The following is a 71291-nucleotide window of genomic DNA, read 5'->3' as shown; positions in this document are numbered from 1 at the left end:
AGTGACAGGATCCCCGCTGACTAATCATTTTATCATTTTAACGTCTAAAAAAGCCAAACAGCTGTTTGTATGAGCACCTCTCTCCATGTCCCACATCTGTACAAGTCCACTGCAGATGTTGTGCAAACTACTCCTCCTCTACAGCGCATGTTAAAAAAATGGTTTGATATCAATAAATTATCATTAAAGGAAAATAAAACAAAATGTATGGTGTTCGTGGTGTTAGACCTAATTGTGAAATAAAATTGAGACTAAATGGAGTCAGAATTGAAAGAGTATATGAAACAAAATTTCTGGGAGTAATTATAGATCATAAACCATGTTGGAAGCCACATATTAATTACATTAGACAGAAATTGTCAAGATCTATTGGTATTAATTACCAAACAAGGGATCTGTTGGACAAAAAATGTTTTAACATAGTGTATTTCTCTCTTATAATACCATACTGTACATGTAATATAGTGTGGAGATTTGGGGAAACACATACAGAACTTATATAAACCCTATAGTTAAACTCCAGAAAAGAGTTATAAGAATAATAAATAAAGTTTCTTATCCCAATGCTACTAATACATTATTTATAGAGTCAGGCACATTAAAATTAGATATTGTTTATTTAAAAACATTAGAAATATTATTTTGAGTTAAGAATAAAAGCCTTCCTACTTGTATTCAACATTTCTTCAGATTAAAAGAAACAAATTATAATTTAAGAAGGCTATGGGTCTTTGAAACATGTTATGTATGAAACACTTTGCTTGTTATACTGTTCCCTGGTTTTGCCATACCTAAATTATTGTTCAGAGGTGTGGGGGAATACATATAAATCTACAATTCATGCAATAACTATACTTCAAAAAAGAGCTATAAGAATTATTCATAAGGCTGGATATCGAGATCATACTAATATACTTTTTTTGAATTCAAATCTTTTAAAATGTATTGATATTATTGCTTTAAAAACTGCCCTTATAATGTATAAAGCATGGAATAATCAACTCCCTGGAAATATCCAAGTGATGTTCTCAGAGAGGAAGGGGGTTTATAACTTAAGGAGGGAATTCAATTTCAAAACTCCGGGGCCCGATTTACTAAGATCCTAAATAAAGAGTACTAAATTGCGTGTGCACTGAAAAAGTTTGCACGTGCTGTTGTTGTGTGTTTTGCGGGTGATCAACTAAGGTTGCGTGCGCAATTGATAACAGGTGCAAACCTCAGTATTTAAATGAGGTGTTACGGTTTGCGGCGCAAACTTTGCACCATGGAGATGGAAAGCAGGAAAGCAGGATAAAGTCGCAAGCGCAAAATAAAATTTGACGAGTTGGAGTTAGAGATATTAGTGGAAGAGGTAAATTGTTGTGCCGTATTCAGCACCCCTACCGTGAAAAGCACCCCCTCGTATATTCGCATAAGTAGACCAAGAAAAAAAACAACACACTGACACTTCAATATATTTATATATACACACACTCACACAAACACATACTTAGGAGTTTATATTATATATATTGACAAATATTATGGAAGACAACACAGTAAGCAGGCTATTAATTAATGACATCAATAACCATTTACCCGATTTTTGTTATCTGTGACTGTAATTGTGGGAAAGTATGACTATTGTGGAATCCATGAGCGCATTTAAACATGAATCATTAACACAAAACTGGACGCTAAACAGAACGTGACACAGAATGAGAATATCATTTTTGTCAGACGAGGGGGTTCTTTTCACGGCAGGGGTGCTGAATACGGCACAACACCGGGGTATGACAACTGCAGAACAAGTATAGGCGCACAATGAGAAACACTTTTTTCTCCATGAAAACACGTGATTTATTTATTATCACAAATAAAAAATGAATGTGCCTCCTGTGGCAACCTTTTGCTGAATAATACTCGATTTAACATTCAAATAAAATATTTCTCCTTTTGCATGTGGAGAATCCTCGCCATCCCCACCCCAGTCCTCAAATCAGGCACCAACAAGCATCCCTGCGTAATGCTGGGCAGATTAGCACCTTCCTTTCGAACGTATTAAATACAGACGCAATCACAATCCCCGCAAAAACTTTCAGGCTTGGTAAATCTCATTGCGCGTGGTAAATGGACATATTTGCATTTTCCCCTCCCAGTATTTAGCGATTTCTGGCGGGTACGCCCCATATTGATTATTCATCAGGGCAAAAGTACTAAATGAATAGCGTGTGCTATTTTGCTCATTTGAGAGGCGCAGTCCTCTTTGCACGCTGTTAGTAGATCAGCTTGCGCATTGCTTTGCGGGTGATGTCAAGTTTGCACACGTTTTTACGCACGCAAACCTTTAGTAAATCAGGCCCGGTAAAGTGCCCGGACAACTTTAAAATCATTCTGTATTTCAGTATGTGGAGTAAAACTATGGAACAGTATAAATGTGGAGATAAAACCTTGCTCAAGTGTGACTACATTCAAGAAAAGATATAAAGAATCCCTCTTTATGAGGTATAAGGATGATGAATTGCATTAACAATCTATATGGTCGGTATAGTACTGTATGTAGTAGTATGTATGTGTATACTATATGGTCTGTATAGTATGTAGTAGTATGTATGTGTATGTGTGTACCGTTACGTCGGTATGCAGGTACGTGAGGATGTAAGTATGTTGTATATGTACAGTACATGTGTATGCGTAGGTGTATGTATGCATGTGTATATGTGTGCATATTATGTACATGTGTATGTATGTGTGTACTTAGGTATGTTATTGTGTATACAATACATATATGCACAGAAGGATGAGCGATATTATAATGATAATGTAGAATATATTTATTTACATAAGAATTAATACTGGAAGTACAGCAACAGTATAATATTTACATTAAAGTTAAAATACAATATTTTTTTATTTTTGTTAAAGTTGGGACTTGCTGATTGGGCCGGAGCTTCTGGTCTGCTGGCCTGCGGTCCCCACCCCTGGTCATCCCGTTGCTGGCCCCCCTTCTCCTCCCTTTTCTCTCTCTGCAGGTGGTCGTGGGTGGCTTGTAGCTTGCATTACGGAGCACAAGTCTTTCCCTGACCCTGCACCCCAACCTGGGACTTGCTGATTGGGCCGGAGCTTCGGGAGCTGCGTGCTGGCCTGCGGTCCCCACCCCTGGTCATCCCGTTGCTGGCCCCCCTTCTCCTCCCTTTTCTCTCTCTGCAGGTGGTCGTGGGTGGCTTGTAGCTTGCATTACGGAGCACAAGTCTTTCCCTGACCCTGCACCCCAACCTGGGACTTGCTGATTGGGCCGGAGCTTCGGGAGCTGCGTGCTGGCCTGCGGTCCCCACCCCTGGTCATCCCGTTGCTGGCCCCCCTTCTCCTCCCTTTTCTCTCTCTGCAGGTGGTCGTGGGTGGCTTGTAGCTTGCATTACGGAGCACAAGTCTTTCCCTGACCCTGCACCCCAACCTGGGACTTGCTGATTGGGCCGGAGCTTCGGGAGCTGCGTGCTGGCCTGCGGTCCCCACCCCTGGTCATCCCGTTGCTGCTTCCACCTGCCTGCTGTGCTGTTGCCGTCCCTGACCCACCAGTCTGGCCCTCGGCAGGAGGGTCCCCCCTTATGAGCCTGGTCCTGCTCAAGGTTTCTTCCCTCCTAAAGGGGAGTTTTTCCTTGCCACTGTTTGGCTTAAGGTTTTTCTCCCACTAGGGGAGTTTTTACCTGCCATTGTTTATGTAATAACTGCTCGGGGGTCATGTTCTGGGTATGGGTCTCTGGAAAGCGTCTAGAGACAACTCCGTTGTATTAGACGCTATATAAATAAAATTGAATTGAAATTGAATTGAAAGTTATTCCACATTGGGATAAGATTTAGTAAAAGTCAAGTGCTGACGATGATAATCTAAATAAGGGTTAGGATTACATAAATCTACCACTTCCTCCTAATGCTATTGAACATGTGTTGGTTCCTGTGAGGCTGTTGATTTGTTTTGTTTTGTTTTTTATTTATTCATTCAATTCAATTTCATTTTATTATCCCCCAGAGGGGAAATTCACTTTATGGGGGGGGATAAAACCAAGAAACATAAAACATAAAAGGCACAAAAACACAGAGCACATTCACACAGCTAGGACACAGCATACATTCATTCATTCATTCATTCATTCATTCATTCATTCATTCATTCATTCATTCATTCATTCATTCATATGTGAGGACTAATGTTAAATACAGATGTGTTTCATTTTTGGGAGTCAAATTATGGAATGGACTTTGTGATGAACTGAAATTATGTAGATATCTGTTGAGTTTTAAAAAAATATTGAAAGACAAAATTAAGGATTACAATTCAAAATTATTTGAATATAATTTAATTATGCAGAGGGATTTAGAGTAAATTTTCTTTTCTTTCTTTTCTTTTGTATTACTGATAAACTGTGTTATCTTTTGGAAGGTACAGGATCGGCAAAAATAAGCTTCGGCTTCAGCCGACTCCTTTTTCGGTTACACAAAGTTTGTGTGTTATTGTTTATTGTGTGAAACTGATTAGTGTAAAGTATGATAATGTTTTGTCAGTTACATGCACACAAGTTAAGTTGTAAGAATGTAATGTAACCGAAATAAAGCATTGATTCATTGATAAAGGATAAAGGGGGGCACTCACTGCTGGGCCAGGATGAGTGGGATGCTGTCGGACTGCAGCGGGGATCCCCTCTCTCCCGTTCGGCAGTTGAACATGGGCAGCGTGGACAGAGGAGGGGGGCCGGCACGGTGGGCAGCCATGCTCCTCAGCTCGTCCGTGTTCCCGTGGATGGTGTGGTGGTGGTACAGCTGGATCCTGCAGCCACACAACATCACTGTCAGCAGCCTTAACCAAAGTTTACCTAATCTAACGTGACACCGGCTTGCTCATCTTCTGTAGAATCAGATCATAAAATATGGTGAATCAATAAAGATGACATCAGTGGTTTCCAAATTCTTAGCTTGATAAACCTGATATAATGTGATTTTAACAGGATTTCTTGAACTGTATCTAAAAGGACATTTAATATGTGGGTTTCATGGTTACAGCATGTTATGAGTGACTTTTATACGATAACCACACTAGTTTACTAGGTGTTGTTAGCCCGACCGAATCTTCTGTTCAAGTCAATAATATTCCACCAATCCAAGTGAGGACTATATATAAGTATAGTTTCTTTATGAAGTCTGGTTATTATTGAGAGAACCGTGAACATGGCGCTTTACTTACTGGTCTGTTCTTGCGTTTCTCTTTGCACTGTAAAAGAAAAAAATTAATGTGTCAGTTTAAAGTCATAAATGACTGAGAACATTTATAAACTCAAGCAGGACATTTTACTTAAAAGCCAGTGAACTAAAATGGTACCAATTCATCCATCCATCCATTATCTATACCCGCTTTATCCTTCGTAGGGTCACGGGGGTCTGCTGGAGCCTATCACAGCTCATTACAGGCGAGAGGGAGGGGTTACACCCTAACCTAGCATGCATGTTTTTGGACCGGGAGGATGCCAGAGAAACCGGAGGGAACCCACGCAAGCACAGGGAGAACATGCAAACTCTACACAGAAAGACCAATTCAATTCAATTCAATTCAATTCAATTCAATTCAATTCAATTCAATTCAATTCAATTCAATTCAATTCAATTCAATTCAATTCAATTCAATTCAATTCAATTCAATTCAATTCAATTCAATTCATATAGTGTCTATTACAACAGTTGTCTCCGGGTGCTTTCCAGAGACCCAGATCATGACCCCCGAGCAATTACCAAGAGGGTCTAACTCGTTTTGTGTTCCCAAATAAAATATCAGAAGTTGTAAACACAAAAAAATACTTCCATCAGTTTACCTCTATCGCAGCACCGGTGCTGATATTTTGGTATCAAACAGAACAGATACGTACACTCCCTCCCGCCTGCCGAACATGATGTAGGCCAGCATCAGACACAGGACGATGGCAAGGACCAGGGGCACGACCACCGTCACCATGTAGTCTGGGAAGAAGTCTCTGCTCGGGGGGGACTCGGGGGGGTGGAAGTCCCCTCCAGCTTCCAGCACCCCTGAGCCCATGGTGGGGGCAGGGGGCTCCGGCTCCCGCTTGGTCAGGTCAAACTGCAGGGAAAGACAGCAGAGTGCTGCTGCTAGTTCCAGCAGATCTGACTCTCATGCACACAGATGGAAGAGCTGGCATTCACTCACTGGGTATAAAGTAAAGGCATTGCTTTCCCTTGTTTTCTGATTAGTTGATTAATAATAATATAATTAATAGGGCTGGAGATCGATTCAAATGTCAAGAATCGATAGAATTCCGATTCTTAAAATTCAGAATCGATTATCAAGATTTGATTCGATCCGATTAAATTCCGATATTGATTTGGGTTAGTGTTATTAAAACAGTTTTTTGAGCTGTTGCATGAATTATATGACTGTAGTTATGCAACATATTAATACTAGTATTATATTGAGATTAAACAGTTATTGCAGCTAATGATGCTGTAAAGACCAATCAGCTCCCAGAATGCTGATAGAACTGCTTTCAGAAACATCGTGAGGCAGAATTACCAAACAGATCCAGGGAAGAAACAGAGACGGATGAAATCGGCTTAAATTTTTCCCACATTCCATTGTAATTTTTTCCATTTTCGGTCTATTTCGGTTTTTCATTTTTTGAAAATTTGGTTTTTAGCCTTTTATGCAAATGTAACCCCAAGACAGTGTATAAAGTAATGAAATATAGACAATTTATGCAATTATAACTAAAAACTTGAATGTTTTCATACCTTTAAACATATTTAAAGGCAAAAACATGGCACCAGTTATTCTTGTGTCCAAAAAAACATTACTTTTTTGGGCATAAACAAAAAAAATACCAAAAGTTGTAATGTAATGATGAAAAAAAAACTATCTTTAGACATACAAATCGATTTTTAGGAATTAATATGGGAATCGATTTTAGCAACACAGGCCTAATAATGAATAATATGACAGGATCTGAAAATTCCAACGGTGAGTCAGGTGTTTCAGGCCTCACCAGCTCCGTCTTGCACCAGGTGATGCAGTTGCTGGGAATGCTGCAGAAGTTGCATCCTCCAGGCGCCCTCACTTTGGTGGCGACCGCGCACTGTTTTTGGTGCTCCAAGGTCAGCACCCTCAGAAGACACTCCGAGAAATACTTTTGCGACCCCACCTTGACGTACACCCTGACACAGAGGAGATTTAATACACAAGCACTCCTTTCAGAGTTTGGTTTTGCACATACAGAGAACTTTTTTTTACAGAGCCATGGTTGGGTGGAACTCTATACCAGTTTACATTTCTCATGTAGGTAGCAAAGATTGGTTTAAGATTCAGTGCAAACAATATCTTTTAAAATGTAATGAATTATGATTTGACATTTGGAAGGAACAGAATGAAGTTTGAATAGAATTACAGGTAGTGTAAACTCTATCACAATAAAGATGAAAAGTGCTCAAGAATTCTAAGATAAGGTCATTTCAGGCAGGTATTGTTTATGAAGGTGGTTTATTTGACTTTATGTATTTATGTCTGAGAATTATGGTGATTTAGCTATCCTCTGTGTTATATTTGTGGCTAAAGGAGTTGTGTCTATTATTGTTTTGTTGTCATGTATAATGTATATAATTGCGAATGCTAAAGCGGATCCTAAAAAAAAACAAACGAAACAAACAAACATAGGGCTGTGTTTTACCCCTCAAAGTGTCCAGCGATGGGCAGGGGGACTCTGCCCCCGCGGTCCAGCGCGTTGGTAATATTCACAATCTCCAAGGCCTCCGTCCTCCACAGCTTCTGCAGATCCTGCTGGATCTCATCCTGGACAGAAGGGGGCAGCACCTTTTCAATCTCCCTCAGCTTGATGAAGAACTCCGCTTGATAGGGCAGCGTTTTCTCTGTTGATGACACACTGTTTCTTCACTTCTTCATCTCCATCAGTCACACTCGTTCATTAAAATAGGCGTACGGCTTTTATTTTTAGAAACACATACCTGGAACGACTTTGATGACAAGGAGGTGTCTGGCTGTGTCGTAGCTGCGCTTGTTGGTCGCATAGATCTGCCAGAAAAAGACATTAACTTCACCACTGTCATTTCTGATTAGAAGCGCTTTCTACTTTTGCGTCAATGGTTTCCTACATTTCCCAGAATGCTTTAGTTCTCAAGCGTCTGCCACGTCCGCTGGAGACGGACAATAGATTATTCCCTCCCAAGCAAAAACAACTACAAATACCTCAGTAAAGTTTTTATTCCACCATGTAATACGTTTTTAGATACATTGAATATCCACAATAAGATTTGGATTGTTGTAGTGCAATATGGACGATTTAGTGCTTATTTCTTCTTATATTTCTGGATTTTGTAGAGTGTAATTTTAAATGCCCTATAAAGGACTTTAATTGACGTTTTATTTCAATATAGTAGGAATTCCTTTGAATCAGAGATCACTCTAACATTTAGACCCAAAATATGAACTTATATTTATGATATAATTCTAATTTATATATTAAAGCATCATAATTTAGTGCATATATTTTTTTGTTGTAATAATAATAATAATCATCATAATCATAATCATAATAATCATAATCAATTTTATTAATATAGCGCTTTAAAAATATATCAAAGATGCTTCACAGACACAAAGATAAAACATTGTGAGCAAGAAAATTTTAGTTAAATACTACAGGATAAAAAAGATAAGAGATAAAAGATAAGATAAAGGATAAGAAACAAATCACACATCACACTTTTTGGCCGGGATCTCCATCTCCTTTTGGTTCATTACTTTTGGGTTAACCTTTTTCCTTGTTTATTTTCTCCCCAGCAATTTAAAAACAACAATCAATAAAATTTGATTTCAACCCTTGAAATCTTTGTGTGGCGTCCTTAATAATAATTGCAGTTTGATTAAAACAGATATGGCACTTTTTAAAAAAACGTGCTCTTCCTTTTTTAAAGAAATATTATTAGTTAGTATTTATTTATTTATACATTTGCTATTTTCTAAAAATGCTACTGAAGAGGAGTCCAAAGCGTTTGTAACTGATCCAGATGCTACTGTACGTCCAGTGCTGGTTGCAGCTTGTGTTGCTGTTAGTGAAATTTACAAAAAACGGCTCAAACCTCAATAAAGGTTTTTCCTGGAGTCATCGGTGTGCCGTACAAGAAGCCGTTATCAAAGGGGTGTCGTTGGGTGAAACGCAGCCACTCTGGGAGATCTGGGAAATTCTGCCTGTTGCACTTAAAAATCATGGGGTCATCGTACAAACGTCCAGCTTTGTAACACACAGGAAAAAAGAAATAGATGTAGAGAAGTGAAAACGCTCTTGTTCTGTAGCCTTATTTCTTTTTATTTTAAGAGAAGTCAGACCTACCGTAGAGTTTTGACAAAGGCTCAAAGTCATTCTGGAAAGTTTCTCTCATCAGCTCGTACGTAAATAACCTCCCCGCGGGAATGGTAAGTTTGATTTCTGCATTGGCCCCAAACAAGCTGGCAGCACAAACTGTGTGTGAGAGTAAACGGCACTTAAGATGGCTTATCTGAGGGATAATACAAAAACTCAACCAAACCTGACAACACACAACCCAGATGTTCTAATCTGCTGAGAGGCCAGGCCTCCAAAGCTGATATTTAAGACAAGAGTGTATAATAAACACAGACCTGAGACAGGGATTTAAACTGCTATTGCTGTATCACATGCAGCTGAGGGATTTGGGGAAACTTGCCTGTTAGAAAGAAGAGCCAGCTCCCGCAGCCTGCCATCTTGTTTTGACCTCTGATTGACAGAGCCAAGTGGAGCGGGGCATGGTCGCGGCCACACACATGTCCCAGCTATTTTTATCTTTCACCTAATAACATCCGGATGAGTCTCAGTCTGTCTGTCCATCAATCCTGCACTATTCCCTCTGCTGATATTTAATTTCATTTATTGATCCATTCCAGACATGTCAAAGCCATTTTAAAGAGCATAACAACGTTAACACTCATGAATATCTATCTATAAATACACACATGAACATACACACACATTTTGAACATATAAAACCTCTGGTAAATCTATCTATCTATCTACATGCATAACAATACGCATAAATCCTGTTTAGCATGTATGAAAATGGGTAAAATGAAATCAAATGTATTTAATCCTGCCCCTTCTTCAGTAGTCCATAACTACATTTTACATTCATCGGTTTTCTGAGTCTTTTGAATTTATGAAAAAAAAAAACAGACAAATAAACATATAAATAATGCATAAAGTAATCTTATATCAATTTAATGCTAAATGTTAGAATTGTAAATTCACACCAACAGTCACGGTGCACCCCGAGAGTCTCCCACCTGGAGGTCCCCCACCTGGAGGTCCCCCACCTGGAGGTCCCTCACCTGGAGGTCATCCACCTGGAGGTCCCTCACCTGGAGGTCCCTCACCTGGAGGTCCCCCACCTGGAGGTCCCTCACCTGGAGGTCCCTCACCTGGAGGTCCCCCACCTGGAGGTCCCTCACCTGGAGGTCATCCACCTGGAGGTCCCCTCACCTGGAGGTCCCCCACCTGGAGGTCCCTCACCTGGAGGTCATCCACCTGGAGGTCCCTCACCTGGAGGTCCCCTCACCTGGAGGTCCCTCACCTGGAGGTCTCCCACCTGGAGGTCCCTCACCTGGAGGTCCCCCACCTGGAGGTCCCTCACCTGGAGGTCATCCACCTGGAGGTCCCTCACCTGGAGGTCCCCCCACCTGGAGGTCCCCTCACCAGGAGGTCCCCCACCTGGAGGTCCCCCACCTGGAGGTCCCCCACCTGGAGGTCTCCCACCTGGAGGTCCCCCACCTGGAGGTCCCCTCACCTGGAGGTCCCCTCACCAGGAGGTCCCCCACCTGGAGGTCCCTCACCTGGAGGTCATCCACCTGGAGGTCCCCTCACCTGGAGGTCCCCCACCTGGAGGTCCCCCACCTGGCACCTGACCCCTGCTACAGGCAGACCCCCGCTACAGGCAGACCCCTGCTACAGGCAGACCCCCGCTACAGGCAGACCCCTGCTACAGGCAGACCCCCGCTACTGGCAGACCCCTGCTACAGGCAGACCCCTGCTACAGGCAGACCCCTGCTACAGGCAGACCCCCGCTACAGGCAGACCCCCGCTACAGGCAGACCCCCGCTACAGGCAGACCCCTGCTACAGGCAGACCCCCGCTACAGGCAGACCCCCGCCTGGCAGTGGAGACATCAGTGACGAAGAGCCAAACCCCAGCTTCGTCCCCAAGGGCCCGGACACCCGTGCCAGCACGACGCCCCACGCAAACCCCCCAAAAATCCTTCCCTTCTGGTATGAAAGTTTCTACAGCTTCAGCAACTAAGTACACTCACTCAAGCTATACTTTTATTTCCATTGCTTTATACATTTAACACTTTTATAACAGCTACATTCTGCTTCTCCTACAACTTCACACTTATATAAACCTGTTAAAATGTAAAATGGTGCTCTGATTCTGTGCCAGTGTGGGTGGCGCCCTATTTTACACTTTTAATGAAAGTGATCTGGATCAAAATGTAATTTGTTCTTCTTATGCTCCAACTCTGCATGATACTCAAAATGTCAGCCATGTAGTGTTTAATCATGAAGAGGAATTTAGAAAAAAGAAAACATGCATCTCAGCTTTCATCTTTTAAAAACTGCTTGATTGATAATCAGTAAATCATTCTTCTCCTCAGTTCAGTGGACGTAAATGCGGGAATAATAGCAATTTCTAAAATATGTAACATAAAAGATAATATAGATAGATGTATAGATAATGGATGGATGGATGGGTAACATAAAAGGTCAGGATGCTTAAAAACAATTGCACAAATCTCATAGCTTCATATTTTATTCACAAAAGAACATTTCTGTGAAAAATCTGAACTGATTTATAATTTGATGGCAGCAGCATGTTGGAGTCGACAGGACAGGAGGCTGAAAAACAACAAGAACACCAGGATTAACATCTACAGCTAATAAAGTTAAACGGAAACATGACATTGACGAACATTTTGTATAAACGAGCCTCTTAGAGATGCAGAGTATCTCAGTAGTAAAGATGGGAGATGGACAGAGGTCCGCCAGTCTGTGGGAAAAATGGTGGACCAATGTCACAAAGTTTGTTCCTTGGAAAAATTTTTTTGCAAAGACGTTGTAATATGCAGGACATGATATCAAAGGTCTCTGGATGCATCTCTGTGCACACGGCACAGGGCTGAAAATGTTTGGGCTGTCAAGCAGCACTCCATTAAAAACAGATATAATTATTTAATGGGAATTACTGAATGGACCCAGGAAGCCGTCCAGAATTCTCAGAACACAGTTCACAAAGGTTAAAGCTCAAAGGAACCTGCCTTCAAATAATAATAATAATAATAATAATAATAATAATAATAATAATAATAATAATAATAATAATAATAATAATAATAATAATAATAAAAACACACAACAAACGTCCTTACTACTCTGATTAAAATCATTATTCTGTTTTTAATTACATTTGACACAGAGTACCAGCCCTTTTCAGAAATTGGGTTTCATATGAGTTGATGCTTCTCTTCATACAGATGTAAAATACTGTAGAGGTTTGACACCAACTGAATGACAGACCACAACTTTTTGTTGCAAAAGACCTGCAGTTACACATCAGTACCGCACTTATTTGTAACACTAGACCCGATCTGGTTATATTCAGCTTCATCCACTGGTCTCCCTTAGAATAAGCCTCTTATTGCTGTAAAGCTCGTCAGTTAAAACTGTAAAAGGGAAAACAGTGAAGTCAGCATGCGAGGAATACGTCCTTTCAGCATGAAACAGCTGAACGTATGTGCTGGCCTTGTAATTAAAGGAGCCACCTTAAAACTGCAGAAACCGATACTTTGTGGGCAGGCTCAGAAACTAAAAATAAGGAGAGCGCCTTGTCTACTACCAGGGACCATGTTTGATTTGTCTATCTGCTGTTGATGCAGAGTGCAGGAAGCGACAATGTGGCCTGAGAATAACGGATGTGTTAGTGGCGACAGCGGTTTGACGTGAGGCCGCTCCGCTGGGTCCTGGTGCCGCTCTGTTCGTTTCACAGCCCCTTCAGCTCTGACGCTTGTGCTCGTGGAGGGGATGACTCTTGAAAAAAAATGAAATACATGTCATGTAGAGTTTTTTATTTTTAACTTTCAGTTGTATTTCTCACTCAGAAGCTGGCAGCTGGACTATTTATGTTGACTCCGACTGCGTTTACATGCAGTCAATAACCCTTTTAAAACCTGAATATTGGCAATAACCCGAATTTTGACTGCATGTAAACGTAGTCACTCTGATTTTGCGTTTTCTTTTAGACAAAATAATTATCTATAGTTATTTGTTTTGTCTTTTTTGACCCAAAAATAAAATGTAATAACAATTTGACCCCCAATTTGTTCCAGCTCCACCGATCCATGCCAGGAGCAACAGAGCTCAACCCCTCCAAAAATTCAACCTGTATATCGTTGTCACGGATGTGAATTGTGTTTATGGAGATCAAAACCGTTATTGAATCTGGCTGTAAATATGTTAATTCCTGCTGCAGAGTTGGACATTTTAACATGGAACAGTGGTAAGTCAATGAACTGTGATTTTTGTTACTTCTGAGTTGGTTTCAACTTGTAAGTTAGATTGCGGGACTTGGAGAAACCTTTCATAACCCAACATGGATGCTACTTGCATCAACAAAGGCAACACTCTACTGTTTAAAACAGTTCTGTCTGATTTCATTTATATTAAGTCAGCCATGAGTCATAATATTGTTTACTTTTTGTTAGATCATTTAGATCTAGTAAAATGATTAGAAAAAAAGAAAACATGCATCTATATCAGTTTTCAGTTAAAAAAACCGTTTGATTGATAATCAGTGAATCATTCTTCTCCTCAGTTCAGAGGAAATAAACGCAGTAATAATAGCTATTTCCAAAATATGTAACATAAAAGGTGAAAATACTTAAAAGAAAGTATAAATAAAAAAAGAAATGTAATGATGTGCAAATCTCATAGCTTCATATTTTATTCACAAAAGAACATTTCTGTGAAAAATATGAACTAATTTATCATTTGATGGCATCAACAAAGGCAACACTTTACTGTTTAAAACAGTTCTGTCTGATTTCATTTATATTAAGTCAGCCATGAGTCATGGTATTGTTGACTTTTTGTTAGATCATTTAGATCTAGATGATTAGAAAACAGAAAACATGCATCTATATCAGCTTTCATCTTTTAAAAACTGTTTGATTGATACTCATTAAATCATTCTTCTCCTCAGTTCAGTAGAAATGATGAATATTAGATTCATTAATCATTTTGGCAACAACAAATAGCAGTGTGTGAAGTCCTACCTGTCCTGTCCTCTGATTTAGGTAGTGATCGGAATGATTAATAACCTCCTGTCCTGTCAATCAGGCGGAGTAGAGCCGCGTGACGCGACGGGCGCTAGGACCCCGCGGCTCCCTCCTGCATGCAGCAGCCTGCCGCTGCGAGATGAGCAGAAATCTGAGGCTCGCAGACTGAACACATCCAAATGATGCTGCCCGCAAAAAGGGATTAAACGTAAGCAATCTGTCGTCAGTGGCGGTAAATCCGCCGTTCATCACTGTTCCAATTTTCCGTGCAAATATGTTTTTATGACTAATGCCATTTTCCAGCAGGGCTTTGCTTGGTGTGACTGCAGGCAGCTAATGACAGATGCATCGTGCTTTACTTTCTCCGCTGCACAGGACGGGAATTGCAGCAGAGACAAGCAGGCCTTTAATGCAATCTGTTGTTTTTGTTTCTCCCCCTCGGCTGGTCTAGTCCGGATCCCCGGTGGATAACGCAGATTTGCCAGGGGGGGTTTGGTGGAAGGGAGACATGCCGTCGCTGAGCATCCGCCGCACCGCCTGAGCGACCATGATGAAGACGGAATCCACATCCAAGAGCGCCGGCTCCGGCTCCGGCTCCGGCTCCACGCTCCGGAGCCCATCCCCGCACAGAAACGCGTACGAGGCGGGGATGCAGGCCCTGAAGCCCGTCAAGGACCTGGCCGCCAACGGGGCCCTGCAGGAGGGGCCCCGGGGCCGCCGCTACGGCTCCAACGTGCACCGCATCAAGAACATGTTCCAGCAGATGCAGAGCAGCCCGGACACCGAGGGGGAGGACGGCGGCAGGGTGCGCCTGTCCCTGCCCAGGGCCGGCAGCCTCAACGAGAACGTGGACCACAGCGCCCTGCTCAAACTGGGCTCCTCCGTGTCCGAGCGGGTCAGCAGGTTCGACCCCAAGCCCGAGAACGGACACCAGCGAGCATCCTCGCCCAGCTACTCCAAGCTGCAGGAGACCCGGCGCATCTTCGAGCAGCAGCAGCTGCAGCAGCTGCAGCAGCTGCAGGACCGGCAGCAGCTGCAGCTGCAGCAGGAGCTGCAGCAGCAGGACAAGCTGCAGCTGCTGCAGGAGGAGAAGCTGCAGGACAGACAGCTGCAGCAGCAGGACAGACAGCTGCAGGAGCTGCAGCAGCAGGAGAAGCTGCAGCATCATCTGCAGCAGCACCAGGAGAAGCTGGCCACCACCAGGGTCCTGCTGAAGGCCGACAAGCCCCCGGGCTACCAGGACGGCAGGCTGGACGTGTCCCGCTTCAACGGCAGCACCGAGTCCCTGGACAGCCTGGACACCAGCGAGGCGGTGTCCCCCACCGTCAGCCAGCTCAGTGCCGTGTTCGAGAGGGCGGCCGAGCTCCGGAACAACCTCCACCGCCTCTCCTCCACGCCGCCGCTCCCCTCACGGGGGGTCAGCACCAAGGTGGGGGTGTTAAACTCCAAGATAATCACCAAGAGGGTCAGTGCCTTCGCATCAGGCCGGGAGGAAGAGATAAGCAGTCATAAGGGCCAGGAGACGCCTCCGAGGGGCACCAGAGGAAGGGTGACTCCCCCGTCCGAGAGTATTAATAGGGACCAGAGTGCTGGCCAGGGCGCCCCAGCTGATAAACTTTCAAGTAAAGGAGGAGAGTCGAATGAACAGAAAGAAAAGACTGTTTCTGACGCCGGTGTTGAGGCCAGGGCTGATGTTTTTCCAGAGGATCACTCTGTGGCCAAGGAGTCCGGCAGCACAACCCTGCAGGGTGACAGCCAGGGGTCTGTGGAGAATGGAGAGACTGTAAAACAGAAGCAAGGCTACCCTGAGGGGGGCGAGTGGCAGAAGGACATCCAGGAGGACGAAGGGCGGATTTTCAGAGACGACCACTCGGGCCTCGACTCTTTGGATACCAGTACCTGTGGTGCAGAGGGAGACGACTTTGGGGGAAGCCAGAGGGACGAGGACGAGGAGGATGAAGAGGACGACCGGTACGAGCCCGAGTCCAGCTGCATGGAGATCTCCGGGCTGCCTGCAGAAGAGGAGCCGCCCCCTTCCAGGAAGATCCGCTTCAGCATAGACCCCATCAAGGTGAGGAAAAATGCATCAAGTGAGCAGAAAGCGTTGCAGGTACGACTCAGAACCGGCGTCATCTCTCAGGCTACATCCTGTGAGGCTCATTCAATTAGGCTTAGGTGCTGATTTCTGGAGTGTAATTATGTGCATATTCTGCTGTGGGATTTGTTTTCATCCTGTTTGTTCAGAGGATTGTTGAACTTGACCTTGGAGCTTATCTCCTGTGCTGCAGTCATCGCCTGCGCTTTTGTCAGCTCTTTTTTAATGAACTCTCTCGGCTTCTTCCCCGTCGGACAGATGCTGACATTTTGATTGCACCCAGTTCTAGTTCAGGGTTCTGCACACCGCTGACACCCTCCCTCCACAGAAGCTGGTTGCTAATGGATGGTTCTGCATTCCTGCTGTGCAGCAGACATGAGCCCCTTAAAAAGCCATGGTGTAGATATGTATCTGCCACGCAATGGGAGCTGTTACAGGAAATTGTTATGGGAGGAGAAAACAAAAAGGCCTGGAGAGTATTTAGAGCAGTGGACACATTGAGGTGGCAGATGAGAGGTTTGGCTCAATTTTGGATGTATTTATTCTTTTAGGATAACAGAGGGAATCCTTACCCGTCCTTCCCACGTGTCTGTCTGCAGCCCACATGATACACTGGTTTCACCTACTAATGATCAATATGTGTAAATTATTTCAACGTGGATTTGTGGAAATGTCACTGCGACTGTGAGAGGAACTGAATAAGTCCTGTTTTGTGGAATCTGCAGGTGGAGCGGGACAAAACCCCCTATAGCCTATGACGTGTATTTATACACACACATAAAACAATTTAACATATTTCATACTGTAAAGCTGGCTCGACTGCACTTATCAATCTTACTCAAATCTATTTATTCCAATATTGATTGATGTATTTTATATTATTCTTCATCTTTTCCTATTAACATGTTCACACAGGAATAGTTAGGCCTAATTTAAAGATTTATGTGTTTCAATTTAATATATAATTTCATTTGCATAACAAAGATTTATCGTAAACAGGCTAATAAACTAAATGTGTTGCATATGTTAACTAGATTTATGACGTTATGTATTTGATATTATTACGTAAACCTCCTTCTTAATGGTTTCATTTACATTTGACTGACAAAATATACAAAGGGTGAAATAGGTCGCGCACATCCAATATCTCAACAGGTGCTGCTCTCAAAATAGATGCAGGAAAAAACTTCAAACTTCAAATAGACACTTTTTGGGGATTTAAGTTAGTAACTCTGCAGTTGTGGCATCTGCTTCTAGTGTTTCATCATGATCAATCAATGATCAATCAATACGTTTTTCCCCCCTTTTTTGGGGGATTGGGTTGAGGAAGGGATGGGGTGCGGTGGGGGAGTCAAGCGGGCAACCATGCCCATCTATGGACCGCTATCATTTGTGTTTGTTTCTGCCGTTCATGCGTGTCTGTTGTTGTTTGTGTAGCTCTGTAATTACACCACCAGACGCTAGGGGGCGCTGCAGCTCCCAGTGCTGAGTTTCCTGTTCTTTACTTCCTGAATGCAGCTCAGACATGGCAGCAGAACAGATACAGCAGATGATATGAGAGTTAAAGCTGACCAACAATCATTTTACTGGCACCTGCAGCAGTGATCTTAGTGGCTTTAGAAGAAGACAACAACAATGCTATGGGCCGACCCGGTCAGGTTCATGTAGACGTGCACGTCGGGCCACGGCGGAGCCACGGTGCAGATGTACCTGCTGTGGCGTACATGTGCCGTGGCTCTGACGTTGAAGCCTAAGACAAGCTTTCGTAGGTGTTGTTAAGACTTTTATTTATTTTTGTCGGCCGTAAAGCACTTTGTGATCGCCTGACTGCTGTGTCCCCAGGAACGTACTTTTTTTTTATTCTCAAGGCAGATTCTGTAGGGAAAACAGAACAAAATGTTTCATCGCTGGACTGGATCACTTCCCTCACACTTCGTTCCTTTAACTCTTGTGAATCCAGCTCTGCCCAAGTGTTCAAAGCGAGGGAGCGCCGTTCTGAACCAACGGTTAAACGTTCTGAACCAACGGTTAAACGTTCTGAACCAACGGTTCAACGTTCTGAACCAACGGTTAAACGCTCTGAACCAACGGTTAAACGTTCTGAACTAACGGTTAAACGTTCTGAACCAACGGTTAAACGTTCTGAACCAACGGTTAAACGTTCTGAACTAACGGTTAAACGTTCTGAACCAACGGTTAAACGCTCTGAACCAACGGTTAAACGTTCTGAACCAACGGTTAAACGTTCTGAACCAACGGTTAAACGTTCTGAACCAACGGTTAAACGTTCTGAACCAACGGTTAAACGTTCTTAACTAACGGTTAAACGTTCTGAACCAACGGTTAAACGTTCTGACCCAACGGTTAAACGTTCGGGTGACAGCTCTTTGTCAACGGTGCGCCAACACTCGCATCCGCTACCGTTTCACCACATAGTCAAAACAACCCAGTGCCGCTGGTTTTTCAGTGCTGCCTCCCAGCGTACATACGCCCTCTCAGAGATTTACTACTACCTCAGAGCTCACAGCGGTTCCAGGAGGAATGACTGGACCTCCTTACATTTTGTGTGGATACACACATGTGACAACAAGGCATTGATCCACAACTAAACAAACAGGTTCATGACTGAAAACTACAAGAGGGTAGAAAACAGTTTGAGAAGAACTTAAAACAATGCAGTGATGGTGTAACAAAACCTTTCTAGCTGAGAGGAGTTGGCCGAGGAATGGAGCGCTTCTTGGAATGTGACAAAAGACACAGGAAGTGGGAAAAATAGAGAGAGAAGACTGTGATCTCTTCTTGTCCCAGTGAAATGAGTGGACAGAACAGACGAGGAGGAGGACGGGCCGACTCAAAGCACCTCTCTGTGTCGGGCGGCGGTGCAATGATCTGGAGAGGAGCGTCAGATTCCTCTCGTGCCGCTCTGCTCCGCTCCGCTCTGCCTCGAGGTCCCGGGTTTGCAGAGATGCTGCCAGCCCAAGTGGGCCCTGACGCCGTGCATCACTCTCACGGAAACGCATCTCATTTCAGATACTAGGTGGTTCTGTTCTTTATCACGGCCAATCGGGTGGAGAAATACGGCGCACAGGCCACTTGGCACGACACGAGAGCACAGACAGGCTGCAGAAATCAATACCGCTCCAGATACAATGAAATGAGTAGTGTTTAAGTGGGTTCCTGTTGCTCAGAGAAATGTGGTTTTCAGGATCATTAACAATAAATGTCAGACTATTTGAGATGACGATGATTAACAGAGAACCCATCAGGGCAGGCTCTGTGGAGCAGTTTCCATTGAAAGAAGACCATATTGTCTTAATATTTGATATTTCTAACTGTGATCTGTAGTGAAATACAGAATTTCACCGGGTGAAGGATGTCAGCGGGCGTTTAAACATTGATTTAATGTAAAAAGGAAAAGTTAGTATTACATGGAAAGTAGATCTGTATATACCGACTGGTCTGTTACATGTTCAGTGCACATCAAACTGCCGGTTCAGCTAAAGCCTCGTGCACAGCCTTTTCACAGCTTTTCCTCCATCAAACAGCCAACAGAGGTGTTGCAGCACCAAGCCACCCAGTGCTCTCAAATAGCATGCCAGCATTTCCATATGAACAGCAGCTATCTGCAACACTTCTATGTGCAAAGTGTTCGTGTATTACTCATCCATACAGTCAGATAGACATTATGCAGGAAGTCTTGCTGTGTTAACGTTCAAATCTGAGGTCCTGAGGAAATGCTTAGAGAGGAATTGTTACATAAAAAAAAAAATCACCTCTCCGGTGCTCGTTGGCTCGTTTTTCTTGTAATCTCCAATTTTATCAAATGTACTGGTAGCAAAATGCTTCTCCTCCAGTAGGTCACATGATTTATGTTCACTTCAGAGTGCTGAACATTATTTAGAAACCCCGGTGAGCAGCAGGAGGTTGCTGTTGGCCAACCTGAGTACCTGTCCACCCCGTGAAGGTTCCTGAGAGCCTGAACCCTGAACAATCTACCCGGAGCTCTCGCTAGTGGAAAACCGCCGTTTATCATTTATTATGTCAACCAAATGCGGCAGTAAAAGGAGCGCGAAACCTTCGGAATAACAAAGATGGGAATCTAATTTTGGTCTGTGCAGACGCTGATTCTGACCCTAAAAATCTTGTTTGAAGTCCAGGATGGATTTCATGCAAGTTCCAGCCACTAACATCGATGGCATGTATGTTTCAGGATGAAAGTAAGTCTATTTAGAGTCACATGATTGCTGTACGCTGATTGGATGGTTAAATTAATAAGAATGCATCCAGAATTTCCCGTGTATGATACTTGTTTTAAACTCACAGAAGTTGTTTAAATATGGCGATCATAGTTTGGGTGACGTGGTTTATTCTTGCATCTGGCTCAGCAAGGTTTCGGCACCACCATAGCACTAGTTTTCCTCTTACGTGGTACTGAAAAAGCAAAAAACCGGAGCTCGGTCTGGCAGTAGCACCGAATTAGCACCGGAACCGCTTTGGTCCAGGCCCAGATTTGCAGGCTAATATGGCATTACAGGCCCAGACTCACTCGTCTTCTCAGCCTTTATCTCTCTCTGCTTTGGCTGTATCTTGGAAGGAGATGGTGCAAAGCTATGATATTGATTACAAAACAGACTCCACCCCCTAAAACCAGCTGCTGTAACCAGAGCTGCAAACACACGGCTGAAGAAGAACCCGTGAGGGATTTTAACCAAGGTATTTCACAAACATTTCATTGAGACCGCAGGAATTTGTGGTAATCTTTGAAATAATGTCACAATACATCTACCACATCCCTAATATTTGTACAAGCATAGTGAAATATTAATGCACAAGAACATTTAAAAAAAAAAAGAGCCTTATTACACATGATCTTCTCCTCTTGAGATCAAAGGGACAGCAGGAGGAAGTGTCAGGTACGGTTGGGACAAAAAGTCACGAGTTATCTTCTTGGATGGGCTGAATCAGGCCCCGTTTACACGGAGCAAAAATGGAGGCGTTTTCATGCGTTTTGGCCGTTCGTTTACACGAAAACGGAGCTCAAAGTCACCAAAAACAATAATTTCTGAAAACTCCGGCCAAAGTGGAGATTTTCAAAAACTCTGTTTTCACGTTTGCGTCTAAACAGAGGAAAACGGAGATTTAGGCTTCAGAACGTCACATTATGAGACAGAAACGTCACCATCGTCATGTGTGCGACCTGTGTTTACAATTAGTTTGTAACCGTCAATATTTTCTTGTATTTTACCTGTTTTATATTCTAAAGTCACACTTAAAAGTAACTCCACTTCTCTGTCACTCCAAACGAAAGACTCTCGTTCCGTCTTGGAAGTAAATCCTGAATTATGGTCCTGCGTTAAATCGATGCAGAGTCTACGGCGTAGGGTACGCGGCGATGCGCACCCTACGCCCTACCGTACGAGGGCTGCGTCGATAACGCGGCAGCTCCGTGGCGGGACACGGGGGGGACTCGGGTTCGTTAACTGCGGCTTACCGAGAAGGAGACGCGCCTGCCGGGGAAGCTGCGCCGCGGAGGCGCAGCTTCCCCGGGAGCCGCAGATGATCTACAGGTTTGGAATGCTTATGAATGTGGTCGAAAACGCAGATCTTCGGTTATGTGTGGAAGGATTTTTTTTTTTAAACGAGGTAATGTGGATACAAATTATTTTATAAACGGAGGGGGGGAAATATTCGGTTTGAATAATACCCGGCTACGTGTGGACGCGGTCTCAGCCTTAATTGGAATTACACGTGTCATTTGTTGATGTTTTTTCCAGGATTCTGATTGGCTGGCATGACGTTAACAGCTTATTTATGCGGATTCGTGTAAAGGAAGAGATTTGGAAAACGATCTCGCGTAAACGATGGAATTTTTCAAAACGTAGAGGGGGAAATAGTTTTTGTAAATACCCGGCTATGTGTAAACGGGTCTGTTGGTTCCAGCGCAGACGCTGGAGAATAACCTCCTATTGAGACCCTTCCTACACTCTCAGTGTGGCCCTTTGTTATGAAGATTGATGCAGGCGTGGGGTGAGGTCAAGTGGGAGGGACGTTTCTATACAGCTCAAATGTCATGCCACTGTAAAACTGCCAGCTCAAAAGTCACACTGTCCCTTGGTTTCTCTTCCAAACAGGAAGTCTCCATTTTAGTGCATATTTCTCCTGTGTGCAACATTTCAGCCCTCGGCCACAGTCCTGGCCTTGTGGTGGTGATGGCGGCTCAATGGGTGCAAGTCTTTCTTTGTCCCCGATTTCCACTGAGCCCTCCTCTCGGTCTGTCTCTCTTGTTTGTCTGCTCCAAAATAGCAGCTGAGTGTAGCAGAGTTCACACCAGGCTCTGTGTTTGCTCCTCCCGACACTTTCTCCCTCTCGCTCCTTCTCTTCCTTCGTTCGTGTCGCCAGGCTGCCTGCTGTTAGTAAAAATAGCAGCATTGTTACCGCCAGAGACTCGCCTCGCCTTTGACGGCTGCCTCCCCTGCAGAACGCAGGAAGCTGTCTCTCATGTCTTATTTATTTGCTTATCTTGTTTGTTTTGGCTCCGTTCTGCATCTCTCGATATCAAATAAAATACTCTTGTTTTGGATGTAGCCTCTGGGCGGAGTTGTGATTTTTAATTATTCACCCTGTTGTGCAGCGAGAGCTTTTTGGTTATTTGTTTTTCCTTTTTTTTTTAAAGAAGATAATCTCTTCTGGATTTGTGCTACGCTCCGTCCAAACCCGATATAATCTGATTTATTTTTCATACATCACAATCACCTTGCTCACCCGTCACCTAGAATGCACTCACACTTTCATGGCCCCCGTATCAAACACTTATCTATCTCTCCTCTGTCTCCAGGCTTTCTGCTGCTTACACAACGCGCCTGTTCAAGGACCGCCCAGACATTTATCTCACACTGTGTTATTAACAGGAAAATAACTGCTTATTTGGTGAAATAAAGTCATATTGTTGGGTGTTGTAAAGGGGGGGGGCTGCAATTTTCAAGGTTGCAAGAAAAATGGCAAGAAAGCAAATCCAGAATGTAACTTTTGGTGGTTTATGCATCTGCTGCACGGGCCAGCCAGAGAGGGGGGGGGGGGGGGGGGGGTGATACATCACCATATGTCACAGTATCCTCAAACTGCCCATTACTTTAGACTCAGCGGGTCTGCAGCATCTCACACCGGGCCTCGCTCGCTGCCAGGAGGGGCGGGAGACCAGACGAATTATCAGCAAGGTCACGCTGTCCCACTTTTCAGCCTTGCAGTGGAGGTTTGCGAGCGTTTGTGGGCGCACTGCCTCCGTGAGGTTACTGCGACAAGCCACATTACGCAACGGCTCACTCACAGACCCTGAGCGGTGCTCGCTTTTGTGTGACCTGTCATCATGTTGTCAGGAAAACAGCAGACGCCGGCGACGGTCACATGTGAGGCACTGACTGTGCTTTATAGAGTGCTGAAGATTCACATTTACATCCCAGGCGCGCCGCTCACTCGGTACTTACCGGTTATGTGCAACGGTTGGTAGGCCGTTTTAACTCTGTTTTTTTCTCTGTGTGTTAAAACATAATCAAATCGGTGATCTCAGTGGGTCTTAGTAATAGGTGAACCCATCATGCTAGTATTTAATTAAAAAAAATCCACCTTCTGCTGATCATTAGGTGTGCAGAGCACACCTCTGCCACGTCAGATATTTTAGGCACTCAATTAATTTTTATTCTCACAATGTTATAAAACAGTCAATATTCTACAGTGTGAAAGGTTTTTCAGGAGTAGAAAACATTTAAGACGGCAAATCTGCACCAAAATCCCTTCACTGACGAGACAGAATGAGAAAGTTATACAGAAAACAAGTACTGTAAGTCTTTGCTGCTGAATGTGGATTAGGAAGCCCCTGGGGCAGCCGTGGTTTAGTAGGTAGAGAAGGTTGTCTTGTACGTGGAACCAGATCCATCTGTGGTCCCTCCACGTGTCCATGTGAACCCCACATTGCCCCCTCCTCCCTACGATTATAGATATAAAGCATGCATGCATTTATAATAAGAGGCTATAAAGGTATAAAAGTGTAGAAGTAGAACCATGAGGATACTTGCATGACTTTAATTTGTTTTTGCAAACAAAAGGTTTTCATCTGAGCTTTTGCTTCTGCTTCTGTATAAGACGGTGTTTCCCAATCCTGGTCCTCGGGGACCACTGTCCTGCATGTTTTAGATGTTTCCCGGCTTCAACACACCCCATTCAAATGAACAGTCCTCATTAGCTTGTAATCAAGGTCTTGTTGATGACACAGCCACTTGTATCACGGTGTGCTGAAGCAGGGAAACATCTAAAACCTGCAGGACAGTGGACCCCGAGGACCAGGATTGGGAAACACTGGTATAAGAAAACACTGGCTTAAATAATAGGGGACTAACCTTTGCACATTAATAAGAAAGATTTGAGCTAAAAATGCTCTACCATTTCTTTGTTTAATGTTTTATGACTTGAAAAAGGTTCTCCTTCTGTTTTTTTTTTGCATCTTTAACCATTAGTGCCATTTGTGGCAGTACCATTTTTACACGCAAGGAGCAGTGACATGTAGCTCATAAATGCAAACGTTCTTAACATAAGCCCCTAAAAAGGTTCAAACTAAGAGGAAATGATTGACAGTCAAGGCCAAGGATTCAAGCTAATCAAGATACTAAACTATAGTGTGATTGTGGACGTATGTGTAAGGCCAGCTGGCTGTTATGTTGCCTCAGTGTTCCCACAATGACCTGGGCCAGTCCAGCTAAGACTTGTTACAACACCAGTACCAACCGTCCATGGTTGAATTGTAAACAAGAGGAAATTACCAGCAAGTTAGGTGTGTTCTCTTTTTAAGTGTGGCTGTGTACGCGTTCCCGTTTTCCCAGCGTATACACTCTAACATGGTAATAACGTGCTTCAAAGGTTATTGAGTAATTTGGTCCAAATGTACATGTGCATGGTTTGTCTTCAAGCTGCAGGACAGATCTGAGTGTAGAAGGGGTGGAGTGAAGTCGAGTGGCTCACTACATCTCGTAAGCTGAGCTTTTCTTCTTTTCTCTGGTACTTCATGCCATCCAGCCGTCTTCTGGAAAACAGTTTCACTCACAAGTAAAGAAAAGTCCTAAAAGAGTTTTCTGAAAGTGCCTTGATGTCTCTTGTAGTTAGAATTTAAATAATTTATCCAATAATTGAAAAATCTGTTGGAGACAATTGGAAATTAAGACAATTTGTATACAAGATGTTCAACAGCCTCAATTTCCATTATTGACAATGTTTTATGTGTTTATGCTTTCTGTCATGTTAGCCTATTCAAAAGTGTTTTCCTATTCGCTTAAATGTAATGGATGCTCTCTTAATTATGCCTTATTGCTATCTTCTGTAATTCTGGTTGTGGAATTGTCCCCCCTGGCTGATTAAGCACAAAAAGAGCGGTGGATATAAAGCCTAGTTTAGACCTGGTATCAACATCTGTCCTGGGTGATCCATCACCAGTGGGCAGCTCTGAGAAGTTGTGGATTTAGGATTGGGACACGGGGAAACCCCCCCCCCCCCCCCCCCCCCCAGGGAGGGATCTTGACAGGGGCGATGACCGTACAAGAACAAAGTAACAAACAAATAAGTAAATGAAAATGTATTATATTAATAATTTGCAATCATTTGAATTAAACCCCGTCTTGTGGACATTCCGTGGACCCTCGGGTGAAGTGGCCGCCCATAAAGCTCACTAGTTTAACCAGTGGGCTCGTTAATATTGAACGAGTATTTCCTTCCACCTTCATAGAAGATTCCAGTTATATAAGTAGTCCTAATGTGGCCCAGAATGCATTGCGTTTCCCCTGCTGAAAGAAAATGTGGTCTGGTCACCTCCGAATGTGATTCAGGTGTGTTCTCAAATGCGTTATGGGCGCGTTTCCAGCTCTACATGAGGGATGTTTACTTGTGACTGGATCACTCAGGATGGACGTTGATACCAGGAACTAATACCTGTTTAAAAGTGAATTCATCCACGTCCTCTGTGAACTCGTGTGAACTCTGTTCAATAAGGATGTTGCCCATCATTGTATCTGGATTAACCCCCAACATTGACCACCAAAAGTCTATTAATGTTCGGACTATAAACTATTACGAAGCTCTGCTTTACTGACAGCTTCATACAAATATAATGACCCTGTAATAGTTGATTGATAACAGCCTGTGCTGTTATCAATATAAAGCATGCAGAAACATTTAGTAGACATTTAACAAGCATTCAATTATACATGGATACTATCAGTTTAAATTACTCGGTCGTATGAAGCAGAGACTGGATTTAAGAGTGAAAGGGTAAAAACAAAGGAAAACTGGCTCCTGCGGGTGCAGGGAGTGGAAAATGCACATCCTATTGGCTAAATCCAAAATTAGGTTGTTGTTGTTGTTGTTGTTTTAGAGTCAAGAGGGGAATAAATCCAGAAGTTGACGTGCAGCTGTGGGGATGTGTAAAAGGGGGGTAACACCAAAGTGAGTTATCCAATCACAGCCAGAGAACCATCAGGACAGAACCACTGGAGCAGAGCGGCTTCCAGAGCAGCTCTATCATTTAGCCATCTCCCTTTCACAGAATGTAAAATGGTAGTTGTCGCTTGTTGCCTGCTTTTAATACCCTTTACAATCCCAAGTGTTTGCTCCTTGGAGTCACAAACACAAGCTGTTAGCCGGTGAGTGGCACTAGCCCACAGAGCTTTTGTAGGACATCCCAGGCGGCCTGCAGCAGAGGGAGGGAGGAAGGGAGTTTCCTGGCCATCTGTTAGCTCCTCTGACCTACTATCTGCCACAACTGGAACAGTGTCCTCCCGAAGTCCCGCCCACTCCCCCACCCGCCGCCGCGTCGCCTTTAATCCCAATGTTTGTCTTCCAAAGGGATCCACCTTACCATTGGGGCTGTTAATCTTTCACCCGGCGTGCTTACGTTGGGAGGGGTCAGGGGTTACATCATCCAGAGTCCCAATTAGACCGTCTGCCCCGCACCGATCATTGTCAGCAAGGAGCAGCGAAGAAGTGTTTCTCTGGCAAAGGAAGGACGTGTTCCAGCCTGGACTGGTGCACCTGTCCCCCGGCCTTCCCCAGGCCTCAGGTCCTGACACATCTGAGCACGCTTGTTTGTTTCCACTGTCTAATGTTAATGCTGCAGAGCATCCCTGCTGTTTGGTCTTCTGCTGCACTCAAGGTGTGAATGAGGCCAGCGACGGCCACCAGCTGTGGTCTCTGGATCTTAAAGTCAAAGAGCAACCCAGTGCCACTTGAGTACCAAGACGAGCATGCGGGCTTCAAGTGCATTGTCATTGTTTCACACGAAGCTGTGTGTATTTGATCTGCATCCGGTTAATCCATCAAAAGGCAACCTAAACCAAAAGCTGCCTCATTCTGAATTCAGTTGCGCTTGGTTTGAAATCATTCACCTAACTGTTAGTAAACCAGAACAGCTGTTCAAATGATGGTACAGCTGCTGTCTTCCTTTTTGTTGAACTTGTTTTGTCTACCCAACAGGTGAGAGCAAACTGCCAGCCTCTCCTATCCTGTAATCAGACAAGCAGCAAGCAAGAACTATGTTGCAAACATCGATGCATTTTTGTTGAAAAAAACTCCAGGCTTGTAGGATTTATGCCCAGTTGTACTAATTTTAATGCTTAAATGAGGAGATTTATGCCTCTCAGGAAGTCTCAGGCCTGCGGGGTAAATGTGGAGCTGTGGCCGGGAGATGATTGGCCTAGAATACTCACTGACAACAATGGGAGGCCGCGAGCTTGACGAGCTTTCTCATGAGGCCAAAGGGTCACAAGTTCCCCTGTCAAAGAAATAGGACTAATTAGTCTATAATGATTTGCATTTTTTTTAGTGATCTTTGGAAGATAATGTTGGCAAAACATTTTACTTTCTTTATATACGAATCACCCGGTAATATTCGTGCAGTAACTAGACAATTTATTGTGATGTTGTAGTATTTTTATGACATCAAGAAAAGATTTTGGGGGTGCATGCTTAATAGCATGTTGAGATAAAACAATCATGGGAACTTTGTTTGGGACTGCTGAACCTTACCTTGCTCCAGCAGAGGCAGCGTGCAGGGAAACCAGACCGCAGCACTTCAGCTCCATGTGGGACCCAGTGAGCAGTCCGAGAATATGTCAGTGGGCTGCTCAGACTTTCTGTGACATCACACGCCCAGATCAGTGTCAAATCCTCCAGGTTAAAGATTTTGAGCTCCATCCAGTTTCATGTTGTCCTGCATTTGCTGCGTCTAGGTAGCAGGTAGCACAAAGGAGTAGCACCCATTTCAAAACAAGTGCACACCATTAATGCCCCGTTTACACGGAGCAAAAACGGTGGTGTTTTCATGCGTTTTGGCCGTTCGTTTACACAAAAACGAAACACAAAGTCTCCAAAAACTATAGTTTCTGAAAACTTCAAAGTGGAGATTTGCAAACTCCGTCTTCACGTTTGCTTGTATTTAGGCATACATTTAGGCTTCAGAACATGAGACAGAAACGTCACCAGCGTCATGAGTGTTTACAATTTGTTTGGCCACCGTCAATATTTTCTTGTATTTTACCTGTTTTATATTCTAACGTCACACTTTTTTTTTTTTTTAATTTTTTTATCCCCGATTTTTTACCCATTTCATCACCCAGTGCTCATACCTAAGTAACAGTCCTGGGCATTGCTCTCCTCTGCCAACCCAGGCAGGGCCCTACACTGAGCTCAGGTCTCCTTCTTATCCTGAGGAGTGACGGACCGCTTCTTTTCACCAGACAGGGTGAGGATTCTCTGACCGGACGTAGCGCGTGGAAGGATCACGTTATTCCGGCCAGATCCTCCCCACCCCATCTGTTCCCCGGTTGGCCAGAGGGGGCATGTGTAGCCCAGGACTGTGTGCATGTTTTTGTGAGGGTAGCTCCCATTAGCTACCCAGGGGAACACGGGGAGAACATGCAAACTCCACACAGAAAGGCCCTTTCACCAACCCCACCCAGGGTGTGGGCACTGAAGTCATGGGGGAACTAACACGCACTTCAGCGCCCACAGCGTCCCCGGCAGGACCTTCTAGCTGTGAGACGGCTGCACTACCTGCTGCGCCACCGTGCCCCCTTCTAACGTCACACTTAAAAGTAACTCCATTTCTCTGTCACTCCAAACGAAAGACTCTCGTTCATCTTGGAAGTAACTGGAAGTTACTCGTGTCATTTGTTGATGTTTTTTTTTTCCCAGGATTCTGATTGGCTAGCATGACTTTATCTTCTCGTTACACTGCCCCCTGTAGGTTTGGCTGCTCATAGCACCTTAACAGCGTATTCATACGGGTTTGTGTAAATTATGGTATTTTTCAAAACGTAGAGGGGGAAATATTCGTTTTTTGTAAATACTATGTGTAAACGTGGCCTAAACCTCCTGCACTGAACAAAACAGGAAAGATGTATAATAAAGGGAGCTTTCATGCTTTATTAAAGGTTTCTTTTGACCAAAACATGTCACTTACACGTCATTAAGACAACGTGTGTGCAAGTTCTCTGACAGATCCACCTAGGCTGTTGATGTCTGATTCCAATAAAACAAACTAGTAGCCGCTGAAATGAGAAACTACAGGCTTAATGATAATAATAATACAAAAAAAAATATTATTAATAATAATAATGGACCATCACAGTGCCTATGTGCATCTCAGATGATGTATGTGATATTTCTTGAAAAGATGAAGTCCCTCTTGTGGCTGAATACTTCAATTAACTAAATTATAATTTTCTATTTAAAAATAAATGCAATAAATGTCACAAATTCAGTTTTGACTGAGAAGTTTGACACTTTAAGGAACTCTTTTATCTCTTACAGGTAGGGATGGCAGTAGTTTGGCTGAAAAGGAGAGTGAAAAAACTCAAGTAAACTAAATTGTACGGAGGAAATTTATGAGGGGAGTAGACGCCACATTTGACAGGAGCTGTAGGAGTGAAGAGCCTCACGTTGGTCATAATTAACACAGTTATCATAACTTACTGACATTTTGGAGAAATAAAGCAAAGAAAGATGGGAGGACAAAAAGTGTGAATAATTGCACTTGAGGGAACAAAGATTTCCGAGCGAAAAGCTGAGAAAATGAAGTGAACAAGTTGGAGAACGTTGGAGAGGCGAAGGTCCAGCACTGAATTAGTGTTGGTAGTGGAGTGTGCTTGGGTGCTGCATACATAATCACCCTGGAAGACTGCAAGTGAGGCGCTTACAGATTCAGCTTTATGTGTTTGTGTGTGTGCAGCACCTGCAGAAAGCCTTCATTAGCATGCTGGAGGTGATTATGTAAACTGTCATGCTGTTAGGCTGAGTGAATGTGGGAAGTTGAGGCCCGGAGAAAGAAGGCCTCAGCCGCTCAGGCGAGCCACTCCGGTGCACTGATTGATTTCTGCCCCCCGTGTATTTGATTACCTCGGTGAAATGATACAGCTCGGAAGGCTCAAGGAAACGCTGCGGCCATCTCTGTTGAGACGATCGATAAAAGGGAATTTTGTTATGCGTGCATGAGCAGTGGTAGTCACTTGTTAACGCACCGCTAATCTGGTTAAGTATCCCGGATACTTGTATCCCCAAAACCTCTGAACATTTGATTACAGGCTGCGATCATTTTAGTTGCCTCGAAAAGTGCGATGGTTCAAAAGCCTTAAATAGGACATTGCTTACAAAATACCTCCATTTTTGTGTCCGAGAAAGATCAAAAACACCAGCATGGCACCACCCAGACTCTTCTTTTTGGGGTGGATAAAGTCTGAAAACTTCTCGTTCAGTGATTCACTATAATCAACAGGGTACTGTGACATCACAGACCCAGATCAGTGTAAAATTAGTCACATTTTTACCTGTTGATGTGCTACATTTTCCTTACTACGGTGGTGGGAAGCGTTAAGCTGTAACCAAGGGGTTACAGCCAGTTTTCAGAGTTGAATTCAATGCAGAAATTGTAGTTACTTGAACGACCACTAGGGCCTCGATACAAAGGTAAGCCAATCTTCACTGACCCCCACGTGCACAACCTGGAACTATTTATTTATTTATATATTTTTTTTGTCTCCGTAGCTAGATTTCACATCCATGACACCTGTACCAGGGGTTCATTTTTATTTACTCCATAAGGTAGAATTATATTAGGCAAGGCAAGGTGAGCCAAATTTATTTGTAGAGCACAATTCAACATAAGGTAATTCAAACAGCTTTACATCAACATTAAAAGCAGCAAGACACAATTAAACAGTAAATAACAAATAAAATGAAATAAAATTATAAGAAAAGAGGTAAAATAATAAAAAGCACAAGTTGTTAAAGAGTAAGGGCAGTAGAGTACAGCAGGTACATCTCATTCTTACAATGGCAAGAATTACGTTTCTATACGGTCAAAACGTACAAAGACCGGGTCAAATACAGTATTACAAAAGTAATCTGTAACAATTCTTACGGTGAATTAAACCAAGGCAGCAAGATTATAAATAGTTTGAGGCATTGTCTGACAGCTGTCATCTCATTAGCTAGGTAAGGATTAGCACTGTCTTAACTTCTGAGCTTTGAGGAAAGACTTAGACCACCATGGCCTGTTGCAAAGTAGCTGCTGTTACCTGGGCCAGCCGGCGAACAGACTCTAGCGTGTTGGCTGGCAGCAGCCACAACAGTCTGCTCCTCCAGCCGAGCCGCCCTCAACTCCGGCCAGCTGGCGTTGGGACCACCAAACTGCAGGGCGTCCACTTGGACCCAGGTCTAGAAATCCCAGAGGATTTAAGGGTTGAAATTAATTAGCCAAATGTTGGCCCATCAGTCCTTGTTTCAAATGTTCAAATGTTGTTACTGGAGCGACAACAGAAATGAGAAGACAAAGTCAAGGTAACAATAGTTTCCAGGGCAAAGATGGAGTTATTTGTCATAAAGTTGGGAATCAGCCTGTTGAGGTTCCTGCTGGTGCAAGATCAGTCTCTCCATGGTTCAGCTTGGCAACACAAGCATCGTTTCAGTAGTGACGCCTGAAATGAGGACGGAGGGATTGATTTCATCAGAATGCATGAAAGGTGAAGCCTCATGCTTCTGCGTGGGTTTAAGCTAGGGCGTGGGCTGATGTTACACCTCTAACAAATGTAACTATGCATCGCAATAAACATGATTGAAAGATTCGTAGTCGTTCTGCGGGATTTTTTAGTTATATAGAATAATAGTTTGCTGCAGTGTCTGTAAAAACTCCAACTCGTTGTAAAAAGGAAGTAAACAAAAAAGAAACTCGGCCCTGCGAGCAACGGTGCTGCAGAAAAAGAACCTACATTGCTGCTTTCCAGTTGGTGGTGTAATTACAGAGTGATGCAAACAATAATGCAGAAGTTTAAAAACCAAATATAGCTTTGGTGCCGTGCCTAGCGGCGACGCAGAAGTAGAAATCCTGCTTCATATTTAGTTAACATCATAGGTTAGCATGAGGCAAGGCAAGTTTATTTGTGTAGCACATTTCAGCAACAACGCAATTGAAGGTGATTTACATAATAAATATGTAATAAATAAATGTGAAAAGTGAAGAAGAAGAAAAAAGTTACAGTGCAGTGGCAGGATAAAAAGACTTAAGTTAGACTTACAGTGTAGTACTAAAATTAACATTGTTAAAATATAAATTCAGGATGGTGTAAATAATTTATCCAAAGGCAGATGTAAACAAATTAGTTGTTAACCTTGATCTAAACGAACCGATGGTTTCAGCTTCCTGCAGTTTTCTGGATGTTTGATCCAGATCTGTGGAGCATAGAAGCTGAATGCTGCTTCTCCAGGTTTGGTTCTGGTTCTGGGGACACAGAGCAGACCTGAACCAGAACACCTGAGAGGTTGGGGTGGTTGCTATGGAAACAAGTCCCTGATGTATTTTGGTCCTAAACCATTCAATGAATTATAAACTAACATAAATATTTTAAAGTTTATTCTCTGAGGTGCAGGGAACCAGAGTAAAGACCACAGAACCGGAGTGATGTGGACCATATTCTTAGTTCTGGTGAGAACCCGGGCAGCAGCGCTCTGGATCAGTTGTAGTTGTTTGGCTGATTTTTTGCTGATTGACCTGTGAAGACACTGTTGTCTCCACAGGCTGGAGATAAACGCATGGATGAGTCTTCCAAGGTCCTGCTGAGACTTTAGTCCTTTAATCCTGGAGAAGTTCTTCAAGTGATAAAAGGTTGACGTAGTAATAGTGTTTATGTGTCTCTGAAGGTTCGGGTCTGAGTCCATGACTACACATGTAGCTGTAATAACTGAAGCTGTGCTGACACTTAAACGCTCTTCTTTTGATCCAAAGACAACTACTTCAGATTTGTTTTTGTTCAACTGAAGAAAATTATTATCCACTCACTGATTTGATCTATGCATCTACTCAACGCTTGTTTGGGCTCATTCTCACCCGGTGGCATTGTAATGTAAAGTTGTGTGTTATCTGCATAGTTATGGTAATTTATCGGGGTTCATGTTCTAAGTCTCTGGAAATCACCTAGAGACAACTTCTGTTGTAATAGACGCTATATAAATAAAATTGAACTGAATGATCATGTTGTTTATTATCATCTGATCAAGCAGAAGCATGTAGATGTTAAATAGGAGGGGTCCTAGGATGGAACCTTGGGGAACACCACATATTATTTTTGTCAATCCCGATGTAAAGTTACCTATTGTAGAAAAATGGTCGCTGTCCTTTAAGTAAGACTCAAACCAGTCTAGTACTGTGCCAGATCGTCCGACCCAATTCTCCAGTCGCTCCAGCAATATAGCATGAGCTAGCCTGCTAAGCGCAAATAGCTAACTTTGGGTTCTAGTGGTAACTGAGCCGATGTGGGTGTGTTTCAGCTTCCAGGCCTGCTCGCTCTCCCCATTCTCCCTCCCATGGATCTAGGGATGGGCAGTGTCAGCCCCGGCCAATATGGCGCCGTGTGGACAGACAAAAAAGAAGCATAAAAACAATTAATTATAACATTACAGGGCGTTTGTCCAGTTCTGTTTAAACAGTCTCTTGCTTTCATCAAACCCTCCCACCCAAGAAGACAGGGGTGGGGTGACTGGCTGACTCCACCTCCTAAAATCAGCTGCTATCAGCAGAGTAGTAAAGACATGATTAACAAAGGTTTTACTACTTTTTCTCTGTGGTATTTTGAACAAAACCTGTCCCAAACATTTCCTTAAGACCAAATAAATTGTATCAACTTTCGAAAATAAGTCATAATATGTCTCCTTTATTTAACTGAAGCACATTGTTTGTCGCTCCTGGAATTTGTATCAACTTGATCTGGTAATTTTTTTGAACTTATCATATATTTTGCAACATTTTTGTTAGTTTTAAGCAGATAAATGCAAGCATTTGGGGCAAACATCAGTGTTGGCTGACAGGTGCAGTTCAGACAGAAGTCATGTCAGCAACCGTCCTGTTTCACTCGTCTTACTTGTCTTTCCGTAGAGGAAGGGTGTCTGCAGTGTTTTTGACGGCGCATGCAAAGCTGACAGTTCCTGCCGTCAGTAGTTTAAAATTTAAGTGAACTTCATTAGCTGCAGTCACGTCACGTATGCTATTTTTATCTAAACGAAACTGTATTTTGCTGCTCTGTACTGTAATGATGTGCTGACTCAGCTCTGAAACTTTACACAGGAAATTCAATTGCTTTCATGCAGAGAGAAAACTGAGATGAGACAGTGATAGCTCAATGCAGCTGCAAAGGAAAGGAAAGCAAGGACCCCCGCCTTCAAAAACACAGTTATAACACAAGAGCTGGAGCCAATGCTTACTTTTTTTTCTTTTTCTTTTCATTTTTATGGCAGAGGTTAGCAATTCCCCTGCAACCAGTGTTTGTGCTGACCTAATCTAAGTGTCCACTTGGCCATTTAACAGTAATGAGACTGGAATCAGTCATCTCATCTCACTTGCCATTAAAGTAGATTACATAATGTGGCTTTAATGTACTGCAATGTACAGTAAAGCCACATTATTCCTGTCTTAATATTGTAGATATTTAACATATCAAATATCAAAACCACCTGCCTGATAGCGTGGGTTTGGGGCAGCTGGACTTGTCGTCTGGATTTGTTTGGGTCTTCAGTTCTTGAGCAGTTTTTTTAGGCTGCAGAGGGTCGTTGTCCCCCGGGGTGCAGGGGGGCTGGGGTGCAGGGGTGCTGCTGCCGGGTCTTTAACGAGGGTCAGAAGGGTCTTATGCATCTAAATTACATCATTGAGAACCAGCGCCCAGAGTTTGGTGGCAGCACATTGTGCTGACATGATCCACCTCCGTCAGTGGTTTGAGGTTGAAGTGCAGCCGTCAAATCAAATCAAAATCAAATCAATCTTTATTTCTATAACGCTTTTCATGCAAGTAAAAAATGTAATTTTTTGTAAGCATCCATACTTACAAAGAATTGGTGGGTCTTTGAGGAGCTGAACCGGTTTAAACCAGTACCAGAGTCTGTTTAACAGTCTAGTCTGTTTAACAAAGTGAGCCATGGTGACCCAGGTTTCTCCTCTCCTGCAGGTGTTTGCCACCTATCCCAACGAGGACTACGACAGACGCAACGAAGATGTGGATCCCATGGCGGCGTCGGCCGAGTACGAGCTGGAGAAGAGGGTGGAGCGGCTGGACCTGTTTCCTGTGGAGCTGGAGAAAGGTACTAGACATCATGTTGAAAACACCTCAGGGCTTTTATCAGTCTTCCCATGAGACGAATGGACTCAGGTCTGGCCACGTGAGCGTTTACAGTATTTTAACCAGCTCGAGGAATTAGTTCACTGATTTGCGTTGTGACAGGAAATAGAAAGCTAATTTTGTTTTCATGAAATTAGTTAATTTGTTATTACTGATGTAAAAAGGCCCGGAGTTCTCACCATCTGCCTTCAGCCGGCTGTTGGGCTTTCCACAAAGCTTTCGCTCTCTCCCTCTGAAGTCACAATGCCAGTATTCCTTCAACACGTTTGTCCATTAATATATGCATAAAATACTATATTTAGCTCTGTTTGCAGGTCAGGTTGCACGGGATGCCATATGTGACAGTGATGCAATGCTTTGTGTACAGTATGCATCGCTAAGATAGAGGCAGACTGAAAACCTCAGCACATTAACCCTCACACTGGAAATCTGGGTGTTCTTCAAGTCATATTTACAAAAATAACCACATATTATTTCAAGACCACATGAAAGTTGATTTATTTTTTTTTCTATGTCTGCTTTTTATTACAGTTAAACCTCTGCCACATGTTTGCAAACACCACTGATGTCAGCTTTAAAATCTAGAAAGAAAAAGTCCCCCTTTCTTGATAAGCTCTGACAGAACTTACACTGGGTTTGTGTTGTCTGGAGCTACAACAGTCTCAACACATGTATTTCTGATACACACACACACACACACACACACACACACACACACACACACACACACACACACACACACACACACACACACACACACACACGTAGCCTGATTTACAAACGGCTTGTGGTCTGTGGATGTCGCCGCATTTGTGTGGGATTTTAAGACTCCCCTGACTCGCCTCAACCCACAAGTGTCTTTTCTTTTTAAACACGGAATGATCTGCAACCAATCAGATATCTTTCTGGGGCAACTACCAATACAAGCCAAATATTATTATTAGAGTATTTTTAATAGAGTATTTTTGAATTTAACTGTCTGTGTATGAAAAGTGGGATTTAAATTAATTAATAAATTACTTGGATTTTTTTTTAAGGACCAGGGATTCAGAATACAACGCCTATCATTTGCGTAGCTCTATAGCTGCATATCTACAAAAAAAGCTATGTTTTAGACTAACTATTATAGTCTTGTTCTATAGCTGCAACTATGACTACTGACTCTAACACACTAGAGTTTACACTACCTAGAGGTTTACTAAACACTAACTATAGGCTTTACTAAACAGAAAGGTTTTAAGTTTAGTTTTAAAGGTGGAGGTGGTGTCAGCCTCCTTAACCCAGATTGGAAGTTGGTTCCATAGTAATGGTGCCTGATAGCAGAACGCCCGCCCTCCAAATCTACATTACAGATACTCTAGGAACTACGAGTAAACCTGCACTCTATATTAAGGAACATGAGGAGTCTCAAAAATTCTCACACAAATGCAGCGAAGTCTACAGACCACAAGGCGTTTGTAAATCAGGTTATATGTGTGTGTGCATCAGAAATACATTTGTGAATCTTGAGACTGTTTTAGCTCTGTAGTGTTGGACTATGGGGGGGGATTTTCTGCAAAAACTGTATGTTGGAGATTCTTGACAGATCATTGTCATATTCACAGACTCTCCTGACTACTGTACTAAAGGTTTGATACATTTTAAGCTTTTTTTGTAATTGCAAGGCAGTTTGATCCAGTAGTTACTTTAGATTATTAGATTGATGGAAAACAAACCTCATTTAATACTTTCCTTAAGTCCTTTGTAGGTTGGTGATCATGTGACCTTTCTGAACTTCTTTTCCACAAACACAGACGTGTCTTCCAGTAGGTAGCTTTAGGAATGAGGAACTCCTTGCTGCCCCAGTTTGGGTTAAATGCCTCTTTGTCAACTTAGAGGCGTTAATGACTGCAGCAAGGCTCGTATCTGTCTGCTCAGTCAAAGCCATGCGCTGACTTTTCGGCCAGACATTGTATAAGATCGGTGTGTGCAGAGTGATAAATCACATCTCTGGTAAAGAGAAGGGCCTTTAAATCTGAGGTGAAAGTAGTCCATACCAGACAACCAATAGCAACAATGTGACCCATTTTTGGGTCAGAAACTAAATATGAGAGTGTTTACACGGCTTCCTGTTTGCCTGGTCACCAAAAAAATAAACAAAAAAACCCAGAAAGACTCCTGGGAATCTTTGGAGCTGTTTAGTTATACAGGTACAGTAATCTCTCGCTATAACGCGGTTCACCTTTCACGTTTCGCTGCTTCACGGATTTACATTGTGCATCGTGTTCTGCATTCTGATTGTCTGAACAGTCTCCCCGCTTCTTCACTTCCTGTGTCAATAACGTTGGTTGCTTAGCAACAAGCTGAGAACGGCCAATGAACCAATGAGCTTCAGCAGCAGCTCAAGAACGGGACCTTTGATGAATCGTTCATTACAGTCTCAGATATAATCCATGGTGTCGGTTTATAAGAATCTTTTTGTCCAGAAGAAAAAAGAGCAACAACAACGACCCATAACTATGTTCTTCTCCTGCACTGCGGCTTTAGGAGAAAAAGATGCTACAGAGCGAGTCAGGATGCAGCAGCATCAGCAGGGAAATACACACCAGTCACTATTTGTCCTACTGTACTTTTGTATTTTTCATTTTCTCCCATTCAAATCCAGTTACTCGGGTCGCGGTGGGGCGGGGCTGATCTCCGCAATTAGAAGCCTTGTATAATAATTGTAAAAAAAAATAAAAAATAAAGGTTGCTTCTTTGCGGATTTCACCTATCCCGGGTTCTTTTTGGAACGTAACCCTCGTGAAAAACCAGGGATTACTGTAGCTGATCTCGCCCTCTGGTGGTCCGAAAACTGGCAGAGAGAGTTACTGGTGTGGGATCAGAAGAGTGGAAAATCTCCTCCTCTAACCCTGACCCTGGTCTGTTTCAGACGGGGACGGCCTGGGCATCAGCATCATCGGCATGGGCGCGGGCGCTGACATGGGCCTGGAGAAACTGGGCATCTTCGTCAAGACGGTCACGGACGGAGGAGCAGCTCACAGGGACGGCAGGTGAGTCCCACCCTGGACCTGCTGAACAAACTGTACCCAAACATCTAAGCTCCAGCAGTCAGCGCGCTGGGATTCTTTACTGAGTTTGGCTTCGTCCGGGTTTTATTTTCAGTATCAGATCTTTATTCTTCCTTCTTGGCAGCTGGAAAAACCCGTGTCCCGCTGCTAAGATGGAGCACTTATTTCTGTAAACCGTCTCCGCAGGATCCAGGTGAACGACCTGATTGTGGAGGTGGACGGGACCAGCCTGGTGGGAGTCACTCAAAGCTTCGCCGCCTCTGTGCTCAGGAACACCTCAGGAACCGTCAAGTAAGACTCGCTCTGAAGGAGTGAATGATCTTGGCTTTATTGCAGCATCTTTGGCTCATTTTCTTTTTCATAGATGGACACAGTAACAATTTTTGTGAGCAACTCTAGGAAGGAAATTGGGCAGCCATGACATTTTTGCAAAGGCCTTCACCCTCGTGAAGAGATGAGTCATAATGACTTGGGTGACCCTCTAGTCATTTTTTTTTTTTAACTTTATTTTTCAATTTTCAGAAATAATAGAAAAACAAGAACAAAAACAGGTATACAATAATACAAAAAAACAAGGGGGGGGAAACAATACTCTCTTATATAATAATGCCATTTAGTCCATCTTGCTAAGTACATCTCTGTTTTAAGTCGTAGGCTGTAGCTAATTAGTTCCATTGATCATATTTCTTCTACAACGTCCAACCATCGGCTCAGGCCAGGTTTCCATCTTCAGCCCATTTCTTGTAATGGCTTTCTTAGATGCAAGAGATAGAATTTTAAAATGCATATGTCGTCTTTATTTATTCCATCCTCTGGAATCACTCCTAAGTAAATAACTCGGGGATCTTTAGGAATCCCATATCCCAAAACTTTCTCCATGGCTCTCAGGATCCCAAAATGCCTGTATTTTCTTACACAACCAGAAAATGTGAGTGGTTGGCACTCAATTGCCCACACTGTCTCCAGCAATATTGTTGCTCACCCAGTTGTTTATTTTAATTTTTGGAGTAATAAAAAAAAATGAATTACATTTTTCAAACCAAATTCCCTCCATCTTTTGGAGCTGGTTGAGGAGTGTTGGGTTCTATTCATGGAGCCAATCCCCCTCTGACAACTCTATGTTTAATTCTTTTGCCCATTTCGCTTTTATGTACGACCCCTATAGTAATTTAATGCATCACAATAACCCTCAGTTTAGTAAAGCAGCATCGTTAGGTTGAAATTTGTGCAGGACTTTCACTACGGGAGAAGTTTATTAGGTTTTATTATGTGACACTCTGAAGGCCACAGGACTGGTGTTTTACAGCAACAACTTCCTTTACACCAGCTGAACTAACGTTGGCCCGTCCTGCTCACGCAGTCCACCAGACTTCAGATTTATATCATGTCTCTCGCAGGGACATGATTACACCCTTGTGCAGCTTAGCGCTCCTTTTAGAGGCCGCCCCAGCGAGGCCGGAGACTCCTCTCCGCAGCCGCCCAAAACACTGTTATCAGCAACAAACTCAGTTGGCGTCACAAGCATCGTTTTCAAATGCCGGGCGGCTATTTGTAGCCTTTTTTTTGCTCCCTGGAGTTTTTTTTGGTGGCACTGACTTTTCCAGCGAGCTCCTTTTGTAATCTAAGCTCATTCATAATTCAGGGTTTAGTTGGTCAGCACTGCGGGGATAATTGTTAGTGTTGTGTGACGTGAAGATCAGAGACCTCCACAGATAGCTTCATGCATTATGGATCTGCCCCGGTGACGGCGCAGGGCAGCCGAGCAGAATCCTATTCATGAAAAACATCAGGCCGGCAAACGGACTGGGACAGGAAATGCGTTTGTGAGCGTTTAATTACCCGTTAACGCTGCAGAAATTGGGAGTCGGGCAGCGGCTGGCTTAATAACCGTCTGCCGTTCTGTGAGTCACTGCAACTCCCCGTGTTTACGGCTCGCTTTAATTCAGCGCAGACTTGAGAACCTCGGTCAGGACAGTGAGACACTCAGGGAACTTTGCGGCCGCTGAAGGAGAGGCCGGCCGGTGATTTGATTTTAACAACCGAGAAACTCCAGAGAGCCTGTCTACGTTCAGATATAAACACAGTAAAACATGTAACTACACAAACTCAGGAAGACCAAAAGCAGTTTATTTCACATGAAAAGCAAGAAAAGGACAAAGTGCATGAACTCTTTGGAATTTACTGGTTTTCTATATTTATTTACCATAAAATATGGTTTGATATTCATCTAAGTTACAGTGAAAGACAAACCGCCGGCATTTCTTGTATCTTAATCGACACATCCGGTAGGTGTTCACAGTGCTGGTGGAAAAAGTAATTATGGGTGGTTTTTCTTGGAGTTAATAGCTGGTTGAACCTGGTTTCTGCTGGTTTCAGTAGTTGGGACCTACTAAAGGTTAACACTGCAGAAGTTTCCCATTCCTCTTTCCAGATTTACTACAGCTCAGTCGCTTTTCATGAAGTCTGATATGTTTAACTCTCTTAAGGGACACCCCATGTTCAGAATCACAATCACAATCATCTTTATTGGTTTTAGGTTCCAACATTGTCCAACAGGGAATTTGGCTCTGGTTATTTTTCTCTTTAGGCAGTAAATAAACAAATGTGGTACTTGTTGACATATATACAAATAAACATCTAAGGTGCAGCAGTTTGAGGTAGAAACATGACAGCTCTGAATAAAATAACATATATACAATTATACAAAACAAATTATACAAAAAATTATACAAAAAATACAAAAAGTGAAAGGTGCAGGAGCAGAGTGAGGCAGACATGATTATTATAAAGTGGAAGGTGCTTGTTACAGCAGTAACTGATGTTGTTAGCAGTTGCTATTGCTATTGTTATTGCACGTTATTGGTTGATTACTCTGAGACTATGAGTGATGAGATTCATCAGAGCAACAGCTGGGGGGAAGAAACTGTCCTTGTGTCTGGAGGTTTTAGCTACAGAGCTCTGTAGTCCTGGTCCTGGTCCTGGTCCTGGTCCTGGTCCTGGTCCTGGACCTGGTCCTGGTCCTGGTGGTGAGGGGGGGGGGAGTGGCAGTGGGTTTTTCCAGGTGGTTCTGACTGCACTAGTGGACCAGCTGTTCCACCTCCCGTCTGTACACGGACTCGGGTGGTTAAGGAACTGAAGAGCCTCAGAACCTTCTCATCTGTCAACGAAGGAAGTTTCCGGGGAGAGCCTGCTTCACCACCTCAATGTTACTTAACTTAATGCTGAAAACTCAACAGTTGAACTTTTATTTCATCCATCCACCTCTCTTCCAGTAGTGTTTGGATTGAAAGGTGCTGTTTAGCTTCAGGTTGATCTGGGAGAGAGAGCTCTGCCCTGCTGCTCAGCACCTCATGAACAGAGATGTTTGCCAGTCTTTCACTCATGGATTCTTCTTTCTTCATTGAGGATTCTGTTTTGTGCCGTTGCTGCTATCTTGGCCGGGTGCCACTCCCGGGAAGAGTTGCCAGCACTTAACTGGCGCCATTTATAGACTCAAACTGTGGACGGGTGCATGCATAAACAGTTTGTGATCACTTTGCATCCCATCCCGGCCGTGTGCAGAGCTGTGTCTGCAGAGACCAGGGTTCACATGTCGCTCACAGTTTCTTGCCACTTAAGAAAAACCCTGTTGTCCCTAATGTGCAAGTGTCATTGCTCAGTGGTGAACGGGGGGTGCAGCAAGTTTGCACCATATAAAAGCTGAGTTCAGTCCAGGTAGCCCCTGTGGTCACGGTGTGGGTTGAGCGCTGTGTCTGAATAATGTATGTCTTAATGCAGGTTTGTGATTGGGCGAGAGAAGCCGGGCGAGCAGAGCGAGGTGGCCCAGCTCATCCAGCAGACGCTGGAGCAGGAGCGCTGGCAGAGGGAGATGATGGAGCAGCGCTACAACCAGTACATGGATGAACAGGAGGTTGGTCTGAGACTCACACACAGAGTTGCTGGATCACAACCTTCCACCTGCAGCAAACAGCTCCCTGTGTTCCAGCTGCAACATATCCCCATTATTCTATTGGAGAGCCTTTAATCTAACCTCCAGACTCTAATGGTGCTTTTCCACTAGCACATACTCGGCTCTACTCAGCCTGGTTTCTTTTCCACTACAATTCATCACCTGGAGCAGAAGTAGGAGGTTGGAGAAACTGCTGTGACGTATTTGATTGTGTGATCTAAAGGAAGAAGACAACAACACTAAAGATGTAGAACCTGGAGGAGATGATAGATGTGCTGCTGGGTCTGTGGTTGTGTTCCATATCAAGTTAAAATGAGAGTGAGAGAAGCTTCAAGCGGCAGCGTTTTTTTATTTTTTTAGTTTGTCTCAGTGCTGCTGAAAAGTCAGCTGGAGCCGTGAGCAGCTATGAAGAGACAGAGCTCCTGGTGGATCTGGTCGTTCCTTATCGCCGTCTAGATCCCTTTTTTTTTATGAACATCTGACCCTCAGAGTTGGATCACCAAACAGACTTCTGCTGCCGTTGCCTGTCGAATAAAATGAACAAGAATCCGTCAGAGTCTCTTTCTCTGATTTCCTCCTGCTGACTCAGACGTCTGACTCCAACCCCCCGACCAATCGGTGGTCTGTAGTGTGATGATGTCAGATACAGCCGACTCAGCAGCTTAGAACCTCGGCAGAATAGATACAGAAAAGTATCTACTCGACACGTTAGACTCCTGGTGGAAAAGAACCAAACCGAGGCGAGGAGAGCCGAGCTGAGTAGGTTCTAGTGGAAAAGCACCAAGAGAGAGTTACTGGATCAGAACGGTGGAGAATCTCCTCTCCTTCCACCTGCCAGCAAACACAGCTCCCTGTTAACTGTTCCAGCTGCATCACATCCCCATTATTCTATTGGAGAGCCTTTAATGATGATCTAACCTCCAGACTCAAAGTGCTACATGAAAATGAAAAACAAGGCGGTGTTTTTCCAGTCCTCGCTGTGTCTCTGTTTCCCTTCAGGATTATGACATTTATCTCACTACTCCGATAAACGGTAAAAGCAGCGTCCAGCATGTAAGCAGCAGCACGATCAGCTGAGCTCAGAAATGAGGACAAATCAGGATGACTCATGTTGTGTCCTGGAAAGCCTTTTGTTGTTTTGTTGATCAGGTCTCAGCTTTTCACTGTTTTCACTTTGGTGAAACTACTGGTGCTCAAGGAGCTGCCCTTGATGTGGTGTAATGTCTGAGGAGCTGGCTCTGTTCATGACCAGGAAGAAAGCAGGGTGGTTCTTGAAAAGCAGTGGGGTTGCATAAAAGGGGGACGTTAGGGTGAAATGTTGTTCTTTGCGCCATCTAGTGGCCATTTGGTGTCAATGCAATGAAGAGAATCTCCATTAAATGTGTTGTATTCTCGTCTACTATGAGATTTTTATTGTAAAAATTAAACCAAGCCTGTTTTAAATGACACAATTTCAAAATTTTTACTTGTAAAATAAGACCTTGAGTATAAGTGTTTATAAAAAGACCCCAATTCAGCTTTTGCCATCTAAATGCTTCCTTCTACCTTCTTTTATTTCATGTCCATGTGTTCCTGACCCTGCAGGGCGGTGAATATGGCACAGATGAGGAGGAGGACGATGATGAAGAGGCCAGTCCGCCGTATCCCAGCGCCATCGAGGTGTTTGACTTGGCAGAGAACGAGGACATGTCTCCTCTGGAGACGGACCCTGAGAAGCTGGCGCACAAATACAAGGAGGTGGGACACGACTCCTCGCAGCTTTTTCTCTCCACTCGTGTGTTTAACGTTAACGCTGGTATTTAAAACTCTGCATCATCTGTCTGTGTCTTTGTTAAAGCTCCAAATTAAACACGCTGTGACTCAAGCGGAGATCCAGCAGCTGAAGAGAAAGGTAAATCTATTACTATGAATAATATTTATGTGTCATTTTGGGAACAAGAGGAGTTTTGTCTGTCGATATGATAATGTGATTAAAGCGGACGCTCGATCCGTCGCTACAGCTGCACCACGCGGAGCAGGACAAGCAGCGCTGGCGTATGGATAAAGCCCAGCTGGAGCAGACCCTGCAGGAGAACAAGGAGCGGATGGAGAAGCTGGAGGGCTACTGGATGGAGGCTCAGAGCCTGTGCCAGGCGGTGGACGAGCACCTCAAGGAGACGCAGGCCCAGTACCAGGCGCTGGAACGCAAATACAGCAAAGCCAAACGCCTGATCAAGGAGTATCAGCAGAAGTAAGACCGGACCGCCAGCAGGGAAGCTGGAGCTGGAGCTGGAGCTGGAACACGTCAACCCAGATCTGATGTTTGGTTTGTTTAACAGGGAGATTGAGTACCTGAAGAAGGAGACTCAGCGTTGTGCACAAGCTGGAGCTGAAGCCTCTCTCCTGAAGGAGGAGTCGGGACAACTGGAGGAACAGGTGAGAGTTGTTCACTGTTCCTAATAGGCCTTGTTGAAAAATTCTAAATCGATTCTCATATTAATTCCTAAAAATCCATTCGTATGTCTTTTTTTTTTTTTTTTTTACCTTGTCTGCACACATATTAATGGTTAATACCATGCTGGTAAAAACCTAAGGCATATGTGCATTATTAGTATATTTAACATATATACATATACATACGCATACATACGCATACATATATATACACATACAAATCTGCAACAAAAACCACAAACACGAAACCGTCACGGAGCCGACCAAAACACGAGCAGCAATCGACCCAAATCTTGATATCTGATCACAGTCTGAGCTAAGCTAGGCTAGGCTAGGCTAAGCTACCGCTAACTAACCCCAAAAACTACAGAGCAAGTATGCAGGTGAACAAGCCTGTGTGTGTGTGTGTGTGTGTGTGTGTGTGTGTGTGTGTGTGTGTGTGTGTGTGTGTGTGTGTGTGTGTGTGTGTGTGTGTGTGTGTGTGTGTGTGTGTGTGTGTGTGTGTGTGTGTGTGTGTGTGTGTGTGTGTAATAATCCTATCAAAGCTCCACCTGAAGTGTATCTATCCGATAATCGGATAGAACCAAATCGCGATAATCGATTCTGAATCTTAAGAATCAGAATCAAATCAATTCTTGACATTTGAATGGATCCCCAGCCCTGGTTCCTAACAACACCGTCATTAGACACGGTCCTCTTCCAACTCTTTGAAAAGGTGTTTTGAGTCATCAAGTTGAGTTGACTGAATCATTGCTGGTGTCAGGAAGGTCAAAGGTGGTGGGAAGGCTGTGGACTAATGTACTGGTACTGTTACCGTCCAGTCAGAAGCTCTGGATCCATTCACGCTCCCGCCATGACCGCCGTGTCCCCGGGCAGGACTCTGAACCCCCACAATGCCCCGGCCGCTCATAGTGCTGATCTCCAGCCCAGACAAAGAGCTGTGTCAGCCAGAAAACAAGTGGCTTTGCTTAGTGAGGACAAAGAAAGATTTCCATTCATCTCCGTGAACCTGGCTGCTATATTTCCAAGTTTCAGGATTTGTGTGAGGGCTTTTCTGGCTTAATGTGTGGGCCGGACTTTGAAGGCTGATACTGGCCCAATGGAAATAAAAAAGTTAAGTTTAAAAAAAAAAAAAAGGATTCTGAAGGAAGGACTTGTTTATGTTCATGTCTTCACCTGATATCACAGAACAACGGGGCTCCTAACACCAAAGGTGCGGAGACTGCAAACAGAAAAAAAAGCTCACAGATGTAGATGAGATAAGTTAAGAGAGGTCCAGAACGGCCAGACGAAAAGCTAAAAAGCTAAATACCACAGAGATAAAGAAGAAAAGCACCATTTTCAAGCGAGTGTTTCAGTGTTTCCTGTTTTAGGTGGGATTCAGTAAAATCATTATCCGTCCGTATGGAGGACTATGAGTTAAAGTAGTCCCTCCTCTTTGAAATAACATGCCAGGGAGATCTTTATTTGCATATTTATAGGTCAATATTCGGCTGGAAAATCTGCCGAGTCCAGGTTCTCTTTAGTGTATTTGATCTTTGCGCAGTAATTAAGTTTACTGCCTTTAGCAATTTAAAGCTTAGTATAATCATCAATGAGTAAAAGTGTCTGACACACCAGGTCTTACAATGAGGCAGCAATTTGGAATAAAGGGGAGGGCTTGTGTCATGAATAAAGCTCCACCAGATCAATATACTACATAGAAATGATCATAAATATAAACTGCACATGCTGAACTGTTAGGAAACTGATCATTATGCACACGGCAGCAGTTTCTGGGTGTCTTAATTTCCTTTTGGTCTCTTCCGTAGGTGGCTGACCTGGAGTGCAGGGTGGAGGAGCTGAAATCTGAACCTTTATAGAAGCCTTTTCCCTCTAAACATGTAATACTTCACCTGGAGGAGGAGTGTTACTGTGCTCAGAATGAACTGCAGGGTATCTCTCGTCCCCCACCATGAGCTTGGTCGCGTTCGTCCTCAGGCCTCGTGTTTCAGTCACTTAACCCTTTATAACCCTGTTTTTCTGTTGACATTTACGGGAACGGGAAGACGCGTCATCATTCCAAACACGGACTCTCCTGACGGACCGTTCTTTCCTACTCAGACTTCAGTATTTTACTCTTTTAATTTGTTGTTTCGTGACGGACCAAGCTGTTGCTTTGAATTGCCAAAAAGAAAAAAGAAAACACAACAAAAAAAACTAAATCCTCTTTCTTTTGCCTAATTCTGTGATTTTTCTTTATTTCTTTTCTCGTTTGTACAGATGTGATACTGTGTGGTTTAACAATCAAGTTTGGTTTGTAAAAAAACAAAACAAAAAACTTTTAACGTGTAAAACATTTAACATTAATATAAACTAATGAACATGAGGGTTTGTTGTATATTTGATGTGATGGGAGGTTTGAAGCGGAGGGACTATTGCACTGGAAGAGACGCGGCACATCGCAGCGGCGGAGGAATCAGCGGAGGAATCAGCGGGAGTGACGCGTCTTCAACGCTGTTACCCAGCATTCATAGGGAACTCACAAAACCTGGAGAACCACGTGTTGCCTACCTTTCAGAAGTGTTTGTTTATTTTTTACTCATTAGAACTCGTCAATAACCGACCAACCCCTTTGGTTTCATCACTTGCATCTTTAAAAAAAAGAAAAAAAAAAAAAGTAAAAAAAAAAAAGGACCACAGAAACGAGCCTCCACAACTGCTGCTCCACCAACAACGACCCCTCCCGCCCGTCAAGTGGATGTTGTTACGGACTTGTATAATCGATATTAGCTAGGACTACTGATGAACGAACCGCTACAGGAGTGAGGAGTTTGTATGGAAGAGTATTAGGGCCGTGCAGGAGAAAAAATATTTGAGGGGAAGATTTTTTTTATTTTGCACTTCGAGAAAAGTCAAAATGTCGAGATTAATGTTGAAATACAATTTCGAGAAAAAATTCAAAATGTCGAGATTAATGCTGAAATACAATTTCAAGAATAGTCGAAATTTCGTGAATAAAGTCAATTTCGCCTTTTTTCTCAACATTTCAACTATTCACGAAATTTCGCCTTTTCTCAACATTTCAACTTTTTTCTCAACATTTCAACTTTATTCACGAAATTTTGACTTTTTTCTCAACATTTACATTTTTTTTATCATAATTGTACTTCAACATTAATCTTGACATTTTGACTTTTTATTCAACATTTCGACTTTTTTTCTCAAAGTGCATAATGAAAAAAAAATCTTCCTCTTCTAAAATATTTGTATTTTTCTCCTGCCTGGCCCTCACACTCTTCCGTAGGTTTGAAGGAGAAGTTACCAGCAGCACATTTTTCGTCTTGTACCAGCAGCTGCTCTCGACATGGCTGAGAGAGACACGAGGAATCACTGCCGGCTCTCCGCCCGCTTCAGTTTACACGTAGCTGCAACCAGTCGACCCGTGTTACTGTACGTTTGTATCATTCAGGTCTGACTGACTGCAAAGTTTTCATTTTATGTAATATTTATAATATAGTCAATAAGGCCACGTGAGCTAACAAGGACAAAAACGAGAAAAGCAAACAAAAAAAATTGATGAAAGCGGTGCAAAAAGGGTCAAATAGTCAGTTAGACTGTGTCATGTAAAAAGTAGCTCTGGATGACTAAAAAAACAAAACAATTAAAATATTTAAAATCTAGGATTACTTAATTAAAAAACAGGCATGGTTGTGACTATTTTCATAATATTAAGGCTTGTACAGTGCACATGCTTTGCATTGTATGTTTTGTGGAATAAATGGTCAACAGTGACGGTTAACTTTGTTGTTTTTATTTCAAACCAAAATGACAAACTAAAGGAAAACCTCTGCCAAACCTTTGGCAAATGCAGAATAATCAGTTTCACTGTCCATTAGTCCATTTAGTCCAAACAACTTTGTTCCGGGAAATTAAAGGCTTTCGTTTAAATAAGGGCTACTGCTGTACACAAAATATGACATAATCCTTAGTGGTATTTCCAGTCTTTCAAACGTGACGGGACTACGTGTGCATCTTCTGGTGGTGTCTCCTGAGATGATAGTTCCTGGAAAAGCTCTTCCCGCACTGCGTGCACTTGAACATCCTCTGTCCCAGGTGCAGCATCTGGTGAGCCTTGAGGCTCTGCGGGCGGCTGAAGTTCTTGCTGCACTCGGGGCAGCTGTACGGCCTCACGCCCGTGTGCTTCCTCTCGTGCCTCTTCAGGTCCCCCGACTGGCGGAAGCTCTCCCCGCAGTGCGTGCACAGGTAGGGCTTCTCCCCCGTGTGGGTGCGCAGGTGCACGTTGAGCTGGCCCACGTAGGAGAAGCTCTTGCCGCAGTGCTGGCAGCTGTACGGCTTCTCGCCCGTGTGGATGCGCTGGTGCTGCTTCAGGCTGTAGTGGTTGGTGAAGCTCTTCCCGCAGTCCGTGCACAGGTACAGCACCTTCAGCTGCCGGAAGCACATGTGGGATTTGAACGCTTTTTGGTTTTCGCAGTCTGTCCCGCAGTGCGGACACGTGTACTCGCCGCCCTTCTCGTCCAGCTGACTCGCCAGGCTTTCCTGGTCGCGGGACAGAAACTCCACGGGGTGATGCCTCTTGATGTGTTTGATAAGGTAGCTCTTCAGGGTGAAGGAGAACTGGCAGAAGGAGCAGGGGAAGTGCTCCGAAGCACAGTGGTACTTCATGCAGGAGTTGTTTTTCTCGTGCTGTTTAAGCTTGCCAGATGTGGAGAAGTCTTTACTGCAGCGCTCACATCTGTAAGATTTATTCTTGACATGCGCCACCCGCTCGTGTCTCTTCAGGTAACCGATCTTGGAAAACGCTGCGCCGCATTGGCCACATTTGAGCTGCTTCAGGTGACACTTGTGTGCTTTCAGATCGTCGGGGTTCTCGTAGGTCTTTTTGCAGCGGTTGCAGCTGAACCACTTGCACTTGGCCAACACGGCTTTTTTGAGGCCGGCCGCCTCTGCTTCAGTCTGAGCTGAGGTGGCTGCTTTCCGCTTGGGTGCCAACAGCTTGGTGACGGCGGAAACTTTCGATCTTGCTCCGAGACGCTGAGGCCTGAGAGACGGAGGATCTTGGGCCGAGTCGACGCTGGAAGGAAGCAAACCGGCCTCTTGGTTTTTGCTGGAGGCGTCGTCCGAGTGGATCTCATTGATGTGCTGCTGCAGGGCGTCTACGGAGGAGAAAGTCACCGCACACTTGGCGCAGCTGAAGGGCATAACGGTGGGATCCCCTGTGTCCGGAGTCATTTCATCGCTCCTTTCCTTTTCCTTCTGGTGTCTCTGCAGATGCCTGTTCAGGTCGTGGTATTGACGGAAGCATTTCTGACACACAGCACAGACGTACGGACGCAACTTCTCGTGAACCGTTACCTTGTGCTTTTTGAAAGCCGCTTCATTTGTGAAGCTCTTATCACAGTCTGAACAATTCAGCCGACATTCAGCCTCATCATCCGCAGCGTTTAGAGTCTCTGTTGCACTCGTAGCTTCATGCGGATTCTCACTTTGATCCATGTCCTGCGTTTCCTCCGATACAACTGCTTCTGCAGGATTAAAACCTTCTTCCTCTGCTGCACAGCCTTCGGTTTTAACAGCTATTTCATTCCTCTTCAAAACCTGTATTACATACTCCTGCTGGTGGACGCGCTGATGTCTGATCAAACCAGACGCCTGGCTGAAGCTTCGCTTGCAATGCGGGCAGCAGTACGGGCGCTTGTTCGAGTGGACACACAGCTTGTGCCTCGTGAGGTGAGGCATTTGCTTGAAAACCTTTCCGCAATCGTCGCACGTATTGGACTTGAGGGAATCGCCAGCTAATCCCGGGACAAGCGCGGCAGATTGACCCGGGTCTGCAGAAGCGTGGCGTTCACCGGCTTTAGGCTGCGGGTGAAAGTCTCCGGCATGTCGCTGGAGGAAAGCCTCTGTGGTGAAGGAGAGACGACAGTGGGAGCACTGGAAGACAGGAGCTGTGGCAGGTATACTAGTCTCTACAATTTAAAAAAAAAAAAAAAAAAAAAAAAGGGGGGGGAGGGGCAAAAAATTGTTTTTAGTTCACTTAAAAGTGATTGCACAGGACACATTTTGGCATAAAGTTTGAGAATAAGCAAAAAGGTACCAGCTGCGTGTAACTTCAAAAGCCACATGTGGGCCCAAGCTTTGCTGAAATGAGCGGTCAGGTTGCTGCTGGGCCACATGGTGAGCTCGTCTCCAGTACGGATAGAGCGGCAGCAGTGAAACAGGATGCTACCCTTGTACTGGACTGCCAACAAGTTTGTCTCCTCTTTACTGCGAGCAAAGTTGACGTACCTGAATAAAAATAAAGTTGTGAGGAATCATAAAATAAGATCAGTGGTGTTTCCAGTCACTCTGAAAGTGTCACAAATGTGTTAATCTGCAAAATTACCCTTTTCTTTACCATAATTTTGAAGAATTTTCTGATGTCAACAAGAAATGCTAAATAGATAGATGCAGTGATTTAGAATTCCGTACCTCATCCAGTTTGAGTATGAATCTTTGGTGGCATTAATATACTCGTACTGGTCTTCTCCTTTGTGAATCTGCAGAACAATTCAGTATTAAGAAAAAAAAAACCCAATACCCATACTGTGCATGCTTACAGAAGGAAGTCTGGTTGAATATTTTAAATCTCACCTCCCAGGAGACGTCGCTTTCCATGGCATTTTCCATTGATGTCACTTCTCCTTCAAACGGTCCAAAATGCATTCCAGGAGACACCAGCGCTCCATGATTTATGACCCCGACTCCGGCACCAGGAATGCTGGACCTACCGATCATCAGGCCGTACGGCAGCGTGAGCAGGGCCCTCTGGGGGACCCCCATGCTCGTTGGGAAGTCAAGAATAAAAGATGGGCCATTCGTTTTATCAGGACCATACTGGTTCTGGAAGAGAGTGAGACACTCCTCACAACCTGAAAAGAAAATATAGAGCAAAAAGGAAAAGAGAGGAAAAATTGAACATGACTATTAGACATAAATCATTTTTGAATTACACAAACAAATGAGTTTATAGAGAAGGCGTCTGAACACGTGGTGAAAGGCACTTCAGCCCCTGCAGATCAGTTCAGAGGAATTTCAACGTATTCTTCTGAACATAACCAGAGGTTGTGACATGAAGTTTTATTTAACCTTTATTTAACCAGGTAAGTCAGTTGAGAACAGTTTCTCATTTACAATGACGACTTGGGCAAGAGGCAGCACAAAGAGTCAAGCACATACAATCACAGTGAAACAAACAATCAAACACCATATATAAAAAACACACAAAAGATATGAGTAAAAAGTTTTAGCGCTGGTCCGGAAGAGTTACAAACATGTGCACTGATCGCAGATGAATGTTGGGAGTGTGTTTTTGAAGGAGGAGAATGGGATGAATGTGTGAAGTTTAAGTGTTTGTTGCAGATGATTCCAATCATTAGCAGCGGCAAACTGAAATGAATTATGGCCAAAGGAGGTAATTGTTTCATCATGTAACTGCTTGAATGTAGGTGCAGATTACTGATGTTGATATTAACTAGTGAGCCAAGATATAAAGGGTTGCTTCCAGTGATGGTTTTGTAGATGAAGTGATACCAGTGGATCCGTCTACGGGAGCTAAGTTGGGAGGGGGTGGATAGATAGGGAAGGTAGAATTGAATGCATCTACATTTTCTTGCAAAGAGTATTTCACTTACAAAAGCCATTATGATTCTCTTCTTGTCCCACCGTGTTCAGCAGCCTCTGGATGGATGATTGTTCCGGTTCCAGATCTGGTGCCACTGCAGGAACAACCAAACACACAACTTTTAAAGCTGACTGGAAGCAGGCAATCTACGATAGTCAACATTTGAAGTGGATCAAATCAAGCTGCATTAAGACAAGAAGGGAAGTTGTTCAAAATCCTTGCATGTAGTTTGTAGTCAAGTCTAGTCAATTTATAAAGCACTTTAAAAACAATATGGTCCAAAGTGCTGGACAGGCGAATGGAAAACAAAACACCGTTAAACATTAGACACGTAAATAAAACAATCATGGTGGGTTAAGTGAATAAAATAAGATAAAAGAATAAAAGGATAAAATAAACTCAACTGTCTTGCTAGGTGTGAAAAGCCAAGGAGAAGAGGTGGGTTTTGAGGAGGGATTTAAAAAACAGACAGAGAGGATGATGTCTGATTTGCTGAGGCAGGTTGTTCCAAAGTTTTGCAGCAGCAACAGCGAAGGCGCCGTCCCCTCTGAGCTTCCTTTTAGGCCCCGTTTACACATAGCCGGGTATTTACAAAAACGGATATTTCCCCCTCTACGTTTTGAAAAATTCCATTGTTTACACAAGATCGTTTTCAAAATCTCTTTGTTTACACGAACCCGCATAAATATGCTGTTAAGGGGTGCTATGAGCAGCCAAACCTGCGGGGGGCAGTGTAACGAGAAGCGTAAAGTCATGCTAGCCAATCAGAATCCTGGAAAAAAACATCAACAAATGACACGTGTGAAGCCTGAATAATATGGTTCCGCGTTAAATCGACGGCATAGCCTACGTACGGTGCGCGTCGCCGCGTACCCTACGCCGTAGCTCTGCGTTGGTGTAACGCGGAACCATAAATCAGCCTGGACTGCCAGTCTTTCGTTTGGAGTGACAGAGAAGTGGAGTTACTTTTAAGTGTGACTTTAGAATATAAAACAGGTAAAATACAAGAAAATATTGACGGTGGCCAAACTAATTGTAAACACAGGTCGCACACATGACGATGGTGACGTTTCTGTCTCATAATGTGACGTTCTGAAGCCTAAATCTCCGTTTTCCTCTGTTTAGACGCAAACGTGAAAACTGAGTTTTTGAAAATCTCCACTTTGGCCGGAGTTTTCAGAAATGATTGTTTTTGGTGACTTTGAGCTCCTTTTTCGTGTAAACGAACGGCCAAAACGCATGAAAACGCCTCCGTTTTTGCTCTGTGTAAACGAGGCCTTAGTTTCAGGCTCTCAGGAGCAGCTGATCAGCTGATCTACTGTAGTACTATAGTACTACTACAGTACTATAGTAGATCAGCTGATCTACTATAATACTGTAGTACTACAGCTGATCAGCTGATCAGCTGTAGTACTATAGTACTACAGTAGATCAGCTGATCAGCTGATCTACTGTAGTACTATAGTACTACAGTAGATCAGCTGATCAGCTGATCTACTATAGTACTACTACAGTACTATAGTAGATCAGCTGATCTACTATAATACTGTAGTACTACAGTACTACAGTAGATCAGCTGATCAACTATAGTACTGTAGTACTACAGTACTACAGTAGATCAGCTGATCTGAGAGAGCGACTGGGTGTATAAGGGTGTAGGAGCTCAGAGAGATACGACGGGGCAAGACCATTCAAGGATTTAAAAGCAAATAAAATAATTTTAAAATGAAACCTAGACTGTATGGGCAGCCAGTGGAGAGAGGCTAAAATGGGGGAAATGTTCTCATGTTTCCGTCACGTGTTCAGTTAAAAGGCGTTCTGCAGCATTCTGGACCATCTGGAGACGGAGGAAGCACTAACCCCCACATAAAGGGCGTTGCAATAGTTCAGCTGAGTGGTGACAAAGGCATGGATTACTATTTAAAACTTCTGTCTTGAAAGAATTGGCTTTATTTTAGCCAGATGCCACAAATGATAAAAACTCAATTTGACAACCGCCCTGATCTCGCTGTCAAGCTTGAGATCTGCATCCACTTTGACCCCAAGGTTAGTGATGGTTGGTTTTACATGCCGGGCCAAGGAGCCCAGATCTGGAAGGCTGTTCCACCAAAAACCACCGTCTCTTTTTCATTAAAATTTAAACAGTTCAGAGACATCCAGCCCTTTATGTCATCAAGACACTTAACTAGGGCAGTGATTGAATAAGTGTTTTAAGAGGGACATAAATGTGACCTTTTGTTAGTAGTTTAACTTTAGTGTGTTGTGAGGTAAAGTACTGTAGTTCAATTTACTGTGTTGTGAGGTAAAGTACTGTAGTTTAATTTAGTGTGTTGTGAGGTAAAGTACTGTAGTTTAATTTAGTGTGTTGTGAGGTAAAGTACTGTAGTTTAATTTAGTGTGTTGTGAGGTAAAGTACTGTAGTTTAATTTAGTGTGTTGTGAGGTAAAGTATTGTAGTTTAATTTAGTGTGTTGTGAGGTAAAGTACTGTAGTTTAATTTAGTGTGTTGTGAGGTAAAGTACTGTAGTTTAACTTTAGTGTGTTGTGAGGTAAAATATTGTAGTTTAATTTAGTGTGTTGTGAGGTAAAGTATTGTAGTTTAATTTAGTGTGTTGTGAGGTAAAGTACTGTAGTTTAACTTTAGTGTTGTGAGGTAAAGTACTGTAGTTTAACTTTAGTGTTGTCAGGTAAAGTACTGTAGTTTAACTTTAGTGTTGTCAGGTAAAGTACTGTAGTTTAACTTTAGTGTTGTCAGGTAAAGTACTGTAGTTTAACTTTAGTGTTGTCAGGTAAAGTGCTGTAGTTTAACTTTAGTGTTGTGAGGTAAAGTACTGTAGTTTAACTTTAGTGTTGTGAGGTAAAGTACTGTAGTTTAACTTTAGTGTTGTCAGGTAAAGTACTGTAGTTTAACTTTAGTGTTGTCAGGTAAAGTACTGTAGTTTAACTTTAGTGTTGTCAGGTAAAGTACTGTAGTTTAACTTTAGTGTTGTCAGGTAAAGTACTGTAGTTTAACTTTAGTGTTGTCAGGTAAAGTACTGTAGTTTAACTTTAGTGTTGTCAGGTAAAGTACTGTAGTTTAACTTTAGTGTTGTCAGGTAAAGTACTGCACCTGATGGCGTGTTGGTATTAACAGGGAGGGATTCTTCTGTTTCAACAACTTCCTCGGTTGTTTCAACCAACTCCACGTCGTTATCCGCGTCCGACATGAGTAAATACTGTAAAAGTAAAGGATCATTAGTTATATATATATAGTTATATGTGTCAGCTGGTCACACAACACAAGCTAAAGCTAACATAGCTGGCTCAACATTAGTAATAATTCTGCACATGTGAGATTTAAATGTGATGCAATTCGATAAGAAAAAAAACAGATAAACTAAACTATGAAATATGGCTAATTAATCTTCCAAAGCAAACTACACTGCTTTACCAAATGCGATTATTTTTTCAGATTTAACCGCAGGACGTGCATCATATTGCAAAGGCATCTCCGATAATAACATTTTAAATGAGAACTTTAACTCTCTACAAGACTTTCTATGTTAAAGCACATCATTTGTTGGACCTGGTCGATGTTCAGCAGATATAATCCTTAAGTTCCTCTTTAACCAGCGCGAAGAAAAGGATCATTTTAGCCGCTAGCAGGTTAGCAAACATGACGATCCCAGTCACACTGACAGAGGACCGGAAGCGACTGCCTTTCAAAATAAGTGTACGCATCTATGGTTATTTCAAAATAAAATTTAAGTTAAGTGATTTTCTTCCTCGACAATTATGCTTCCAACGGTAGTCATTCAATACTCGTAAATCCTCAAATACGTAAATACATGATAAACCTTTAAAAACACACTATATTCCGACTTTTCTTTCTCTCTATATATATGGAGTCAGCGGCAATCTCTCCATCGGCGCCGCTGGTGTAGTGGTATCATGCAAGATTCCCATTCTTGCGACCCGGGTTCGATTCCCGGGCGGCGCACGTGTTTTTCTCCCCGCTCAGAGATCTCGCAACTCACAGAATATATTAACTATAAATCAGTAGCTCGATGCTATTTATCTGATTTGATTTGATTTTGATTTTATTTTGTACATGTAAAAGACAACAATTAAAGAGAAGATAAGAAAAAAAACAAAGCAAACAAAAAACAACAAAACAAAGAATCTCATACTTTAACACTTAATATCTTAATTACATGTGCAAAAAGGAGTAGGAAGAAGTGTAAATGAATTTAATCCTACCCCCATTCACTAATAATTTATCCTGCTTAAAAATGCACAGTGAGTATAAAAATATATATAAAAAAAAGTATGAGTTTCCAACATCACAAAATTACGAGAGAATATTCTGAAATTGTGACTTTAAAAAAAGGGGAAATTCTAGATATATATCTCAGGATTTCCGCAACTATGCGGTGGTGTTTCACTATTGTCCACTAGAGGCCGCCAAATAACAACAATAGTTGCCTGTTTTGGTGAAAAGGTTGTTTATTTTCCCTGTGATTTCTGCTTTGCATTTTAAACCTTTTCTCCCACCATGTTGCATTTCACGTTTTTTATTTTTCCTATTCCAACAGAATAATCATATGCTTTTTTAGTTTGTGACAACAGTCCTATGATGACGAAGAGCCAGAAGAGCCTGCTCTCACGGTCGTGCCTGGATCCTCCAGGGGCCTCATGTACAAAGACTTGCGTGGATTTCCTACTGAAACATGGCTTACGCTTAAATCCAGAAAACGTCCTACGCACAAAAAAATCCAGATGTATGAAACTGTGCGTAGGCATGAATCCAAGCACATTTCCTCTAGCTGGTGTTGGTAAATCTCTAGGTAGTGTAAACTTTAGTGTGTCAGAGTCGCTCCTGTGGTTTCTTGTGCTGGCCCCCCCTTCTCCTCCCTTTTCTCTCTTTTGTCCATGTTGCAGCATCCTTTGCCGGACACCGGAACCTGCAGTGTGGGAGTGAGGGGGGCAGGGTAACGGCCCCTTTTGGGCGGGGGAGAATGTTCGTCCCTCAAGACTCCTCTCCCTGGCCCTGCCCCTTCTCAACCTTTCCCCGACCCTGCACCCCAACCTGGGACTTGATGATTGGGCCGGAGCTTCGGGAGCTGCGTGCTGGCCTGCGGTCCCCACCCCTGGTCATCCCGTTGCTGGCCCCCCCTTCTCCTCCCTTTTCTCTCTTTTGTCCTGCAGGTGGCCGTGGGTGGCTTGTAGCTTGCATTACGGAGCACAAGTCTTTTCCTGACCCTGCACCCCAACCTGGGACTTGCTGATTGGGCCGGAGCTTCGGGAGCTGTGTGCTGGCCTGCGGTCCCCACCCCCGGTCATCCCGTTGCTGCTTCCACCTGCCTGCTGTGCTGTTGCCGTCCCTGACCCACCAGTCTGGCCCTCGGCAGGAGGGTCCCCCCTGATGAGCCTGGTCCTGCTCAAGGTTTCTTCCCTCCTAAAGGGGAGTTTTTCCTTGCCACTGTTTGGCTTCAGGTTTTTCTCCCACTAGGGGAGTTTTTACCTGCCATTGTTTATGTAATAACTGCTCGGGGGTCATGTTCTGGGTATGGGTCTCTGTAAAGCGTCTAGAGACAACTCTGTTGTATTAGACGCTATATAAATAAAATTGAATTGAATTGAATTGAATTTCCTTTGTACATCCCAATCAATGTGGAATTGAGCGCACATGTAGGAGTACCAGACTCCTCCGGGTCCACGCCTTCTCTTCTTACTGCGCCATTTGTGATATCTTCTAACACTGCCAAAGCTGCCATTGTTGTTAACGGTATTTCTGGACCACTTTGCGCATGCTTTTATATCCACTTGTGTAATTGCAGACAGGTGAATGTGTTAATTGTTCATCAGTGTCTCTGATGCTCACATCATTCTGAGGGCTTATTGTTTTCACATTATTAACAGTTTCCCAGCATCACCTCTAAGTGTCGCCAACGGACCAATAGCTGTGGAAACGTGCGTACGCCAGCCATGAAGTTGGCGTCGGGCACCGCACATTTCCACGGTCATTTCACTCTTGAAACATCTGAACGTTTGCGTGGAAAAGGGCGTACGCCACGTTTTTGTGCTTACGCACGCTTTGTACATGAGGCCCCAGGTCTTTATCTGGGGTCAGCCAGTACAGGGACTTCATTAGCAGCCGACCTGTTCACCATGAAGATATTAGGCAAGTCAACATAGCTAACACAAATGACCATGTTTAACCTTCATAGGTAAAAGACACGTAATTTCTGAAATCATTTTTTCATTAAAATCAGCCTATTTGAGCAGATTAGATTCAGGAACTACAAAGTAATCCCAAGGACATCATGATCACCCTGAAAGTTTAAAGACTTAATGCACATCTCTTCTTCCAGGTCTGTTGGAGGAGCCGACTTTGAGATGTTGTAAGTCGGTTTGTCGGTACTGGCGGATCTGCACAGAGGACACGTGGCAAGAAATCAGATTCAGAAGAATCTTTCGGAATGAAGTGAAGGCCATGATGGAGGTTTAGGAATGTTTTTATATCTTCATGATTAAAAAAAATAAATATTTGAAATGGCTTTGGGAAATCTTGCAGGATGTTTTGGTAAACGTCATAGTTTTAGTTGTCTGCACCACAATACTTAATTCAGTGTAACTGTTGTACATGAATGTGGACACTTACCTTTCTACCTTACTAAACCTTTCTGTTTAGTAAACCTCTAGCTGGTGTTGGTAAATCTCTAGGTAGTGTAAACTCTAGTGTGTTAGAGTCAGTAGTCATAGTTGCAGCTATAGAACAAGACTATAATAGTTAGTCTCAAATATAGCTTGGTGGTAGATATGCTGCTATAGGCCAATGCTGCAGGGGGGCACCGACATGATCCGCTGGGCGGTGCCTCTCACCCTTCTTCTCCTCTCCTCTTCCCTTCCTCTCTTCTCCATTTCCATTTTTATTTATTATAAATATCTCATAGCTATCATTTTTGTCCATCGCTCCTGTAGTTTCTTGTGCTGGCCCCCCTTTTTTCTCTTTTGTGGATGTTTGCAGGCCGGAGCTTCAGGAGCTGCATGCTGGCCTGCGGTCCTCCACCCCCCTTTGGTCATCCCGCTGCTGCTTCCACCTGCCTGCACCCCCCCCATTTTATGACCATATCTTTGACTTGTACTTCATATATGTCAAATATACTGTAAGTTCCTGATATACTGATAGTTCCTCTTGACCCTAAATAGCTAAAATGAATAAATGCAAGTAAAATAAAGCTCACGAGGTTACCTGACTCGTCTCCTTGTGGAGGAGCAGCAACAGTCCCGGGAGCCTCCCCTGAACGGTGGAGCATCTCCTGTAGATGGTAAATGGCTTACACTTATATAGCGCTTTCCAGCTGTACTCCTACAGCCCCAAAGGGCTTTACACTGTAGACGTACACACACACACACACACACACACACACACACACACACACACACACACACACACACACACACACACACACACACACACACACACACACACACACGCACACGCACACGCACACACACACACACACACACACAGCGGTTGATCACATACCACGTACCTGCCATACAACCGCACTGGCCTGACAACCGGGAGCAACTGGGGATTCAGTGTCTTGCCCAAGGACACTTTGGTGGACACAGGAGGAACTAGGACTTGAATCACTGACCTTCAGGTTCATGGGCGAACGCTCTATCAACTAAGCCACCTACCCTGTCTCAATTATGGCGCTTTTATACTAGGACCTACTCGTCTCGCCTCCACTCACCTCCTCCTCGTTTGTTTTTAGACACCCAGATGAGAAGTAGGAGGTCGGAGTGAAGCTGCTGTGACGTATTTGATTGTGTATCTAAAGGAAGAAGACAACAACACTAAAGATGTAGAACCTGGAGGAGATGATAGATGTGCTGCTGGGTCTGTGACTTGTGTTCGATATCAAGTTAAAAAATGAGAGAGAGAGAAGCTTCAAGCAGCAACGCTTTTTTGTGTCGACGCTGCTGAAAAGTCAGCTGGAGCCGTGAGCAGCTATGAAGAGACAGAGCTCCTGGTAGATCTGGTCGTTCCTTATCTCCCGTGTAGATCCCTTTTTAATTCTCTCCTCAGCACCAGGTTTATGAACATCTGACCCTCAGAGTTGGATCATGAAACAGACGTTTGCGCTGCCGTTGCTGGTTGAATAAAATGAGGAAGTCGCAAGCCGCTCATGTGCTGATTCCCGCTTCCTGATTCAAATGTCTGACAGCCCGCCCCCCGACATATTGGTGGCCTGTAGTGTGATGACGTCAGATACAGCCGACTCAGCACACTTAGAACCTCGGCAGAATAGTTACAGAAAAAGTACCTACTCGGCACACCTCCACCCGCCTCCACCCGTAGTGTAAAAGCGCAAAACGGGGGCGTGGCGAGTAGAGGCGCTTTTCCTCTAGTACCTACCCACCACTCAGACCTCAGGTACCTAAACTCTCCCACTGAAGTAAAACCTCATCCCAAATCCAGAGAGGACATTTTGAGACTTTTCAAAACTAAATGAATACCAAGGATAACATAATATCTGCTGTGACTGTTTTTACCTGCAGGTGTTGGAGTCTGCAGATCCAAAGGTGTGAGAAGGTGTTGTACGGCCACGCTGGACCATCTACTGCCTGGATGTCCACGCTGAGACTCTTTTAGACAAATTATCACATATACGAGGGTGTGTACTCTGTTTTTAATATATACACGTCTGATAACCCTTTTCCAGTAAGCCAGTTATCTTATGATAATAAATCATAAAACCTGTGCCACTTTAAGTAAGACATGGAATCACTTCTTTTCATTTTTACTCCGTCAACATATCCAGTCAACATGCTTCCTAAAAGATGTACTAAGTAGCCTATGTCTTAGAGTTTTTAACCTCAAAGTCAGTTCCCCTTCTGATAAAGAAGTCACGGCTGGTACTATTCTATTCACAGTATTTTTTTCATCTTTTAGTGAACTTTTAATAGATTTTCAGTCCCAGTTGTTGAAGATTCTTTGTAATCTTTGCAGGTTTCAGTTATGTGCTGGACAGTTAAAGTTTAGCAGCTGCAGCAATCTCTCTTGTTAGTTTTGTTCGGCTGACACAGAACGGTAATCTCCTCAAACATCTTTTCTGTGACGACAAGTTGTGTCTTCCAGCAGGTTTGTTGGGGGAACAAGAAGTCAGTGGCCGCAGAAGTTTGGGTTAAATACCTTGTTGAGGCTTAAACATATTTGTGCTGCAGTATTCTTCCACGTGAAAGTGAATTATGAACGATTGTTTCATCAGTGTGGAGTTTAGACACGGGGAAGCTCTTCAGGAATTTAAATTTCAAACATCCCAGCTTTGTGAAATGTGTGAAGATCAATGCAACAGCGGTCTGCAGCAGCTGTGAGAGAATGGCTCGCTGCTCAAGGTGAGGATGTTAGGTTCACAGAGGAAGAAAAGGTTTGGTTTTAATAAAATGTAATCCGATAAAACATTTCATGTTCATAAAGCATCCATCTTCCGAAGGTGATCAACGCTCACAAGAGCTCAGTGAGGTGCTTGTTCTTCAATGAATGGTACCTTCTATCTGGGGACTGTCGCGGCAAGCTGATGGCGTGGAGCATCGACCGCAACGCTAACAAGTGTCTTCAAACGTTCATCCACCCAAAGTAAGACACAAATGTCTGAAGTCGACACGGAGCTGGAGAACTGATCGATTCTAGATTTAAAGTGTAGTGAGATTGGACTCGTGTCTTGCTTTTCTGCAGTGAGGTGAGGTCTCTGACCCTCCTCTACCTCCGTGTGATCACCGGCTGTCTGGATGGGAAGATTCGCATTTTTAATCTTTCTCGCGGGAGACTGTTTGAGAGAGATCACAATAGATTGTGAGCCAGAATGTCTCCTGTCCCTGCACTTTCTGGACCAAAGGTGAGTCGGACATCGTCTTTCACGGTCAAGGTGTTCGCAGTAATTGCAGTTCCAGTTGTTATTGTCATCCTTTTTCAGGATATTGGTGAACACTACCACTCAGGTGCTACTCTACCAGTTTGGCAAAATCTTCTGGGACTACACAGAGTCGACTTGGGCAGTGATGGGAGACGTGGGGACTAAAGAGGATTTGGTTTTGGAGAGATCTTCCGTTTTAACCAGAAAGTCTCCGTACACCTCCTCTGGGGGAGGCGACATGGCTTCTCCCACTCAAAGGATTCACAGCCGGAGCCAAGCGAAACCAGAGACCCCTGGGATGGAATCCCAGACTCGCTTCCTGTCCACTTCCCTTAAATCTCAGAAAAGTAATCCGGCTCGAGTATTTGTCAAAATTGGAAGTTTGCTTTCAAGGTGATGGATCTTTGTTGTAAGTAAAGCTTTTCTTTTGCAGCACAGTCAGTGAAATGGAGCGAGAAGGCCACAAGTGAACGGATAAGGAAGAGAGGTCCCCATCACCCTCTGACCCGTGACTCAATCCTCCTCAGGGTGGCTGATCACAGCGCTGCAGATCAGAACCTGCAGATCAGAACCTGCAGATCAGAACCTGCAGATCAGAACCTGCAGATCAGAACCTGCAGATCAGAACCTGCAGATCAGAACCTGCAGATCAGAACCTGCAGCCTCAGCTGGATCCCCCGCAGCCGCCACGTTGTCACGGGAGACCCATCATCCATGTCCCAATTCTGAAGCCAGTCAGTCAAAAAATGACCCGCACCCTCCAAAAAAGAGAGATTTCCACTGCTCCTGCTGCGATGCAGAGATATGATACGTGTAGACCAGTCGCAAGCAGTGCCTCAGTCCAGACACTTGGATCCACAACGTTGCACCGATAACAGCCCCAGTTTACCAGTTTTGTATCCTTGAAGGAGGACAGCAAGCAGCTCCAGGTGATGCAACTAGACGAAATGACTCATAGAAAAGAGAGGATACCGCTAGGAAGTCCAAAAATGCAGCAGGTTTTTATTTTCCCCTTTGATTCATCACATAATTATAACTGTGACAATGCAAGGTGCAGATTTTAATATTAAAATGTGCTGTGTCATTAAAGTGACACTAGGGGTCAGTATGGTACTATATGATTGAAGCAGGACTCATCGTTCCTGTAGTTCTGCAGGGTTTTACTTTTGCATGTTTGTTTTTGAAAGTTTGAAAGTATCCAGTTAGAGGTGTGTGTTAACTGCTTACAGAAACGCCTTTGGTTGTAAGGTCATTTCAGCATGTGGTTGATCTGAGTTTCACTCAAGTTCAACGTAGTGGGGAAATTACTTCCATAAAACTACATGAAATTTAACATTTTCATGGTTCAGAATTTTGATTTTTTGTTTTTCATATCCGTTCCGAATGTTAGAATCACTTGTCACTAATGATGTGGGAGAAAGACTCTTTTAGTCCCCCGTGGATCAGCTCAGTGGGTTTAGGATCTGCAGCAGCCTCAACTCTTAGCAATGTCGTTGGAGGAAGCAGAGTTTTGCCCCACGCAGAAGCCCTCCATCCTCCCTCCATCCTCCCTCCATCCTCCCTCCCGCCCTGCAGGCCCCGACGCCTGGGGGGCATCATTAGGGCTGACGAGGTTGAAGATCAGGTGGAGAAGGTCCTCTGCTTTGACAGCGGCGGCGCAGCAGCGCGGTACTTGTGAATAACAAAGGCTTCTGAGGAAAAACTGACTCCACTTTGGAGGACCTCCTCTTTCACAAGCGTGCTTCAGCTAATTTGATTTAGTCTGCAGAAAGCTGAGGAGAATGGCGTTTCTCCCTCTTTTTTCACCCCCTGGCAGTGCGAAGTACTGAGACAATACAACCCCCACCTGCACCCTGAGCTCAGTTTAGCTTCATTAGGCAGCACAGGCAGCGCTATTGTTTCACCAGGTACGCAGGCTCTTGTCCAGGACGGGCACATCTCAAGGGGGAAGAAAGAGCGTAAAATCAAAGCAGAGTTAGAAAGGGGGGAAATCTTCATGGAGGAATGCTCTCAGACCTTCTTCTCCCTTGACAAGCCCCAAGGGGTGACTGGGAGAGGAGGGTCCAGGTTCATTTATGCATGAGGAGAAGCTTGAAAGAACCGACGGTTAACCCTCTGACGGTGAATGAAGGGCTCAAGGGTTGAAGGTGGGGGAGACGGCAACAAAAGATGACCCAGTTAGCCCCGGCTGACCTCCGATCTACAAGATCTCCCTCTCCAAAGACGTATATTTGCATCATAGTTAATTTGTCAAATTAATTTTTCAATTTCGGTTATGCTGTGTCAGCTGCGGGCCTGGGCCGTCAGCTGGATATCTGTCACTATCTGTCCAGGCCAGGTCAGCTCAGGCCAGTCACGGTGAGGAACGTGATTAACCAAATCAGAGTCTGCCTCACGTTTGCATTTGCATGGGACTCAGACGGGGGGCTGACTTGCCCTCGAGCCATTCAAGATATCACACTGTTACCAGGTCTAAGGATGTGAGCGTCAGATGCAAAGCCTCCATGAATATGCAGATGGCAGCATTCTCGTGGGGAGCTGAGTCATGATTAAAAAATGGTCAGCAAGTGTCACCGCTGTGAGAGCGACGGCGTGTGTTGGTGCGACACAGTAACTAATGAGAAACTACATTTATGCTTAAATAAGGATCACACTGACCAAGTTGAAGACCTGGTATAACACGGAGAAGCTACAACCATCGATCGTTGACAGTTGTAAGGCTACAAGGTCAACCGTCGTTCTAAGCATTTGCAGTGAAGGATCAGCGAAGCTCGACTGAAAACAAGATCCAGGTGCCTTTTTGACCTCATTTGCAGATAGAAATCATAAATGAAAGTGAATACAGCCACAATGAGGGAAAGCAATTAACAGGAACACCATTACCGAGATATGGAGCTGATTAGCATCCACATCCAGCCAGGCCGAACCGATAAGGGGGAATGAGATTGCCCATTTACTGGTGCTCGGCGGAGCCTCCGCGGCGGTCAGGGTCTCGTTTTCTGGAGCCGGACCTCATGGAAATCAGGGGGCCTTGATTGAGCCAAAAAGGAGTGGAGTAAAACCACCGTGACCACACTTGAGGAAGATGATCAAAGACTTTGCTGCTGGATTGGCTCCTTATGGAAGAAAAGAAGAATAAAAAAAGAGGCTAAACTCTAACAGATGGATGTGCAAAGTGGTTCCTCACTGATGACTAAGCATTAGCTCACACTGATACAAGTTGCAGAGAAGTGAACTCTGAACTATTCAGGGATGCTGGAAAACGCTGCCTGAACAGAAGCCAGTTGGACCTCAATGCCGTAATTTTGTCTTTGTTTTATATCTCTGTATGTTTTTGGAGTGTACTGTTGCACCATCTGTTTTTACAGTGTGGCATTTGTTACAATTTTGATAAATGTAAAGAGACTAATTCCGATCTGCAGTATCTGCTGCACGCAAATTTAGACACCGAAACAGAATTAAACACACCGGCGCTCCAACACCTGAGGCTACGGCGTTTATAATGTTTAAAATTGGATGTTTCTGCACCATTATTCACAGGCAGCGCTGATTTATAGCCCTCGTCCTCAGAGAGGGCAGCTATTACCGTTTATAGAAATGTTCACACCTGTACGTAAGAGCCAATTATCAGGGCATCTGCAGTTCATCAGGTCTCCTCTTTGTGTTTTAGCTCACATCTCTCTTCACTCAGTTGTGTGATACGACTGAATTAACTTTGAAGGAGACTTATTACCGTATACGCTTCTTTTTTTATTTTGGAAAAGTTGATACAGTTTTCCCGAGGTGTTGATGAAATGGCCTCTTGACTCCGCTCATCTCGTCCTTTCCTGAAATCAATGTCCCTGATGCCCTCGTCCGAGGTCCAGATCACGCAGTATCACTTAGAGTAATGTGACGATCACAGGGAGGCAGATCATTCTGCTCTGGTCCACCTGCACGGCGCTGAACAGCTTGTTGAAAGACATATTTTCAGTGATGGGGTTGGGGTGTCTCTGAGGTTTGGTTTCATAGTCACTTTAGACGGACAGATATATGATATCAAAACAGAAAAAGGTGATTTTTATAAAAAATAATGCACTTTCTTTAAAGGTAGGGTAAGTAATTTTTTGATGGTTTTGTGTACGTTGATATTGGAAAATATCAAGAAAACACAAAGCTAGCGCATCACTCCAGAGCTTCCCGACAAAAAAACCCAACATTGAACACATAAGCGCAGACCCGGTCGTCAGTTGCGTTTACATTACCCCTAGATTCATGCAAAACCGGAATATCGCAAATAAAAACCTCTAATAGAAACGCCTCTAATAAAAAAAAAAAACTATTGAATATTGCAAAAGCCTCTTTACGTTTTCATGAGGCGTTCTTTTGGTATTTCGATCCAGTTTATCTCAAAAGTTTAATGGAAACCTTTTTTCGCACATTTGCACTTCCCTGGCATCACTGGATGCCACGAAGCCGGTCACTCTGAAGTCATCAAAATCCAGTTTCCAACTGTTTCTGGCCTCATCAACACGATGTGGTAGTGTGATAACACTACTTCCTGCATTACTGCATCACATGCAGGCTTTGCCTCAGATTAAATAATCATTCAAACGAACCTCAGCTGACTATTTGCTTCTTTGAAGTCCAGCTCTTCTTTTTCATTGTTTTATGGAGAAACGGAGAGAGAACTGGGAGAGTAACACTCATAAAAAGAAAGTCCCAGCAGCTGATAGCACAGTGAACGTATCAGTGTACTTCTATTGTTCACCAGCAACACCCGGTATGATGAGCCATGAAAGCTGGTGCAGCTCCAACACTAAATGGGGGAGAATCTCACCCAAGAGCAGCTGTTTGAAATTAGTTTAATCTGTACTTTTTAGTTTAGCTGCCAACAATCAAAGTTGTCCTGGTGTGAGATTCGAATAAACTGATTTGAGTTGGAGAGGCAGTTTTCTATTGTTTTTTTTCTTCCCAGCGTCATGACAGCCTAAAAGTTAAATTAACTACGCGGCTGAATGTACTCTGTTCCAAAACATCCCTGTAACGTACCGGCAAAAGTTCCCATCCGATTCTGCTAAAACTAAAACATGGACATCCTCAAGCTGGCAGCCAGCTGTGCCCATCCATGCACCATTAGGCCCAGCCAGCCCTCACCTGGAGGCCTCAGGAATTCATCCAATCACAAGACATCTGGCCAACGGCGCTCTGGCCGTGTATCTTTTCATCAGTCAGAAATCATTCACAGCCTTTTAAGTTGTGAGGAGATATTCAAGAGGTACCAAAGATTGGAATAAGATGGTTAGACATTAGCATATTTTGGCCCCTTCACAAAAATCCCCCCCGAAATCCTAAACCATTCAGGCTTTAAGCGTGTCTTTGTCTAATTGTCGGAGGGGAGGTGCACAACGCCGGTCCAGACACAACCAGGCGACAGTGTTAAGTGTCATAATTTCACTGTTTTTTCAGACATAAATACACAGACGTGAAAGTTCAAAGGTCAGCCGCATAAAACTTCCCCACTCAGGGGTCAGCAGACGCATTAGGTCTGAGGAAGGGGGAGTGGCCCGCTGGAACAACCAGGCCATTCACAGAGGAAAAGGTTGCTTCCTGCCACAAAACGAACAGAAAATTAATTGTAATGCAGGACTACAAAGGTCTTCATGCACCACAGAAGAAGAATAAAACGCTTTAGAGAGCCCTGGGCTGCAGCGGGGAGCTGGAGGTCGCGTGTTGGGAGTGAATTGAAAGCATTGCCACACATTTTTCCCCGATAGGAGGCTGCAATACCGTGTTCCTTTATGTAAAGCTCAAATAAGCAGTGTGAGAGGAACTAATGGACGGCTCTATCAGTACTTTCCTCTTAGACTCATGTGCTACTCACCAAGGTCTCACAAACAATTAGCCGCTCGCTCGTGTCAGATACAGATGTTTGCTCTCCTGCGACTCCTGATAGGAGCGGAGAGGTGGTCGTTCCTGATAAGGAAGAGCTTTCAAGGCTTTTCAGGAACAAGTACTTCACAAGGGGAGCTTTTACGAGCTCATTTTGAAATGGGTGATGGTGGATTTTCCAGAAGTCTGCTTCTTTAATTTGCATCAATCAAGACAATGAACCTGAGCTGATCTGCTTCTGCTGCTGCATTTCCAGAGGAAATGATGGCGTCACCTAGTGTCCTTATCTTTTAGTGTTTAGAGTTTTTAGTGTTTTAATTGTTATTATTGCTTGCTTTGAGCCAGTGAAACGAAATTTTGTTCAACTTGTACTTGGACTTTTGGAATGACAATAAAGTGAACCTTGAACCTTGAACCTTGAACCTCACAGCAACAGATTTTTAGCAGACTTTACTCCAGCTTAATAGATTCCCACAATATCAAGGCAGGCAAGGCACGTTTATTTGTATAGCACAATACAACATAAGGTAATTCAAAGTGCTTTACATCAACATTAAAAGCAGCATGACACAATTAAACAGTAAATAATAAATACAATACAATCTCATTCTTACAATGGCAAGAATTACATTTCTATACGGTCAAAATGTACAAAGACCGGGTCAAATACAGTATTACAAAAGTAATCTGTAACAATTCGTACGGTGAATTCAACCAATTTGACAATTCTATGCCACAATCCCTGTTTCCAGGTCTTATTTCACACAACTGACGAGAATTAGTTTTCTATACGGTCAAAACGTACAAAGACAGGGTCAAAAATCAGAGCAAATTGGGCAACGTGCAAAAAGGCCGCAGTTAAACCCCATCATGCCTCCACGACACACCGAATAACAGACACAACAAATCCTACTTCACAGAGATAACGCGACTGCTGTTTGTATTATAAATACTCCGTGGGCCTCCGATGTTCTCCTCGCTTGACCCGGGCCCAGGAAGAGCCTTGTTTGGAGCTGACGAAGACCCGGCGGGGATCCCAGTTTAGATATCTCACAGCTCGGCAGGTGCCCCGGCTTGTTGATTCAAGTGCTGGGGAATCAACATGCTGCCTGCTTGATTCATGCCATTTGTGTTTTTTATTTGGTCATCATGCGCAGGACTTTTTTTCTTTTTTTTTCCAAAAACATCTGGAGATGAAGCTGACCCATATTAGCAGCAGATGTTCTGGTTCACGGAGCGGAGAGTGCGGTGCGTTTTCCCAGGCCGTCGTGTGGAGAGCAGAGCACCGTGGTCACCAGAGGGGGGGCTGTTTGAAGAGCACCACTGTAAATTACTTTCATGATATCAATTAAACTGTTGCTGTGCATAATTAACCAAAAATAACATGATGAAAGGTTATTGCTGAGGGCAGGAATGATCTTCTCCAGAGGTTTTTTCACGGGAGCTGAAGAAACCTTGGAGTGAAGACACGTATGTTGCAACCTGATGGCCTGAGCTTCTCCCCATGAGGGGAGGTGAAACTCTTGAGTCCGCTTCAGGTAACCTGGAGGGGAAAGTGGAAGAGTAAGAGCTTTCTTTATCAGCTGTCACATTCATCCAGTCCAAACAAAAACACAACACGTAGCTTTTAGTCACTGCAGCTTTGTCACGTGCTAAAAACTAAACATGAAGTTGGAGTTAAAAGTAATGTAAAGTAATGTTGGAATGGGAATGTCCCCAAATCGGAAACTCTGAACGTTCTTTCCTTTTTCTTTTATTTATGTTAGATATCCAGAATCATATTGTGTGGCTTTTCATCTGTTTTGGCAAATGTGGGCGAGTGGTTCAGAGAATGCTGCCAGGAGAAATCAATCGAAGACACATAGAGCAAATCACTAACTATAGTTATGATCACCTGTCCTGCGAATGCCGGTCTTGTTCACCAGGTACATCCTGACGGTTGGGTTAAAACTGTAAACTCAAAATAACTCCATCCATCTATCAGTCTAGCAAATTCTAGTATTTTTGGACCAAATGTGTCCCCATCCCTGGATAAATTGACCCCTCATGCTTTACTCACAACTGTCTTGCCATTGTTGACCTACTGAAATGATTTTGGTGTGTGGGGTACTGATACTGGTCTCTCTTTGCTCATCATTGCAGGATGCATGGAGTCCAGCAGCCTCACACCCTGCCCTCCCCCACTCTACAGCTGTTAAAACACCTCACATTATTCCTGTAATTGTTTCAGCGTGTGGGCTCTTATTTAAA

General features: G+C 43.7%; 3 protein-coding genes and 1 non-coding gene across 4 annotated transcripts in view; 2 read left to right on the top strand and 2 right to left on the bottom strand.

Annotated features, from left to right (window-relative positions):
* sgca (sarcoglycan, alpha) overlaps window positions 1-9855 on the bottom strand; it is a 10810-nt gene extending 955 nt beyond the window's left edge. Inside the window, exons 1-9 of the mRNA XM_061708081.1 lie at window positions 9730-9855; window positions 9378-9506; window positions 9127-9278; window positions 7993-8059; window positions 7698-7896; window positions 7020-7188; window positions 5892-6100; window positions 5216-5242; window positions 4628-4801 (exon numbers count right to left, since the gene is read on the bottom strand). Coding sequence (XP_061564065.1) covers window positions 4628-4801; window positions 5216-5242; window positions 5892-6100; window positions 7020-7188; window positions 7698-7896; window positions 7993-8059; window positions 9127-9278; window positions 9378-9506; window positions 9730-9766 — 1163 coding nt within the window. The 5' untranslated portion in view covers window positions 9767-9855. The remainder of the gene's footprint in view (window positions 1-4627; window positions 4802-5215; window positions 5243-5891; window positions 6101-7019; window positions 7189-7697; window positions 7897-7992; window positions 8060-9126; window positions 9279-9377; window positions 9507-9729) is intronic.
* A 4665-nt stretch (window positions 9856-14520) lies between these two features.
* On the top strand, window positions 14521-49368 carry LOC133419805 (neurabin-2-like). The gene is made up of 11 exons (XM_061709227.1): window positions 14521-14590; window positions 14834-16453; window positions 35998-36130; window positions 39080-39200; window positions 39405-39509; window positions 42996-43128; window positions 44752-44904; window positions 45005-45058; window positions 45168-45397; window positions 45486-45582; window positions 47412-49368. Exons 2-11 carry the CDS (start codon window positions 14930-14932, stop codon window positions 47460-47462), a joined length of 2601 nt encoding a protein of 866 aa, XP_061565211.1. The 5' UTR covers window positions 14521-14590; window positions 14834-14929; the 3' UTR covers window positions 47463-49368.
* Window positions 49320-56947, bottom strand: LOC133419804 (histone-lysine N-methyltransferase PRDM9-like). The gene is made up of 7 exons (XM_061709225.1): window positions 56828-56947; window positions 56372-56477; window positions 53274-53357; window positions 52234-52511; window positions 52072-52139; window positions 51698-51888; window positions 49320-51569 (listed from the first exon to the last, which is right to left on the bottom strand). The coding sequence occupies exons 2-7, from the start codon at window positions 56466-56468 to the stop codon at window positions 49603-49605; spliced, it is 2685 nt and encodes an 894-aa protein (XP_061565209.1). The 5' UTR covers window positions 56469-56477; window positions 56828-56947; the 3' UTR covers window positions 49320-49602.
* A 223-nt stretch (window positions 56948-57170) lies between these two features.
* Window positions 57171-57241, top strand: trnag-ccc (transfer RNA glycine (anticodon CCC)). The gene has a single exon. It is a non-coding gene; the product is annotated as a tRNA-Gly (tRNA).
* The last annotated feature ends 14050 nt before the right edge of the window (window positions 57242-71291 follow it).

The sequence above is a fragment of the Cololabis saira genome, chromosome 19, assembly GCF_033807715.1.
Source record: "Cololabis saira isolate AMF1-May2022 chromosome 19, fColSai1.1, whole genome shotgun sequence".
In the NCBI taxonomy this organism is placed as follows: domain Eukaryota; kingdom Metazoa; phylum Chordata; class Actinopteri; order Beloniformes; family Belonidae; genus Cololabis; species Cololabis saira.
This window is presented reverse-complemented; position numbering and strand designations above follow the sequence as displayed.

Excerpts from the sequence above, each read along its gene's own strand:
- LOC133419804 (XM_061709225.1), bottom strand. The coding sequence starts at position 56,468 with ATGTCGGACGCGGATAACGACGTGGAGTTGGTTGAAACAACCGAGGAA. Across the intron at positions 52,140-52,233 it reads AAAGCGACGTCTCCTGGGAG|ATTCACAAAGGAGAAGACCA; the intron begins GTGAGATTTAAA and ends ATTGTTCTGCAG. Across the intron at positions 51,889-52,071 it reads TCATACTCAAACTGGATGAG|GTACGTCAACTTTGCTCGCA; the intron begins GTACGGAATTCT and ends ATTTTTATTCAG.
- LOC133419805 (XM_061709227.1), top strand. The coding sequence starts at position 14,930 with ATGATGAAGACGGAATCCACATCCAAGAGCGCCGGCTCCGGCTCCGGC. Across the intron at positions 45,059-45,167 it reads TCCAGCAGCTGAAGAGAAAG|CTGCACCACGCGGAGCAGGA; the intron begins GTAAATCTATTA and ends CCGTCGCTACAG. Across the intron at positions 45,398-45,485 it reads ATCAAGGAGTATCAGCAGAA|GGAGATTGAGTACCTGAAGA; the intron begins GTAAGACCGGAC and ends TTTGTTTAACAG.